The sequence below is a fragment of the Hordeum vulgare genome, chromosome 5H (assembly GCF_904849725.1).
Source record: "Hordeum vulgare subsp. vulgare chromosome 5H, MorexV3_pseudomolecules_assembly, whole genome shotgun sequence".
Lineage (NCBI taxonomy): Eukaryota > Viridiplantae > Streptophyta > Magnoliopsida > Poales > Poaceae > Hordeum > Hordeum vulgare.
In genome coordinates this window covers 220,951,462-221,023,550 of record NC_058522.1, presented here as the reverse complement: position 1 = coordinate 221,023,550, position 72,089 = coordinate 220,951,462, and positions in this window count along the sequence as shown.

Below are 72,089 nucleotides of genomic sequence, written 5' to 3'. Positions count from 1 at the left end.
CCACCAAATATATAATTAGCCGCTGCTGCAACCTCACCACTTAACCATACCTCACCCATTAAGCTTTGCTAGTCTTGATACCTTTGGAAATGAGATTGCTGAGTCCCCTCTCGCTCACAGATTACTACAACACCAGTTGTAGGTACATGTAAAGGTTACTTGACGCGAGTGCTTTGATTGTTCATTTGGAGTTGCTTCTTCTTCTTCTTCATCATCGATCTAGGATGGGTTCCAAGCCGGTAGCCTGGGATAGCAAGGATGGACGTCGTTCTTCTTTTGTCGTTTGTTTTCGTCCGTAGTCGGACCCTGCTCTTACTCTTGATGATTATGTAATGTCCTGATGTGACTCTGATGTAGCTTGTGGCGAGTGTAAGCCAACTCTATATATATCTCTTCTTTTCAGTACATATACTTGTAACGACATCCATTCTTGCGACACGACGAGATGCGTTTCTATCCCTGACGAGGCCTTCGTGCCAAATTGAGGATAGGGTGGCATCTTGGGCGTGACAAGTTGGTATCAGAGCAGTACCGACCTAGGAGCCCCCTTGATTGATCGAACTTGGCCGAGTCGAGTCTAGTGAAAAACTTCTTTGAGTCTAGTTATATATCGGAGAGTAGGATTCTTTTTTCTCCTCTTCTATGCTCTGGTGAGGAATCTTGACGTAATAATTTACTCTACTCCTCTTCCCACTCAAATTTTTTTTACGATCACGCGGATATTCTTGCGATCTATATGATGCCGATGTGACGGAGTTCTGTCTTGGTGCCTCCTATCTGCTCTAAGTCTCAGGGGAGTTGAGCTCCAGGGGATTCTCGAGCACATCGTTATCATTCAGATTTCTTAGTATCTCAGAACGAAGGATGTTCGTAATTGCTTCAATACTAGTAGTGGCGAGATAACCCCGATTCCCGAGTACTGGTGCAGATTGTTCAGGAGTACTACCATACTTTGTATCGTTGTGATCACGAGGGTCTGATGTAGATGAAGGTCCGAAATTCTGGTTGTGTGTTGACGGATGTGATACAGGTGACGGGTTAGTATAGGAGTTGTGTGATATTACTCCTTATATCCGTGTACCAGATTGCATGACCAGATATTTCGGGAATTCATAGGTGGGAATTCAAGTAGTTACTTATAGGATAATCTTCCAACAAATACATGATGTTAGGTTGGGGTTCGACATCTAGTGGATTCCTGTCCACGAAAATATCGGACAAAATCTTTCTCATGAGTTTGTTCTGGCTTGTTTCATAAGCCTCGCCCTTTGTTTTGTTGAATGTGGTAATTCGTGTTGCTTCGATGTCAAGTGGTGATTTCAGATATTTCCTAATCTGTGTTCTCACATTTTTATGTGAATGCAACTTCTTTGCTCAATCAGATCGTCTTATCAACTCTTTTCAACCGGAGTCGTCGTATCAATTCCATTCAACCGGTGTGCTTCTCTGAAACTGAATTCAATCTTCTCCAGTTGTTGCAGATCATTCTCTCATTTTATTCCGGAGTTCATTTCATCTAGCCCAATTTGTCTTTTGTTTTACCCGCCCTCCCGCCCTTTTTTCTTTGGTGATTGGATTTCATCCAAGCGCATTCATTTAATTGTGCTTCCGCTATCTCTTCTTCCTTTCGTAGCCGGTGATTCATTGTGACGATTCTCAGGAGCTTCGTGTTCATCTTTATTTAGTCTTGTTATCTTTTCCGGTGAATTCAATTCAGTTATCCGTGGTCATCATATCCTTTTCAACCATTAAATTCTTTCCGATGTTGGAAACTCTTTCAGCCTATCTTGTTTATTCATTCCTCTCTTTTCTATCCGGAGTGTTGAAGATATCTCGGAAGTTTCGTGTTTTCAATTCTTTTAATTATTTCGAGGTGCTAACCTCATCTAGTCTTCATTTGTACCGGTGCTATATCAATCTTTCTAGCAATCTTTTCAACGGTGATTTCTTTGAGTGGGCCCATAACCCACAGGTTTTTCCGAGGATCTTATATGTCTCTTCTAATCTTCCGGAGATCTTTAATTCTTTTCAACTATGACGTAAGTATGAATTTCATCAGTCATATCCCTTCTCCAAGGTCTATTCGAATTAATTCTCAGATTTGGCTGAACCTTTCATTCTTCACTATTCCGAAGTATCTCATTATCCTTGGTGCTGTTTCTCGTCATCATTCTCGGCTTGCAATCCGAAGGAGTGTTTCTCTCATCTTGTTCCATTCTCTTGGAGATTCATCATTTCAGCTTCGTGCATCCTCTCAATTGTTGTCAATCATGAGTAATCCCTTTCGTGCTATCCGGTGCTTCTTTGAGTTGTTTTTATTTCTCGTCCTCCGAAGGCCATCATTTTAGAAGATTCTTTGTTCTCAGCTTTCAGCTTTCATCCGCAATTCTTCTCAATTGTGTCTCTTCGTTCGTCTCTCGATTATTCCGGTGCCTTATTCAAGTTTTCTGTTAGGTGGCTCTAGATCTTTTCATTCTCTTGTATCTCAATTAATTCTTGGTTTACCCATTCAATTGTGAATTCTTACCGGTGCTTCCTTCAATTTTGCCTCAAGTGGTGCTTATCTCTCTGCCTCTTCAAGATTCAATTCTAGTAGAATAAGTGGTATGCTAAATCCATTGCTAGTCATCAATTTAACTTGATGAAGGATAAGCATAACATAATTCTTATTCTTGTTCTTCCTTCTTCCAAGAGATTTCAATTCTTCTTCCGGAGTGGCTCATGATATCAATTCCTTTTCTCAAGTGTTTTTATCTTTTCTATTCCGGAGTTCCAAGTTTTATCAAGTATCTCTTTCTGAGGCTTCATCTAAATCTTGGCAAGGTCATAATCTTATTCTTTTCTACCTTGATATCTTTGCATCATTCATTCATATACGGAGGTCCTTCTTGGTGGTTCATCAAGGTTTCAATCCATTCTGAAGTGTTCTTCAAGATTCTTGTTGGAGAACCTCAAGTATCCTTTCTCTTGCATTTCTATGTGCAATTGTTCTTCCTTTATCCGTTGAGGTGGTATTATAGCATTCTTGTTAGTGTAGGAGCCTCTAAGAGATTTCCTTTCAAGAATGAGATAATTGAACCCACCAATTCTTTGATCATGAGATACTTCAACTCATGGTTTCTTCATTGAGCTATCTTGGTTTGGATGTCATCTAAAGCTTTTCCTATGGGTTGTTGCTATCATGGTGCTTGTCATTATTCCAAGTTCTCGATGTATCCTCTTGGTGTAAGATTTGCTCATATCTTGTTTCTCCCAATCTATCCTTGGTTCTTTTAGTGGTTGTTTGTCACCTCATATTTGTTGAGACGATTTTCATAAGCCCACTACTATTTGGTTCTTTTCGTTGTTGGTTTTCCAACTACTATGTCAATTCTCTGTCCGGAGGCTCTTCAATTCTATTGTGATGATAGTTGTCATTCTTTTCTTCATACTCTTCTTCTGCTTGAGCTAGTTCATATTCTCTTGTCCCGGAAGCATTGTGTTGCTGCTCTTTTGGGTCTATTATGTTGTTCTATCAAGATCATGGTGTTCCCTTGCTCTATTTAGTTGTTTCTTATGAATATTGTCTATTTCTTCCATGTTCTCGAATTTTTTGGCCCACTTTCCTACCGAAGTGCTGCTGAAATTTTCCATGAATTCTTGCTTCTTTCTCATATCATTCCTCATCGCCTTGCAACTTTCAAGGATCGTTGGTTTCACTCGTTTGTCAAAGAAGCGACTAAGTTTTTGCCTCTTGTCCTTTCTCATCCTCTCCCCCTTTCATTCTTGGATCTCGGGGCGAGATCCTCTTGTAGTGTAGGAGAGTTGTGACAGCCCGATGCCGACGTTCCACAAGATTCCCCTTTTCTTTCCGTTTTCGTCGTGTGACTATTTTTTCTTTTGTCGCATCATCATCGCATCATTCGCATCATCTGCATTGCATCGACATCTCCGTTACCGCCAGTTTTTCAAAAGTTGCATCCGTTGCTAGTTGCCGGTTCTCGTCGTTGTCCGTTCTGAGCCGACCGCACACGCACGCGCCCGCGGCATCGTCAAAACCCTGTTTTAAAGGTGTGCATAAAAAATCCTCTGATCGGGTTGAGATTTGACGCGCAGTCTTTATTAGTTGTAGTTAGGCCACCTGTCAAGTTTCGTGGCGATCGGAGTTTGTCTGGTACCCGAACGGTCAACCGTAGCGGCACCGTATTCGGTCTACCATTGGACGTTTGTCGGTGTTTTAAAATTCGTTGCCGTGCCGCCCGTTCTCCCTCTCGTCTCCGGATAACAACTCTACACGGCCTCGTAACCGTTCCCGCGTGCGGAATCGTCCGATTCCGACCGCACGGTTGGATCCGGGGCGGAAAACCGCTAAACCTAGCCCCCCCCATTTGTTATAAATAGACCCCCACATCATTTTTAGACAACCCCTCTTCCCTGCCTCGAAAATCGTGCCAACCCCGAAACCCTAATCCTCCCACCTCCTCCTCGCGCCGCCGGGCCCGCGAGCCCACGGCTCGCCCGCCGGGCCCGAAACCGCTGCCAACCGCCGCCTCCCATGCTCCCGTGCACCCCGCGCCTCCTGCCCGCAGCCGCGCGCCGCCGGCCTCCCGAGCGCCTGGCCGCCCTCTAGCGCGCCGCCTCGCCGCCCCTCATGCCTTCCCCGTCGGCCCCGCCTCAGTCCGCCGCTCGCCGGCCTCCGGTTGCTGCCCACCGGAGCTCCGCGAGGAGCTCGCCGCAGCCGCCTCCTCACGCACCGCAGCTTGCCCCGCCACCCACCACCGGCCGGATCCGGCCCGATCTGGTCCGTGATGGCACCTCCCCACCGTGCCTCGCCGGTAACCGGCCTCCCCTTGGCCCTCCGCCAGCCGCCGCCCTCGCCTCGAGCCGCGCCGCCTCCTGCCCAGATCGGGGGCAAAGGAGGAGGAGGACGACCAACGGCCCCGCAGGGCCGAGCAAGCCGCCACCAACCGTCGGCTGGGCCCCGTAGCCGGCCCAGTACGGTGCGCACCGCTCCCAGCTGCCCACCTCTTCGGTCCGAGCCGGCCCAAGCTGCCTCCTCGGCGGCCCAAGGTGAGGCTGAGTATTCCCCGCCTTGCCTTTTTTTTGTTTCTTGCGCTGCCCTTTCGGCCCATGTAGATTTTAGGAGTTTTAGGAATTAATAAATTCCAGATTATAGACGATTTTAGTATGCCCGTAGATTTTATTTCGTAAGTCGGATCGAGGCGTATTTTATATGGTTTTGGCGTAGAATTTCGCGTAGAATAAGATTATCCAACTTGCATAATTGTTTGACATCGTTTAGCGTGTCGTATGCCTAGAAACACGTGCTGTCCTATTATGTTTCCGACCCGTATAATTTCTCATGCGTGTCCGGACTGCCCGTATACCTAGATTAAATGTCCATGTTTTAGGAATCATTTTTGCATGTATTTTAGAGCGGTCAATTGTATTCTCACGTGTAGGGATTTGCCGGTAATTTATTTTCCCGCGTATAGGTTATTTTTCTCGCATTTATGTGCGGCATTATTTTGTGTTGCAATTAGTTTTAGCTTTTGAGGAAGTTAGTTCGCGCGATATTTTGCCGTGATGCCCTTTTGTTTATTTCGTAGGATTTATTCCGTGCTTCGTTTGACGGAGTTGTCAACTAGGAAGTTGTTCTTGGATGTTTTGTCTAGCCCCTGGTATTTTTGGTTGCAATAGAAATGCATGTTTAGGTGTGGTTTGCTTGCTCTCAAGTTGCTAGAAATAGTGCTGTTTTAGAGGAGCTGAAATATTTCTATGTCTGGAATCTATTATATTTTATTGTTGTCTTGTCTTGCTTGTATCTTCTGATGTGTAGCTCTTTTGAGGTTGGTCCAATGGAGTTAGTTGTACCCCTTGTGTTTCTCTAACATGCTGTAAATTTACATGCCATTTGGAGACCTGTAGCTTAGTATTTTGCTGCTTTCAATATGGCTTCAGATCGAAAACTGCACTTTCATGAGGTGTAATTTTCACTAAGTCTGAAATAGTGTGTGGGATGCCTTTTTGTGTCTTCTTGCCCTAGTGATCCATGATGCCATGATAGTTGTTGTTAGTTGTTTGTAGTATTGCTTCTTGCCCTATTTTGTGTCATGCCTTGCTTGAGTATATCGGAGATGTGTAGCTCGTAGTTGTGGGGCGAAGAAGATGCTATGTGGCTGATTTTGGCAGATTGTAGTGTTTTCTTGTTTTGCTTGTAGATGTTGAACCGTAGCTCCGATTTGATCATCTCCTACCTGAAACTTGCTTAGAATCTTGTGTACATTCATTATTCTCTTGCTGGTTGTATGTTCTGAAGTGCTCGTGACCGTCGTTGCACACATATTGCATTCATGCCATCATATCTTGCGGTGCTTGTAACTTTTGATCCGTAGCTCCGTTGGAGATGTTCTTTATGTGTAGTCTGCTTGAAATGATGTGTAGAATCACGTGAACCTATTTGTTTTGCTGTTTAACAACTAATTAAATGCATTAGTCCAGATCTGGACGGAATTGTGAATTAACATGTGAGGTCGTCTCGGAGATGCTATATGTCATTTCCGACCTCATTTAAAATGTCTAGATAGGTAGTTTAATTTCCGCTTCACCTCTCGCATGTTTGACAACATTAATATTGCCGTGTATCTAATCGGGACAGAACTAAATAATTAAACGTGGAGTTTCGTCAATATTCAACTCGTCGCATATTGAACTTCACTTAATGTGTAGTGTTTGATTGTGTGATTTGTCATGCCGTGACTTGCATGTTTTCAGCTGCTCATGCATCATTTGTGTTGTGCATCGTGTGGTGAATTCCGTGTGATGATTTGTGTTTCCGGTTTTCCCCGTCTCGATAGAGTTCCGCAAGCGTGCCGGATGTGAGGACCCGTTCGACTACGTCGGTTCGTCTGCTTCACGGAGGCATTCTTCTTCTAAGCGGGATCTCAAGCAAGATGACCATTTCCCCAGATACCATTACTATCATTGCCATGCTAGCTTTATCGCTTCTATCGATTATGTCTCGTTGCCTACCACATTTTAAATATCAGCCTCTCAACAATGCCATGAAAACCTTCAACCTGTTCAACCTAGCAAACCGCTGATTGGCTATGTTACTGCTTGCTTAACCCTGTTGATAGCGTTGCTAGTTGCAGGTGCAGATGCTTCCATGCGAAAGCATGGGTTCCTTGTTATATCACCATTTTAATGCTATTTAATTTAATGGACCTATATACTTGGTAAAAGGTGGAAGGCTCGGCCTTTCTAGCCTGGTGTTTTGTTCTACCTTTGCCCCCTTAGTTTTCGGCTACCGGTGTTATGTTCCATAAATGAGCGCTCCTAACACGATCGGGGTAGTTATGGGGACCCCCTTGATAATTCGTTTTAGATTAAAACTGGTCTGGCAAGACCGAACTTTGGTACTACATTTGCCTAAACACCTAATAAAATTGCATAGGGACTTTCCGGACCCCGAGGATAATTTAATCAACCCCCGGGCCAGTGCTCCTCATGAGTGTGGGTCCAAATTGGCAGACTACGGGGCCACCGCGGGGCAACCCGAGGTTTGTTTCTCCTAGTGTGACCCATCCTCCGTGTCCTGAGAACGAGGTACGCGACTCCTATTGGGATCGTCGACACGTCTGGTGACCTGATGGATTGGTTTTACCTTTGACGAAATATCTTGTGTATCGGGATTCCGGTGATGCTTTTGGTAATTTGAGAGTTGAGGTTTTCCACTAGGGAATCCGACGAGATCGCGAGATTCGTGATTGAGGATTTCTATGCGGCTTGTGGTAATTTGTGATGGACTAGTTGGAGCACCCCTGCAGGGTTAAATATTTTCTGAAAGTCGTGCCCGTGGTTATGTGGCAACGTGGAAACTTTGTTTAACACTGGTTCAACATAACTTGAAGTTAACTTCATTAAAACTTGCCAACTGTGTGCGTAACCATGACTGTCTCTTTCCTGAGTTCCTTCTCCGATCGAGGACACGGTGGGGTTATGTCTGACGTAGGTAGGTGTTCAGGATCATTCATTTGATCATCGGTAGTTCACGTCCGTTATGCGTAGATCATCCCCCTCTTATTTCTTGTACTCGTAAGTTTAGCCACCAAATATATGCTTAGCCGCTGCTGCAACCTCACCACTTAACCATACCTCACCCATTAAGCTTTGCTAGTCTTGATACCTTTCGAAATGAGATTGCTGAGTCCCCTGTGGCTCACAGGTTACTACAACACCAGTTGCAGGTACAGGTACAGGTTACTTGACGCGAGAGCGTTGATTGTTCATTTGGAGTTGCTTCTTCTTCTTCTTCTTCATCATGAAAAGAGTAAGAGCAGGGTGCGACTACGGACGAAAACAAACGATAAAAGAAGAACGACGTCCATCCTTGCTATCCCAGACTGCCGGCCTGGAACCCATCCTAGATCGAAGAAGAAGAAGAAGAAGCAACTTCCAATGAACAATCAATGCGCTCGTGTCAAGTAACCTTTACCTGTACCTGCAACTGGTGTTGTAGTAATCTGTGAGCCACTAGGGACTCAGCAATCTCATTTCCAAAGGTATCAAGACTTGCAAAGCTTAATGGGTGAGGCATGGTTAAGTGGTGAGGTTGCAGCAGCGGCTAAGCATATATTTGGTGGCTAAACATACGAGTACAAGAAATAAGAGGGGGAATATCTACGCGTAACGGACATGAACTACTCATGATCAAAGAATGACCCTGAACACCTACCTACGTCAGACATAACCCCACCGTGTCCTCGATCAGAGAAGGAACTCACGAAAGAGACAGTCATGGTTACGCACACAGTTGGCATATTATAATTGAGTCAACATCAAGTTATCTATAACCAGTGTTAAACAAAGTTTCCACGTTACCACATAACCGCGGGCACGGCTTTCCGAAAAGATTTAATCCTGCAGGTTTGCTCCAACTAGTCCATCACAAATTACCACAAGCCGCATAGAAATCCTCAATCATGAAGCTCACGATCTCGTCGGATTCCCTAGTGGAAAACCTCAACTCTGAGATTACCCAAAGCATCACCGGAATCCCGATGCACAAGATATTTCGTCAAAGGTAAAACTAATCCATCAAGGCCGCCCGACGTGTCGACGATCCCGATAGGAGCCGCCTATCTCGTTCTCAGGACACGACGGATGGGTCACACTAGGAGAAACCAAACCTCGGGTTGCCCCGCGATGGCCCCGTAGTCTGCCAAATTTGGACCAACACTCATGAGGAGCACTGGCCGAGGTGTTGATGAAATTATCCTCAGGTTAATTACTCACTATGCAGTTCATTAGTTATGAGGCAAATGTAGTACCAAAGTTGGGCCTTGCCAGACCAGCTTTTATCTAAAACGAATTATCAAGGGGGTCCCCGTAACAACCCCGATCGTGTTAGGAGCGCTCATTTATGGAACATAACACCCGTAGCCGAAACTAAGGGGGCAAAAGTGGAACAAAACACCAGGCTAGAAAAGGCCGAGCCTTCCACCTTTTACCAAGTATATAGGTACATTAAATTAAATACCAATTAAATATGGTGATATGACAAGGAACCCATGTTATCACATGGAAGCAACCTCACCTGCAGCTAGCAATGCAAACAACATGGTTAAGCAAGCGGTAACATAGCCAATCAGTGGTTTGCTAGGTCGAACAGGTTAAAGGTAATCATGGCATTGTTGAGAGGCTGATATTTAACATGTGGTAGGCAACGAGACATAATCGATAGAAGCGATAAAGCTAGCATGGCAATGATAGTAATGGTATCTGGGGAAATGGTCATCTTGCCTAAGATCCCGCTTGGAAGAAGAACAACTCCGTGAAGTCGGCGAACCAACTTAGTCGAACGGGTCCTCACATTCCGACACGCTTGCGGAACTCTATCGAGACGGAGCAAACCGGAAACAAACATCAACACAGATATCACCGTACGATGCACAACATCATGCACAACCTACTATGATGCATGATCAGTCCAAAATGCAGGGGATGGCATGGCCAATCACCTCACAGAAACACTACACATTAAGTGAAGCTCGATATGCAACGGGTTGCATGTCGACGAAACTCCACGATGAATTATTTAATTCACTCCCGATTATTTACACGACAATATTAAATCGTTTTTAACATGGCAAGGGGTGAAGCGGTGGTCCTACATGTCATCCTAGTCAGTTAACACGAGGGGCTTAGAACGGATGCTACAACACAAGAGACATGCAACAGAGGAACATATGCCATGAATGCGTCATGCATGCAAGTTCAAACCTCACGGGCAAGAATAGAAGAAACATGAGTTGCCACAGCGAGCGAATGGTAACCATGGTGGCAAGATGAAAACGATGCCGCGGCAACGTTCCTATCACGATATCTCAATGAGATGTCGGTGCCAACGAATTGGGAGCGCGTGCGGGAACGCTAAAATAAAGATGGGGTGATCCCGCTACCGGGTTCCCATGTGTCGGGGCACAACATAAGAGGGACAAGGTGCAACGGGCAACATAAGGCGCAAACATACATGCATCTCATACAACACATGCATTCGGTCAGGACACGTCCCATCGGTATACCTTCGAAGCGTGCATATCGGAGTGGATCGGTTCGTAGCGGATGTCGTGGAAGTCGGGGTACTCCGGTCTTGTCGACGGTAGTCATTCACTCGGCGTTGGTTCACGGGTCTTCGGCGTTGGTTCAGGGTCTTCACATCGGTAGTCGAACACGTTCTGAAGATGTCCGAGGGTCGTCGAGGACGTAGTTGTACACTCGGTCTTGTCGGTTCCACGGCGGAGGGGATGGTGCATGCGGCGACGCAGGCGGCAGCACGAGCAAATGCGAGCGGAGGCCACGGCTACAAGCGGTAGCAACTAATAGCAAGCTACGGCGTCTAGCACTAGCAGCAACACTCGGCACAGCAGCTAGCAACCTAGCATCTAACAGCAAAAACTACTAGCACAAGATATAGTAGATAGAGACCTACAACAAGAGCAACAACAACTAAGCAGCAACTATCATCTAGCCTAATCAACTACAGCTAGCAGCAAGCAAGCAATTCACTACAGCAAACGGCACGCAGCAACTGCAAGGCAAACAGAGCTATGGCACAAAACGGCAATAGGGCAGCAGGCAAGGCAGCAGCGGCCACATCGGCAGCAAGGCACGACAGGGGAACAAGGGCGGCGCGGCAAGGTACCAACAACAGCAAAGCCCAGCAGCTAGCAACTAGGCCACGACGACAGCAAGCAACTAAGAGCAAAACGGCAGCAGGCGCACGACACCGGCGAGCACGGCAAGAGGCGAGGTCGGGCAGGACGGCGACGCTGCAGGGCGAACCTACGACAAGCACGGCGGCATCGAGGCTAGCAGCGCGGGGCAGGCCATGGCGATGCGCGGGAGGCGCGGGAGACGGGAAGAGGCCACGGCGCGGCGACCAGGGCGTGGCCACAGGAGGCGCGGGGCGCAGGGCTCCTGCAGGCGGGCGGCGGCGAGGCGGAGCAGCGAGCACGGCTGCAAGGGCTCGCGAGGACGAGGCCAGCGCGGCGCGCAGGGGTGGGAAGAGCACGATGCTGGTGGAGGGCGAGCAGCGCGGCGGAGGGGCTGCTTGGCGGCGTGGGCAGGGGGCTCCTCGGGTAGAGGAGGCCATGGGGGCGCAGGGATCGGGCAAGGGGGCTTTGGTTACGCGAGGAAGAAAGGTAACGAGGAGGGGGATCAGGGCTTGGGGGAGGCGACGGCGCATGGGGGAGACAGGGGGCTCACTAGGGTAGGGGCACTCGGGCCGGCCGGCTGGGCCTGGCCAGGCTTGCTCCCTCCCTCTCTATATTTGATCTTTTTTTAACTTCGTTTTTCGTTTCTTTTAAAGAAAAACAGAAACTCACAAAGAAAAGGTTTTAACAGAAAAAAATTAAAATAAATAAAATACCTTTTAACTACTTTTAAACATACCCCAATCGATGAAATAGATTGGGCAATTTTAAACGAATAAAACTAAAACCTTTTGAAGAAATAAATAAACCCTTTTCTTACAAAAGAATAAAATCAAAACCCCTTTTATTTAAAGAATAAAATAAAGGCTCTTGAAAAGAGAAAAGAAAATGAGAAGGTTTGAAAATAAAACACAAGCAGAAATAAAATAAAAATCCAAGGGTTGCCCCCACATTTAATGGAAATATTTTTTAAAAGAAGACGAATCTTTTGAAGGGGTTAAAATTGAACTTTAGCAAAACCACAAAAACAAATAAGAGGGGAGAGGAGGTGAGTTACTATCGCACTAAGACCCAGTGAGCACTCGAAGCACACACACTCAAAACACCACACGCGACAGACGATGCAAGATGTCATGCATGATGCGACGATGCAAACTACCTGACGATGCAACAAATAAAACTAATCACACGACAGAAACGGAAATAAAGGGGAATCTTCTGGGGTGTCGGCATCGGGCTGTCACAACTCTCCTACACTACAAGAGGATCTCGCCCCGAGATCCAAGAATGAAAGAGGGAGAGGATGAGAAAGAACACGAGGTAAAATTTAGTCGCTTCTTTGTCAAACGAGTTAAACCAACGATCCTTGAAGGTTGCAAATAGATGAGGAATGATACGAGAAAGAAGCAAGAATTCACGGAAAATTTCGGCAGCACTTCGGTAGGAAAATGGGACAAAAAATTCAATAAGAAGAGAGAATTAGACAATATTCATAACAAACAACTAAATAGAACAAGGGAGCACCATGATCTTGACAGAACAAGATAATAGACCCAACAGAGCAACATCACAATGCCTCCGGAACAAGAGAATAGGAACTATCTCATACGGATTGAGAGAAAGAAGAAAAGAATGACAACTATCATCACAATAGAATTAAAGAGCCTCCGGACAGAGAATTGACGTAGTAGTTGGAAAGCCAACAATGAGGAACAACACAGTAATGGGCTTATGAAAATCATCTCAACAAATATGAGGTGATAACGAACCACTAAAAGAAACAAGGATAGTTTAAGAGCAAAGATATCAAAACTTCTTACACCAAGAGGATACCTTGAGAACCTGGATTAATGACAAGCACCAAGATAGCAACAATCCATAGGAAAAGCTTTAGGTGAAATCCAAACCAAGATAGCTCAATGAAGAAATCATGGGTTGAAAATATCTCATGATCATAGAATTGGTGGATTTAATTTTCTCATTCCTGAAAGGAAAACTCTTCGAGGCTCCTACACTAACAAGAATGCTATAATACCACCTCAAAGGATAAAGGAGAACAAACACACTTGGAAATGCCAGAGAAGAAAACTTGAGGTACTCCAATAGGAATCTTGAAGACCACTTGAGAATGAATCACATCCTTGAAGAACCAGCATGGTGAGCCTCCGTATCAAAAGGATGATGCAAGATAAGAAGGATGTAAGAATAAGATTGAAGCCTTGCAAAGTCTTCGATGAAGCTTCAAGAAGAGATACTTGAGAAAACTTGGAACTCCGGAAAAGAAAGATAAGAACACTTGAGAAAAAAGAATTGATATCATGAACAACTCCGGAAGAAGAATTCAGATCATTTGATGAAACAAGAATAAGAATTATGATATGCTTATCCTTCATCAAGTTTAATTGATGACAAGCAACGGATTTAGCACACGACTTAATCTTCTTGGAATGATTAAAGAGAGATAGATAAAGCACAAACTAGAAGAAATGTTGCAAGAAACACTGGTAAGAATTCACAATTGAATGGGAACACCACGAATTAATGGAGAAACATGAGAATGAAGAGCTCATGAGCCAACTGAGAGAAAACTTGAACAAGGCACCGGATAATCGAGAGACGAACGAAGAGACAACAGTGGAGAAGAATTGAGGATGAAAGCTGAAAGCTGAGAACGAAGATTCTTCTGAAATGATGGCCTTCGGAGGAACGAGAAATAAAAACAACTCAGAAACGCACCGGATAGCAAGAAAGAAATTACTCATGATTGGGAATAATTCAAGATGATGCCAGAAGGCTGAAACTAAGAATCATGAAGAGAATGGACCAAGATTGAGAGAAACACTCCTTCGAATTGCAAGCTGAGAATGACGATGAGAACAACACCACCAAGAATTAATGAGACACTCCGGAAAAAAGAAGAATGAAAGGTTGAGCCAATATGAGAATTAATCCAAACAGAACTTGAAGAAGTAATATGAATGATGGAAATCATACTTACGTCATAGTTGAAAAGAATTAGAGATCTCCAGGAAAAGATTAAAAGAGTCAGGAATGATCCTAGGAAAACATGTGGGTTATGGGCCCACTCAAAGAAACCACTGTAGAAATATTGCTTAGAAGAGAGATATTGCACCGGTAGAAATGAAAACTTGACGAGGTTGTGCACCTCAAAATAATTAAAGAATTGAAAACAAGAAACTTTGAGACATCTTCAACGCTCCGGACAGAAAAGAGAGGAATGAATAACCAAGATAGGCTAAAAAGAATTTCCAACATGAGAAACAATTACAAGGATAAATAGGATATGATGAACACGGATAACTGAATTAAATTCACCCGGAAGATAACAAGATTGAATAAAGATGAGCACGAAGCTCCTAAAAATCTTCACAATGAATCACCGGATAGGACACGGAAGAAAATATAGCGGAAGCAACAATGAAAAGAAAACTCTTGGATGAAAATTGAATCACTTAAGAAAGAGGGTGGGAGGGCGGGAAAAAAAGACAACTTGGGACAGATGAGACAAACTCCGGAACAAAATGACAGTATGATCTTGCAAAATTGGAAAGGATAGAATTACTTGAAGAGAGACACACCAGTTGAATGGAATTAATACGATGACTCTGGTTGAAAAGGAATTGACAAGACAATTGATTAAGCAATAGGATTAATACTCTCATAAAAATATGAGAACACCAATTAAGGAAGATCTGAAATCACCACTTGACGTCGAAGCAACTCGAATTACCATAATCAACAAAACAAAGGGAGAGGCTTATGAAACAAGCCAAAACAAACTCATGAGAGAGATTTCGTCCAATATTTTCGTGGACAGGATCGCACGGGCTCGATTTTATAGTAGCCATCAAGTGCAAGGCAGTGCACCCGACATACGAAGTGTCCCCGAGTCATAGCAAGCTACAAGGACTCTTTAAGACACAACGTGTACCGCTGTAAGTCGACCGTCAACAAACGAATCCACTAGATGTCGAACCCCAACCTAACATCATGCATTTGTTGGAAGATTGTCCTATAAGCAACTACTTGAATTCCCACCTAAGAATTCCCGAAATATTTGGTCATGCAATCTGGTACACGGATACAAGGAGTAATATTCACACAACTTCTATACTAACCCGTCACATGTATCACATCCGTCAACACAAAACCAGAATCTCGGACCTTCATCTACAACAGACCCTCATGATCACAACGATACAAAGTATGGCAGTACTCCCGAACAATCTGCACCAGTACTGGGGACATCGGGATTATGTAGCCACTACAAGTATTGAAGCAATTACGAACATCCTTCGTTGTAAGATACTAAGAAATCTGAATGATAACGATGTGCTCAAGAATCCCCTGGAGCTCAACTCCCCGGAAGAAAATCAAGTCAGACAGGAGGCACTGATACGTCTCAAACGTATCTATAATTTTTGATGATTTCACTCTGTTATCTTGCCTTCTTTGTATGTTTTATGTACCTTTTTATATCTTTTTTGGGACTAACTTATTGATTCATTGCCAAGTGCCAGTTCCTATTTTTCCGTGTTTTTGACTCTTTTCAGATCTGATTTTGGAACGGAGTCCGAACGGAATAAAAACCCCGAAATTATTTTTTTCCAAACAAAAGAAGACCAGCGAGCCTTTGGGCCAAGCCAGGTGGGCCCCAGGGAGCCCACAAGCTCCCACCACGCCACCAGGGGGAGGCGGCGGTGGGCAAGCTTGTGGCAACCCTGGCCGCCCCTGGCCTAGATCTTGCGCCTATATATTCCCAAATATTCCGCAAAAAATCAGGGGAGCCTCGAAAATACTTTTCCGCCGCCGCAAGCTTCCGTTTCCGTGAGATCTCATCTGGAGACCCTTCCCGGCGCCCTGCCGGAGGGGACTTTGGAGGTGGAGGGCTTCTTCATCATCATCATCGCCCCTCCAATGACTCGTGAGTAGTTCACTTCAGACCTACGGGTCCGTAGTTAGTAGCTAGATGGCTTCTTCTCTCTCTTGAATCTTCAATAGAAAGTTCTCCATGATCTTCATGGAGATCTATCCGATGTCATCTTCTTTGGCGGTGTGCTTGTCGAGATCCGATGAATTGTGGACTTGTGATCAGATTATCTATGATATATATTTGAGTCTTTGCTGATTTCTTATATGCATGATTTGATATCCTTGTAAGTCTCTCCGAGTCTTGGTTTTGTTTGGCCAACTAGATCTATGATTCTTGCAACGGGAGAAGTGCTTGGTTTTGGGTTCTACCATGTGGCGACCTTTCCCAGTGACAGTAGGGGCATCAAGGCACACATCAAGCAGTTGACATCAAGGGTAAAAAGATGGGGGTTTTATCATTGGTTTGATATTATCCCTCCGCATCATGTCATCTTGCTTAAGGCGTTACTCTGTTCTTATGGACTTAATACAATAGATGCATGCTGGATAGCGGTCGACGTGTGGAGTCATAGTAGTAGATGTAGAAAGTATCTGTCTACTTGTTTCGGACGTGATGCCTATAGAAATAATCATTGCATAGATATCATCACGACTCTGCACAGTTCTATCAACTGCTCGACAGTAATTTGTTCACCCACCGTCTACTTGCTTTCATGAGAGAAGCCACTAGTAAACACTACGGCCCCCGGGTCTATTCACATCCATCGTTTACAACTCCGCTTTTACTTTGCTTTGTTACTTTGTTGCTTTCAGTTCTCACTTGGCAAACAATCTATAAGGGATTGACAACCCCTTCATAGCGTTGGGTGCAAGCTTTTGTGTTTCTGTAGGATCTTGAGATACTCTTCCGCCGGATTGATACCTTGGTTCTCAAACTCAGGGAAATACTTACCGTCGCTGTGCTACATCACCCTTTCCGCTTCGAGGGAACACCAACGCAAGGCTCCAAGGCCACGGGGGAAATCTTTTGCATACTTGCCTAGGAAGTCCCTTAAGGCGTAGCCGTAGCTGAATGATTCCTGGCACCGTCAACACAACTATTTCTGGCGCCGTTGCAAGGGATACACAGCAAAACAATCAGGCACCAAGACAGAACTCCGTCACATCGGCATCACATAAATCCCAAGAATATCCGCGTGATCCTAAAAAAAATTTAGTGAGAAAAAGGAGTAGAATGAAAATATTACGTCGAGATTCCTCACCAGATCATATACGAGAAGAAAAAAGAATCCTACTCTCCCATATATAACTAGACTCAAAATAGTTTTTCACTAGACTCGACTTGGCCAAGGTCGATCAATCAAGGGGGCTCCTAGGTCGGTACTACTCTGATACCAACTTGTCACGCCCCAGATGCGACCCTATCCTCAACTTGGCACGAGGGCCTCGTCAGTGATAGAAGCGCATCTCGTCGTGTCGCAAGATTGGATATTGTTACAAGTACATGTACTGAAAAGAAGAGATATATATAGAATGGGCTTACACTCGCCACAAGCTACATCAGAGTCACATCAGTACATTACATAACATCAAGAGTAAGAGCAGGGTCCGACTACGGATGAAAACAAACGATAAAAGAAGAACGACGTCCATCCTTGCTATCCCAGGCTGCCGGCCTGGAACCCATCCTAGATCGAAGAAGAAGAAGAAGAAGAAGAAGAAGAAGAAGAAGAAGAAGAAGAAGAAGAAGAAGAAGAAGAAGAAGAAGCAACTCCAAATGAACAATCAACGCGCTCGCGTCGAGTAACCTTTACCTGTACCTGCAACTGGTGTTGTAGTAATCTGTGAGCCACAGGGGACTCAGCAATCTCATTTCCAAAGGTATCAAGACTAGCAAAGCTTAATGGGTGAGGCATGGTTAAGTGGTGAGGTTGCAGCAGCGGCTAAGCATATATTTGGTGGCTAAACTTACGAGTACAAGAAATAAGAGGGGGAATATCTACGCATAACGGACGTGAACTACTTATGATCAAAGAATGATCCTGAACACCTACCTACGTCAGACATAACCCCAACGTGTCCTCCATTGGAGAAGGAACTCACGAAAGAGACAATCACGGTTACGCACACAGTTGGCATATTATAATTGAGTCTACTTCAAGTTATCTATAACCAGTGTTAAACAAAGCATCACCGGAATCCCGATGCACAAGATATTTCGTCAAACGTAAAACTAATCCAGCAAGGCCGCCCGACGTGTCGACGATCCCAATAGGAGTCGCGTACCTCGTTCTCAGGACACGGCGGACGGGTCACACTAGGAGAACCAAACCTCGGGTTGCCCCGCGGTGGCCCCGTAGTCTGCCAAATTTGGACCAACACTCATGAGGAGCACTGGCCCGGGGGTTGATTAAATTACCCTCGGGTTAATTACTCCCTATGCAGTTCATTAGTTATTAGGCAAATGTAGTACCAAAGTTGGGCCTTTCCAGACCACCTTTAATCTAAAACGAATTATGAAGGGGGTCCCCATAACAACCCCGATCGTGTTAGGAGCGCTCATTTATGGAACATAACACCGGTAGCCGAAACTAAGGGGGCAAAGGTGGAACAAAACACCAGGCTAGAAAAGGTCGAGCCTTCCACCTTTTACCAAGTATATAGAAGCAATATATTAAATAACATTTAAATACGGTAATATGACAAGGAACCCATGTTATCACATGGAAGCAACTGCACCTACAACTAGCAACGCTAACAACATGGTTAAGCAAGCGGTAACATAGCATATCAGTGGTTTGCGAGATCGAACAGGTTGAAGGTAATCATGGCATTGTTGAGAGGCTGATATTTAACATGTGGTAGGCAACGAGACATAATCGATAGAAGTGATAAAACTAGCATGGCAATGATAGTAATGCTATCTGGGGAAATGGTCAGCTTTCCTGAGATCCCGCTTGGAAGAAGAACAACTCCGTGAAGTCGGCGAACCAACGTAATCGAACGGGTCCTCACATTCCGACACGCTTGCGGAACTCTATCGAGACGGAGCAAACCGGAAACAAACATCAACACAGATATCACCACACGATGCACAACATGATGCACAACCTACTATGATGCATGATCAGTTCAAAATGGAGGGGATGTCATAACAAATCACCTCACGCAAACACTACACATTAAGTGAAGCTCGATATGCAACGGGTTTCAATTCGACGAAACTCCACAATTAATTATTTAATTCACTCCCGATTATTTACACGGCAATATTAAATCGTTGTTAACATGGCAAGGGGTGAAGTGGTGGTCCTACATGTCATCCTAGTCGGTTAACACGAGGGGCTTAGAACGGACGCTACGGCATAAGAGACATGCAACACAGGAACTTATGCGATGAATGCGTCATGCATGCAAGTTCAAATCTCACGGGCAAGAAGATAAGAAACATGAGTCGCCACGGCGATCGAAAGGGAACCATGGTGGCAAGACGGAAACGATGACGAGGCAACGTTCCTATCACGATATCTCAACGAGATGTCGGTGCCAACGAATTGGGAGCCCGTGCGGGAATGCTAAAATAAAGATGAGGTGATCCCGCTACCCGGTTCCCATGTGTCGGGGCACAGCATAAGAGGGACAACGTGCAACGGGCAACATAAGGCGCAAACATACATTCATCTCATACAACACATGCATTCGGTCAGGACACGTCCCATCGGTATACCTTCGAAGCGTGCATATCGGAGCGGATCGGTTCGTAGCGGACGTCGTGGAAGTCGGGGTACTCCGGTCTCGTCGACGGTACCCGTTCACTCGGTGTTGGTTCACGGGTCTTCGGCGTCGGTTCAGGGTCATCACATCAGTAGTCAAACACGTTCTGAAGACGTCCGGGGGTCGTCGAGGACGTAGTTGTACACGCAATCTTGTCGGTTCCACGACGGCGGGGATGGTGCATGCGGCGACGCAGGCGGCAGCACGAGCAAATGCGAGCAAAGGCCACGGCTACAAGCGGCAGCAACTAATAGCAACCTACGGCGTCTAGCACCAGCAGCAACACTCAGCACAGCAGCTAGCAACCTAGCATCTAACAACAAAAACTACTAGCACAAGCTATAGCAGATAGCTACCTACAGCAAGAGCAATAGCAACTAAGCAACAACTATCATCTAGCATAATCAACTACAACTAGCAGCAAGCAAGCAAGGCACTACAGCAAACGACACGCAGCAACTACAAGGCAAACAACAGCTATAGCACAAAACAGCAACAGGGCAGCAGGCAAGGCAGCAGCGGCCACAACGGCAGCAAGGCACGGCAGGGGAACAAGGGCGGCGCGGTAAGGCACCAGCAACAGCAAACCGCAGCAGCTAGCAACTAGGCCACAGCGGCAACAAGCAGCGCGCAGGCAGGCAGCACAACAGCAGCAACTAAGAGCAAAACGGTAGCAGGCGCATGGCACCGGCGAGCACAGCAAGAGGCAAGGTCGGGCAGGACGGCGATGCTGCAGGGCGAGCCTACGACGAGCACGTCGGCCTGGAGGATAGCAGCGCGGGGCAGGCCATGGCGGGGCGCGGGAGGCGCGGGAGACGGGAAGAGGCCACGACACGGCGAACAGGGCGCGGTGACGGGGAGGCACGGGGCATAGGGCTCCTGCACGCGGGCGGCGGTGGGGCAGAGCAGCGAGCACAGCAGCGAGGGCTCGCGAGGACGAGGCCAGCACGGCGCGCAGGGGTGGGAAGAACACGGCGCTGGTGGAGGCGAGCAGCACGGCGGAGGGGCTGCTCGGCGGCGTGGGCAGGGGCTCCTCGGGTAGAGGAGGCCATGGGGGCGCAGGGATCGGGCAAGGGGGTTGCGGCTATGCGAGGAAGAAAGGGAACGAGGAGGGGGATCGGTGTTGGAAATATGCCCTAGAGGCAATAATAAATTAGTTATTATTATATTTCTTTGTTCATGATAATCGTTTATTATCCATGCTATAATTGTATTGATTGGAAGAACAATACTTGTGTGGATACATAGACAAAACACTGTCCCTAGTAAGCCTCTAGTTGACTAGCTCGTTGATCAAAGATGGCCAAGGTTTCCTGGCCATAGGCAAGTGTTGTTACTTGATAACGGGATCACATCATTAGGAGAATCATGTGATGGACTAGACCCAAAATAATAGACGTAGCATGTTGATCGTGTCATTTTGTTGCTACTGTTTTCTGCGTGTCAAGTATTTGTTCCTATGACCATGAGATCATATAACTCACTGACACCGGAGGAATGCTTTGTGTGTATCAAACGTCGCAACGTAACTTGGTGACTAAAGATGCTCTACAGGTATCTCCGAAGGTGTTAGTTGAGTTAGTATGGATCGAGACTGGGATTTGTCACTCCGTGTGACGGAGAGGTATCTCGGGGCCCACTCGGTAATACAACATCACACACAAGCCTTGCAAGCAATGTGACTTAGTGTAAGTTGCGGGATCTTGTCTTACGGAACGAGTAAAGAGACTTGCCGGTAAACGAGATTGAAATAGGTATGCGGATACTGACGATCGAATCTCGGGCAAGTAACATACCGAAGGACAAAGGGAATGACATACGGGATTATAGGAATCCTTGGCACTGAGGTTCAAACGATAAGATCTTCGTAGAATATGTGGGATCCAACATGGGCATCCAGGTCCCGCTATTGGATATTGACCGAGAAGTCACTCGGGTCATGTCTGCATAGTTCTCGAACCCGCAGGGTCTGCACACTTAAGGTTCGACGTTGTTTTATGCGTATTTGAGTTATATGGTTGGTTACCAAATGTTGTTCGGAGTCCCGGATGATATCAAGGAAGTCATGAGGGTTTCCGAAATGGTCTGGAAACGAAGATTGATATATAGGATGACCTCATTTGATTACCGGAAGGTTTTCGGAGTTACAGGGAATGTACCGGGAATGACGAATGGGTTCCGGGTGTTCACCGGGGGTGGCAACCCACCCCGGGGAAGCCCATAGGCCTTGGGGGTGGCGCACCAGCCCTTAGTGGGCTGGTGGGACAGCTCAAGAAGGCCCTATGCGCCATAGGAAGAAAATCAAAGAGAAAAAAAGGAGGAGGTGGGAAAGGGAAGAAGGACTCCACCTTCCAAACCAAGTTGGATTCGGTTTGGAAGGGGAGACCTTCCCCCCTTGGCTCGGCCGACCCCCTTGGGGCCTCTTGAGCCCCAAGGAAAGGCTCCCCCTCTTCCCCCTATATATACGGAGGTTTTAGGGCTGATTTGAGACAACTTTGCCACGGCAGCCCGACCACATATCTCCACGGTTTTACCTCTAGATCGCGTTTCTGCGGAGCTCGGGCGGAGCCCTGCTGAGATAAGATCATCACCAACCTTCGGAGCGCCGTCACGCTGCCAGAGAACTCATCTACCTCTCCGTCTCTCTTGCTGGATCAAGAAAGCCAAGATCATCGTCGAGCTGTACGTGTGCTGAACGCGGAGGTGCCGTCCGTTCGGCACTAGATCGTGGGACTGATCGCGGGACGGTTCGCGGGGCGGATCGAGGGACGTGAGGACGTTCCACTACATCAACCGCATTTCTTAACGCTTCTGCTGTTCGGTCTACAAGGGTACGTAGATTGGAAATCCCCTCTCGTAGATGGACATCACCATGATAGGTCTTCGTGCGCGTAGGAAATTTTTTGTTTTCCATGCGACGTTCCCCAACAATCGGAGCTTGGGGAGACGACGACGCATGGGGGGAGACAGGGGGCTCGCTAAGGCAGGGGGACTCGGGCCGGCCGGCTGGGCCTGGCGAGGCATGCTCCCTCCCTCTCTCTATTTGATCTTTTGTTTTTAAACTTGGTTTTTTCCTTTCTTTTAAAGAAAACAAAAACTCACAAAGAAAAGGTTTTAAAAGAAAAAAAATTAAAATAAATAAAATACCTTTTAACTACTTTAAAACATAGCCCAATCGATAAAATAGATTGGGCAATTTTAAAAGAATAAAACTAAAACCTTTTGAAGAAATAAAAAAACCCTTTTCTTAGAAAAGAATAAAATAAAAACCCCTTTTATTTAAAGAATAAAATAAAGGCTCTTTAAAAGAGAAAAGAAAATGAGACGGTTTTAAAATAAAACACAAGGAGAAATAAAATAAAAAACCCAAGGTTTGCCCCCACATTTAATAGAAGGATCTTTTAAAAGAAGACGAATCTTTTGACGGGGTTAAAATTGAACTTTAGCAAAACCACAAAAACAAATAAGAGGGGAGAGGAGGGGAGTTACTATCTCACTAAGACCCGGTGAGCACTCGAAGCACACACACTCAAAACACCACATGCGACAGACGATGCAAGATGCCATGCATGATGCGACGATGCAAACTACATGACGATGCAACAAATAAAACTAATCACACGACGGAAATGGAAATAAAGGGGAATCTTCTGGGGCGTCGGCATCGGGCTGTCACAGGAACCCCTTAGCCCAGCCTGACGCGGGTGTCTAGAGTGGCTTCCTATGTCGGAGGGAGGCGAGCGCCGGCTGGGGGCGCGAGGCCGGTGACACCGACGCCAGCCGCAATACCCCCATCCTGCCACTTCCGATACGGGACTGATGTCGCATGGCACGCTCGCTAGGATAATACGCGACCGCCCGACAGTCCTCATGTTGTGAGTGTGTGCGTTATGGTAAGCACAAAACTTCCTGCTGGCTCTCTCGGGTGCGTCTCCGTAGGGGCCTGATGACATTCCTAAGTTGGTTACCGGGACCCGAAGAGGCAGGAGTATGACACCAGGTGGACCCTGCTCGGGGCTCCCGAGTGGTTCAGCCCGTGGCGGTGGAGGCGGCTCGCTGGCTGAGCCCCCGCCTCTGATGTCGGGGGGCCGAAGAGGGGCGTAGGGCACAAGAGCCCTCCTGGCGATGGTGACGAGCTTGACGATGTGGTCCACCTAGGCGTCGCACTCCCCGTCCGTAGGGTGGTGGCGGAGCAGATCGCTTGCCATGAGCAGCACATCTTGCACATTCAGATCTCCCACATGGACAAAAGCTGTTGAAGATGCCGCGGGGGGCGCGGCAAAGCGGTCGCCTTGCCGCACTAGGGTCCATAGGAAGCCGTGTTGCTCGCGAGTAGCGCGGGCAATGATGGTGGTGGTTGCGATGCTGGTGGGGCGGTAATGGTTGTCCTATGTCGAGTACTCGCGGCATGTGCAGTGACCATTGGCCATGTGGTCGGTGAAGCTGGAGGCGAATCCGGAGGTGGAGGACTGTTGCACACCCCTACTTGGAGCGCCAAATGTTGGAATCGGGCTCTGCACACCCATAAGGTTCGAACACTAGGGTGCGCTCGCTCTCCTACCCTCTTCTACCTCTCAACATCAAGGCGACTCTCCGGTGGACCAGAACGCATGGTAGTACCCAGGTTCGGGCCACCTTGTGGTGTAAAACCCTACTCCTGTTTGCATAGACTGCTTGAGGGGGAAGACGAGTAGAAAGGTGGGTTCTTGCCCTAGTCCAACACAATGAGCCTCAGATCCCCTACTATGGAGGTCGACACTCTCTTTTCTACTAGCTTTGGTCCTCTTCCGCGAAAACACAATTGGCGGGAAGGGTAGCCACAACGGCCATTTTGAAAGGGGACAGGACTGCAGCCCGCCCTGACAAAGGTGGTCTTCATTTGCAAAAGCCTTTCTTCATGACACGCTGGCGGGCTCAGAGGCGACCTCTGTCTGGCTGAGCCCCCAGCCTTAGTATCCTTGCACCTATCGGAAAACCTTTGGGAGCCTGCGAGCTAGCCTCGCTTCCTTAGCACGGAAGCAGAACTCCTCCCCATCCGTGCACTCTCGCACCACATCTGTGCCGCCTGCGCAACCTGCATCACACATGCGGAGGTGCAGGGCCATGGGGCCCTGTCATGTCACCCCAGACGCACCCGCCTCACGAGACCCTCAGGGGTTGGACAAACCATTGCAGTGGGCGACCCCCCTTGATCCTAGGCAAGGATCCCTAGATGCTTTCCACGCGAGGTAGGGGCCCTCGCGAGGGTCTTCCTTGCCGAGCTTGAAGATGGGCCGAACGAGGTTTTCCGAGCCATGGCGGGACGACGGTCGTATGCTGATGGGCCTGGGTACCCCCAGTCCTAGAGGCCCGACAAGTACTTTCAATGTACTCGCAAGCAACCCATGTTTGGTACATGGCAATAAGAATGCATGATATAACACTAACGAGGTAAGTTGCAGAAAACTAGTTTGTTGTGCGATGACATGATCAATTAACTTATAAAAGCATGCATCAAGAGGTTGTATGTATTCGTATGAACAAGTTAAATGTACCAATATAAGGAGCGGCTGAACATCTCATGTTCAATCATCATGTCAAGTCATCTTTATCACACATAACCAAGTTTCTAAAAACATCTAGACATAGTCTAAGGAGGACCACCAACTGTCCATGACCATGGACACATCTATTCGAATTGTTTTACACTCTACACAGGTTGCACACTTTACCCATAAGACTCGGGAAACTTCCATGTCAATCCACTACTCGCGGTATTTTCCATACCCGAGGTAAGTACCCGAACATTGCCTTTCCCGTGATGATACTAAAAAAGATTCCACTCATTGGTGCCATCCCTCGTGATGTACATCACAAGTATCATCCACGAGGGCATGTAGCGGTGTGCCCGTGTCTGTGAAAGCAGCCCATGATCCTTCTTTCCAGCATGGTCCATATCGAGAATGTCCACATCACTCCCGCCACTAGTATTGTCGGCTCTCTTCTAACATCAACCAAAATAACCAACAAAGCCCCGTCCCATAAAGGGTTATCGTGGTCGCACATGTAAGGTTGGGACGGTCAGCAAATCTTAAATCTAATGCATTTTTGAAAGCACACACACCACTTGTCTTGGTACACCACTTCTTTCTCAACTGGTTTCCAACTTAACACCATTTCCCTCGGGCATTAGTGGCACCCGACGGGGTTTTCAAAAAGCCTTTGAAGTCATTTACTTTTTCAAAACCATGCATGTTCCCATGCCTTCTGTGTAGCAACTACTAGCATCCTAACTACTAACCACCTACAGACCCATCATAGAAAGGTAGGGTCATGCTCAGTGCAAGTATCAACGAGGAAATATCGGGGCAACGCACCAAGCTTGTCCCCGATTCAACATCATTCAGATGCAAATGAAATAGAGTTCCATATGACATGCATAAAAGAGTTTCATATTCATGGTTAAGGGGTTGCTTGCCAGGTTCAACAAAGTCATTGAGGTCTTAACTAGCTTCTAGTCCAACTCCGAGCACCTTGTCTAGTTTGATAACTATCACCGGAAACAACCATAATAAGCCACACAACAAGACAACAACCAGAAGGGTTCAAAAACATAAGTTTTTTTTTCTAGGATGACTATGGTCATAAGAAAAATACCTAAAGTTTCTCTAATGGATTTGGATTACTAGAGATTTTTAAATGGTGGAAATAGAGGCATTACTGGACCCACAAGATGTCTACACATAATATTTTCCTCAAAATGAGTGGAGGCACCCATTAAATAGGTTATGATATTAGAAACATTTAGTAAGTGATTTCACTGGATTTGTTGTTGGGATCAATATTCTAAGGATTTTATAATGTGGAATAAATGGTAAATGAAGCTATTTATTTGGCTCAACGAACATATAGCATATGGGAAAAATGTTAACCATAGCTAGAAAAAAAGGTGATGATTTTATAAACTCCTAGGAACTTGAACCACTCCATTTGGAGTTGATTTGGACTCTCTAGAGATTTTCCAAAGTGGGCTATAAGTAGTTCAAATTTGAATTTAAATTTGAACAGGGAAAAATATCATGGAGACTTTTTTTGGAAGTAGTACCAAAAGATAGGATGCATTTTTAACAAGGTGTATAAATTTGAATCTTTAGTTTTGGTGTTTATTTATATTCCACGAGATTTATTCTGTGTCACTTTAAATAAGAAAAAGGAAAAAGGAACTACGTAGATGGGCCTAAATTACGCGCTTGGTGCAACTCAGCATCACAGTGAACTAGGCCGGTCCATCAGTCTAACCAAGTAGGAATCCAGGGCGACATCGAAGGCACCTTCTGGAAAAGGCGCTTCCGTCGCGGGGAAAACGCATGCACGCGGAAGTCGTCTCCACTTGAAATCGACGGGCCATGCCGTTTGGCCGTTGACACGCGGGGCCCGCTCGTCAGGCCTTCCTTCCTCCTCTTGCTCGAGAAGAGAAAGATCAGGGCAGGTTGAGCCGAACGATACAGACGCTTTCCCTAGTGGCGCTCCGACCACCGGCGTGCGCAAGGCGATGGGGCTCACGCGCGTGGGTGGTTTGCTTCTGCCAAGAGGCATTGGGGAATGTGAAGCCCTGGCCATGGCGGATATCGATGACGATGATAGTGCGGGCGGTGCTTCGTCCATAGGGGGCAGAAAAAGACCTCGGGAGGGGCTCGTGGTGATGTTAGCGGCACCCTGGTGTGGTCTAGAGCGGGAGAGCATCGTCGGGGAGCTCGAATTCGTGCCGGACCCGAGGCAGGCGTCGCCGGCCGAAGGAGCATGAGGAGGTCATGGGGAGAGTCGCACACTGGTCCGGGGGGGTCTGCGGGAGAGAGAGGGAGTCTATAGAGATGCGAGGGGTGCTTGGGGCTGGCTTAAATAGCTTCGGGGCAAGCTCACCATGGACATCGCCCAAGGCTAGGGCAGATCTGCCGCTAGGGGTCATGTGGGCTCCCCGGGGCATGTCCATGCGCTTCATGGATGTGATATATTTCGTGGGAAAAGGAGAGGGAGGAACTGGAGGGGGCAAATGTAACGACTAAGATGTGGTCCTTTCCGATTTAGGGAACGAGGACCCAAAATGGAAAGAAGCGCATCTAAGCATTTCGCAAGCACGGTAACATAGCACATACATAATAATAGAATGACAAATAGGGAATCATCTGCCATCTCATAGATAATATCAGAGTTTACATCACACATTTATTCACACAAGGTAGTTCTGCTATGGACTACATAACATGAGAAAAGTCTATGCTACCCTGCATGCTTTCCCACGATCACGACCATGCCTCAGTCTTCTGGATAGTTCACGTACAAGCGGTCGTTCTCCTCATCGTATTGACACAACAACTGCGTGCCGTCGGGATCACTTGTGTCGGGCATACCTGTACCTGTTGGTGTGTTGAATTAATCTGTGAGCCACGGGGACTCGGCCATCTATGACCTCGGTGCCAGAACTAGTCAAGTATTAGGTAAGGAAGGTTCAGTGTTTAGATTGCAGCATTCTAAGTATTTATGGTGGCTAACTTACGTAGAACAAGTTATTGAGGTGGTCTATTCTAGCGGGCGAATACTAACTGATCAATAAGTGAACCTGATCACCTACTTACGTCAATCATAACCCCACTGTGTTCCCGATCGAAGAGAGATCTTCGAAGGGGACAATCACGGTTATGCACACAATTGGCAATTTTATTAGATTAGGTTCAAGTTATCTATAACCGGGTGTTAACAAATATTCCAAGTTGCGACATAAACCCTGCAGGGGTGCTCCAATTAGTCCATCACAAACGGTCACGGGCCGAAAAGTAATCCTCTATCACGAATCTCGTGATCTCGTCGGATTCCTTAGAGGAAAACCTCAACTCTGGGGAGAACCAAAGCTTCACCGGGATTCCTATACGCAAGATATATCGATAAGGTAAGACAAGACTAGCAGGACCTCCCGTCGTGTCGACGATCCCGATAAGAGCCGCGTATCTCAGTCTCAGGACACGACGGATGAGTCACACTACGGGTTATACCAAACCTTAGGTTGCCCTGTGGTGGCCCCATAGTCTGCTCAATTTGGACGAACACTCATGAGGAGCACTGGCCCGGGTTGTTGATTAATTCCTCGGGGTAGCTATTCCCTATGCATATTATTATTAAGTGATTATCAAATTAACACCAATGTTGGGTCCTGCCGGACAAGTCTTAACACTACACGATTTATCAAGGGGGTCCCCATAACAACCCCGAACGTGTTAGGAGCGATCAGTAAGGAATCAAACACCGGTAGCTGGAAACTATGGCGGCAATAACAGAACAAAGCACCCGGCAAAATGCTAGGCCTTCCGTTATTTACCAAGTATATAGGTGCATTAATTAAATAACAGATTAACATAATCATATCAAACTCATGTTATCACATGAGACAAATGCACCTGCAACTAGCAACGCTAACATTCAAAGCTGAGCAAGACTACTTAGCCATTCAAGATTTGCTAGGAGGGGAAAAGTGTTTGGGTTTCATGGAAATATCAGGAGGCAATTATTTCAGTGGTAGGCAGCAATCATATGACGAAGGAAACGTGAATCTAAGCATAACAAGTCTAGAGATGGTATCAAGGTCATGTCATCTTGCCTGTGATGTCTTCAGCTTGGAACTGCTCTTGTTCGTCCTGCACATACTCTCCCGGATCCACGTAATCGCTCTTCGATCTTGGTGCTACCCAACATATAAATAGCATCCATGATGCATGAGATGAAAATGTAGCATGCATCTCTATTCTAGTCACTTGCACATGCATGAGAAGAAGATACAAACTTCTGGAAATAACTGCACTCTAAGCTATCTTGACATGCATGAGGATGACATGGACAGATGCATCACGTGAAAACGATGCAAAAACATATAAAGAACGTTACGATCGGAGCTACGGATCAACCGGAAACAACGAATAAGAAATGAAGTCCTACAGATCAAATCCATCACAACACACTCCAATGGCATACTTCTGGTATTCCGAGGTTGCCATATCACAAAACAAACAAGTATGGATGGGGTGGTGCAAGTAATCTCACCACACCATCAACTATGCACTCACAAGCATCAAAACATCAAAACTATACATTCTGCCCTAAACAACATCATAGCAGTTTGAAAGCTACATGCAAATCACCTACAACCACCCAAATGTGCCAAATAGGATATGCGGCAGAAGCTATTCAAAAGCTCTACAAGCATGAGCAAAAAGATAATACAAAGGAGTTTCACACAGAAAATTCTACAACTGCTAACTTGGACAAAAATATCAGTTTTCACGGACTTAGTGAAATTCTCAGATTCTCACTAGTTGTTTATGCTCTGAAAAATTTTGACAGCACCCAAAACAATATCTACAGGAAGCCAAATGGAATAAAAATTGAAAGAGAGCTAGACAAACACAAAAGATCCAAATTTCCAGTTGGTTGCAAGGGGTGGTTCCCAACACATGAACTTTTGCAAGCACAACTACAAGGGAAAAAAACAGCAGTTTCTCAGACTTAGTGAAAATCACAGATTTTCACTAAACTGAAATTTTCAGCCACATGCCTACTTTGACTAAGCACAACATGCACATATGAACTCCTAAGCATGAAACAACACCACCATGTTGTAGAGGGGTTCACCCTCTACTGCCACAACAAGGAATCAACCTCTTGGGCTCATCACATCACATGGAACCAAGCTCTAAACATTGAACAAAATAGAAATATGACATTCCCAGAAAGTGTTCCAAAGTGGAATCTGATTCCACCATTGGATTCCTGGGATGATTCTACCCCAAAAACATATATAATACCTAGGTACTTGCATAGAACAAAAGGGCACAAAGCTAAGAAGAAAATATGCATGGAATCACACAGAGGTGAATAGTGCTTTATCACATGTGCTTCTCACTACATTATCACCTACACACCCATATGCACACACCCACAACTCCAATGGTGACATGAGGGTTTAGGCCTCATGTATGTGTGCCATAGCACATCACCATTCAAACACACATGCCCCAAGCAAACACACACTCCCATACATACACTCACATCACTATTACTATCTCACACACTTACAAACATGCACACAAGGGCTACTAAGGCTATGCCATGCCTTGGGCATGTGGGTGTTACCACACACATGCACACACACTCACACATAACACCACAAGCTAGTGATCTCACCCTCACACCTACATGGACAAACTACATCACATATGCACTAGGGTGCTTGCACCACACAAGCACACCTCATGATAGTTGCACCCCCTATATACACATGCTCACCTACATGATCACCTACACACAAGAAGCATAATCACATGCATATAGTTGAAAGCATAACAAATACTAATATCACCTACACATGCACTCCTCAAACACTAACTCCTACTCCACACATACATAGATGTACCTACACATGATCTCTAGCAACACAATCAAGGTGCTACCAACTAGTTGTGAGGTAAAAAAAATACCACACAAGCTGTAGAGCATACCACAACAACAATCTAGCAATAAAAAAAGAAAAACAACAAAGGAAATGGAAAAAAATAAAAGGGCTTGGGGGAAATCGAACCCAAGACCCCCTGGTTCAACTCACAGAACCAACAACACTGCGCTACTGAACACGCACTTGACAGAGCTAAGGAAGGGAGCAGGGTATGCTATTCCCTATGCGCTACTGTGCTCGAGAGATAAATAGAAAAATGGGGAGCGATGCGGGACTCGAACCCAACACCACCTGATCAACACACACAGTGCAATCCACTAGGCTATGAACAAGGATTCGACAAAATAGAAGGATTTAACAACATAATCTACACCAGAGCCGCCCTGCTCTGCTCTGCACAGAGACGATGGCAGCGACGCTCACCAGAGCGGCCTCCTACTTCTACTGCTGCACCAGCGGGGTTCATCCGCGGCTACCACTACCGTCGCGTGGGAAGTCGTTGCCCTGAGCACTCACTTGCCCGAGCACACACACACAACGAACAACACCTGCACTGCCGTACTCCTCTCCGATCAGAGAGGCCCGGCCACGAGCACCTACGCCGTATCTAATGAGGGGGAAGGGAGGAAGGAGCTAGGCTCACCGAGAGGAAGGAGCGGAGAGGGTGTCGATCGGAGGGAGAAGCCTGAAGAGGAACTGGAGCCGATCTGATGCAGAACTGAAGCAGGGGTACGGGTCCGCCAGGAACACGCCGGAGACGAGGTCCTGCCTGTCGATGTGATCTCGACCCGACCTCAACGACGACGGGAATGGAACGCGGGGGCTTCCCCTGAGCTCCCGGACATGCTTGCCGGCGCCGGAGGCGAGGGATGCGCGATGGATGACGGCGACGCGCTACTGCTACCTGCAACTACGGATCTAACCTTGGGGGAGGAAGAGAGAGATGGAGGGGAAGGTGGCAGCGCTAGGAGGGGGACGCGGATATATGGTCACGGATGGGACGCACGCCGTCAACTCCCTCGCGCTCTCTCTGAAGCCTCTGACGGAAAGCATGCTAAGGGGACGACGACGTCAGGAGAAAGGAGATGGAGCGTGCGGTGGGCTGCCGCTGGGAAACAGAGAGGAGAGATGGGCCTCGGGAGGGGGCAGGAGGCCCATGCTGGCGACACGTAAGGGAGAAAATATCCCTGGGGTTTTCTAATTAAAAACTACACCGGAAAAAAAAATAATCTCCCAGGGAAACCTATGGCACCAAAAATAAAAATAAAAATGCCCCTGGTCATAAGAAATTATGACCTATTTGAATAAAACGAAAAGGAATCTTTGGAAAATTATGACCTATTTGAATAAAATGAAAAGGAATCTTTGGAGCATATAAATATTTACAAAACATAATTTAATTGATCTGTTTTGTGAATATTTGCACCACTAAAACATAGTTTCAAAATAACAGAAACATAGCATCACATCCACCACAATTCATACTAAAGCATGGGTGAAAGGACGTGGATGTCGCCTAACAGGGGGGTGAATTGGCGCTTTAAAATAATTAAGGTTTAGGCTTGAACAAATGCGGAATAAAACTAACGTTTAATATGTCAAGCACAAAACCTACAAACAACTAGGCTCACCTATGTGCACCAACAACTTATGCTAAGCAAGATAAACAACTAAGTGATAGCAAGATATATTACAATAAATTATATGTCTATCACAAAGTAAAGTGCATAAGTAAAGGGTTCGGGTAAGAGATAACCGAGGCACGGGGAGACGATGATGTATCCCGAAGTTCACACCCTTGCGGATGCTAATCTCCGTTAGAGCGGTGTGGAGGCACAATGCTCCCCAAGATGCCACAAAGGCCACCGTAATCTCCTCATGCCCTCGCACAATGCAAGATGCCGTGATTCCACTAAGGGACCCTTGAGGGCGGTCACCGAACCCATACAAATGGCAAACCTTGGGGGCGGTCACCGAACGTGTACACGTGGCAACCCTTGGGGGCGGTTACCGGTACCCGTACAATTTGCTCGGGGCTATCTCCACAACCTAATTGGAGGCCCCGACGCTTGCCCGGAGCTTCACACCACAATGATTGAGCTCCGAGACACCACCAAGCTTCTAGGATGCCAAAGCATCCACGAAGAACAATATCTAGGGTACTAAGTACCAAAGGTAGTAAGCTTCTCAACGTCTCACTTCCACGTATCACCGTGGAGAACTCAAACCGATGCAACTAATGCAATGGCAAGAACACACGAAGTGGTCAAGTCCCTCACACTCAAATCCCTCCACAACAACAAAAGCTATGGAGAAATATGAGAGGAAGAACAAGGAGCTCACAAAGAACTCCAAGATCAAGTTCCAAGGGGTTCCCCTCACATAGAGAAGAAAGTTATTGGTGGAGATGTGGATCTAGATCTCCTCTCTCTTCTCCCTCAAGAACAAGCAAGAATCATTGGAGGGATTGAGAGTAAGCAAGCTCTAAGAATGTCAACAATGGAGGTAGAACAACAGCTCAAAGGATGGATAAAACCAAGGGGGAAGAAGACCCCCTTTATATATTGGGGGAAGGAATCAGACCGTTACCCCCACTTTCTGCCCGAGCTCCAGCCGTACTACCGCTGGCACTCCAGCGGTACTACCGCTCGCTGCAGCGGTACTACCGCTCGCTGCAGCGGTACTACCGCCAGCTAGCGGTACTACCGCTGGCTGCAGCGGTACTACCGCTGGCACTCCAGCGGTACTACCGCTGGCCCTAGCGGTACTACCGCTGGGCCCCTGGTAGTGCAAAGGCACTACCACCGCCAAGAAAGTCTTCGCAAAAATGTCCGTCCACGAACAACCGCTAGGCAGGCGGTACTAAGCTCCTGGAGCGGTACTACCGCCAGCCAACGGTACTACTGCTAGGGCCAGTGGTACTACCGCCAACTCTAGCGGTACTACCGCTAGGTCCAACGGTACTACCGGTCGCCACTGAAACAGCCATAACTTTCGCATACGAGCTCCGAATGCCAATGATATAGATATGTGAGATCTCTATGAATGAAGAACCGGCAAAAACTCCAACATCGAAAACATCATAGTAGATGCATATGGACTCCGTTTTTTATGAACTCGAGCTTGTCATGAAGATGACCATAAGCTCTAAAACTCACAAAGAGAAACACCAAACAAGAACCAAGAAGTATGATGCAAGGATGCAAATGGTTTGATCTCTCAACGAACGATACGATCAAACTACTCACTTGAGAGCCCCCCTTGATAGTACAGCAATCTATCCTAACCAGAAAACCTGTCAAGGGCAAACCTATACCTTGCACCTCGTCCTCTTGAGCTAGATGATGATGATCTTGGCTTCCTCAAGATGGACCACCTTTCTTGATTGCGTTGGCTTGATGAAGACTAGTTGATTGCTCCCCCATACTCACTATGGGTGAGCCACTCTTCAGCATATCTTCACAAGTCCATTGCCACCACAATGGACGGCAAGCTTCAAGCATGCTATCTTCATGCTGATCCACTTGAACTTGCACATCGCAATCTTGATGACGATGACAACTTGACGTCATACTCCATGGGTTGTATGAGATCTTCCCTTTGACGCAAGCCCATGGAAATACACCTAACCCCCACATAGAACTCTCACGAAGACCATGGGTTAGTACACAAACACATAATGGACAATGCTTACCATACCATGGGATCACTTGATCCCTCTCGGTACATCTTGTACGCTTTGTGTGTTGATCATCTTGATTTACTCTTTGTCTGGGATCTTGATCAACCATTGATGATGATCACAACTTGACGTCATACTCCATGGGTTGTATGAGATCTTCCCTTTGACGCAAGCCCATGTAAACACACCTAACCCCCACATAGAACTCTCACGAAGACCATGGGTTAGTACACAAACACGTAATGGACAATGCTTACCATACCATGGGATCACTTGATCCCTCTCGGTACATCTTGTACGCTTTGTGTGTTGATCATCTTGATTTACTCTTTGTCTGAGATCTTGATCAACCATGTGTCTCTATGACCATTCTTTGGATAATACCTTGAATACCATCTTGGTCATCATATAAACTCCTTGAACCCAACAGATGGACTTCAAGAAGTGCCTATGGACAAATCCTATAAATGTAACTTAAGGCAACCATTAGTCCATAGGAATTGTCATCAAGTACCAAAACCAGATATGGAGATATATGCTCCAACAATGGGCATTACTGAAACAGGAATGGAGCAAGAGAATTTTGAGCTTGAGAAAATAGAGAAGGGGAGTTTTGAAACCCTAGTGCAAACCAACATAGTTGCTCCTACTTTCAAACAACACCCCACAACACTTCACATAGAACCACATATCATCACATGCTAACTCATATCACATCACAAGCATGGATTCACAAGGCAACAAACACAAAAGAAATGGAATGATAAGGATGCATGCATGCAAAGGAAAACATGACAAGGTAAGCATCACATGAAATAACACATGCATTGAGCTCTCATGGCAATGACAAGATGGACCCACATACAGAAGGTTCCAAATAAGGCAAGTTACACTCTTGGGGCATTACAGCAGAGGCATGCGCATGTGAGGACGGGGACTGGCGGGCTCAAGCGGCCATGGCGCGTGTGCATGGGGAGAGAAAGAGAAGGAGAGAGGTGGTGGCCGACATAGAGGACTATCCTAGACATTGAGGGCATCTCGGGGCACATGAGCCCACCTCCCAATGCTCCTGGGAGACTCAGAATGGGCAAGCTACAATGCGGGGGTGCATAGTAGAATGCTCCATGTCATGATCCTTGCATGCCAAGGCATGTCTGTTTCATGATGGGTGCGGCCACCCTTGTCCACAAGCTCCAAAGGAGTATAAACAAAGTGTAGAGTGCATAGGATGCTCTGCTGGCCACCTTAGTTGAGAAGGAATGCTCAGGGGGTGAGAAAATATGAAGTTGAGAGGGGTAAATGAGGTTTACCCCCCCCCCCTAAATGAATGAGCTCTGGCCTTGCAAGGTTTACTGGAAGTAGAAACCAACTAGGTGGAGATGTGGTAAATTTTTGAGAGCAAAGAGAATAGTAGAAGGGGCAAAAACAACAAGTTTGGGAAAATAGTAGAAGGTGTTTGATGAAGATTTGATCTAGCTAAAGGATACCTCTTGCTATGAAACTTAACACGATCAAATAGTTGGGATAACTAAGCTTGTTCACCAATTTTGAGATATGTTGGAGAGAGTTTCCAATGTATACATGGTAAACCCTAGAAATCAACAGTAATGGTTTTCTTTAGATCCACTCATCCAAATTAATTCCCACTAATGCACCACTTAGTGTGGTGGCATTTCTTGAGGGTTAGAGCGTGCCCATAAAGTTTGGTATCAATTGGAGAAACTTGACAATGCAAATATTCCCAGTTCTAGAAATTAGTAGAAGTGGTGTTGCGGGGATTGGGACAAGTTCATGTATTCTCCTTGATGCACCACTTGGCATGGATGCATAATTATGGTATTAGAACATGTCCACAAAATTTGAGAACAAATGGACACACTTGGCAATTTAAAATTGCGCAAGTTTGGATCTAGACAGAGAGGGCTTTGGAATAATTTTGTGAACCAAAATAATTAGGATTGAGATGAAACTTGGCAAGATCATCACATATATCAAGTGTGACTTGCTAGAGTTTTCTAGAATTATTTGACAATATTTATTATAGAAATATTTCAAATAATTGAAAGAGAAAGAAAAGGATTCCAATGGTTTTGTCCAATATTTTGAACATGACCATGTTTTGAAAATCTTATATATGGAAATTATATGTCCACAAAGTTTCCCCAAATTTCTTCAATTATTTTGGAAACATAAAAAAATCCCTCTAAAAGACTAGTTGTGGCCTTAAAAAAGGTATCTAAAAGACGAGATTTATTTTTAAGGGGGGTAGTGTTTGTCACACCCCAAATATTTCATAATATTTTTATCAAATAAAATATTGCTTAGAATAAATCTTTTGAGAAATAATTTGCTTCATGACTCTTTTCAAAACCTCTTTCCAATTTTTTTCTTTTCTAGTGGCATTTTAAAGACCATATAGTTCCCGAGTCCTTGCTTGAGATCCTTTTAAATTCTTTATTTGATAAAATGGGGATATTCTTTTTATTTTCGCCATGTTTGTTTAAAATCTGAATTTCTTGATTAATTTATTTATTTTTGAACCACTCTTTTTCCCTAACTATAAAGTTCTTCCCCAAGTGAATGTTTTTGAAAATTATGTTAGAACGTGAGTGCTTGCATAATTTTTTTCTTTTCTTCTAACAAATTCATTGGAGATTTTCTTTTTAATATTTTTTCCAAAGTTTCTTTTATTCAAAAATGACTTTTAATTCCTTTAAGGGTCTGTTTTGCACTACAACATTTTGATAACTTTTGCTAAAAATTATACAAAACATTGTGGGTGACATGTGATGTCCCTCGATCAAGTTCTTGTAAAAACTTAGCCAAGTGTTTTGAATTTTTTTAGCACATTAACTTCTTTTCTATTCTGGCCCAAATTGGAGTTTGTACTACAATCCCTAGTTATAATGTTTCAAAAATTCTATAAAAATTTGGGGATGTCAAGTAATGCATGGGATTCACTTTTATGGAAATACCCAACTTTCAGCTTTGGAAAAAATTAGCAAAACAATTATGTTTTTGTTCAGTTCTAGTTTGGTACTTTGTACGACAACCATGTTTTTCCTTGCTCTATTGCCTTAAGATTTTGCATGCTTATAGAACACACTACCAAACCCTTAAGTTCCAAAGTTGAGATCCTTTGGTATATTTTAGGCAATGTTTTAATTTCCCCAAGTTTTTGACGAGAAAAGGTTTTCTTCAAAAATTGTACTAACAAATTTCTCCTTTGATACAACTAACTTTTCCACCATGACTAACATCTGGAGAGACTCAGGGCCGGAGATTATTGTGGGCAGAAAATACCATTTGATACCACTCGCAAACTGTCGAACACCTTGTGTTCATGAGCAGAAACAACATGGTCTTCTATCTGCACTATGGAGTTTCTCCCGTGGTCAAACCCTTTTGTCCTACAGCCTTGCCTCAGCCCCTAAGACAAGCCTGCCAACTTGTGAGTGATTCCCGGCCATTTAGGCCCCCCTCGCATTGTGTTGAGCAGGTGGCGGGGGTGCATAGAGCGCGCCCAGAGCGCGTGTATGGCATGCCAGCACCCGAATCGCCACGTCCCACCAACCCCTCAGCCTAGCCATTCCTAGAATGAAGGGACGCCCCCAAGCTGCAAAGGCACTGCCGTGCCCTGGCACCCTCGTTGTGCCGGCCAAGCGAACTCCCTGCAGCACATCTGCAGCCGCGCGTGCTCCTGCCATGGACAACGCCAACCGAGCGTCCTCCGTGCACGAGCTCCCCCCTAGGACCAGTTCCCCGCTTCGCCCCTTGCTGTCAGCCATACCGCTGCACTTGTCGCACCTCGCTACCGCCCTTATCACCCTGAGCGTTGCCAGGTTGACTCTCACCGGGTTCTAATCCGGAGGCCGCCGCGGAACCGCCTTGACCGGCTATAAAAGGGACCCCGAGACCCCTCGAGCAGTTGAGTAGCCTCCCGGAGCCGTAGCCCTCTCCCCCTCGCCGCAATTCGGCCGGAGCTCACTCCCTGCTCACCTCCAGTAGGAACACCCGCCACCGTCCCCCTGGCGCATTCGGCTAGTACAGAGCCTCCCCCTCCTTCCTAGAGCCCTCCTCTAGCCCCTGCTGCACCGATGGAAACATTCCCGCCCCAAATTTGTCTCGAGAACCACCGGTGATTAAGCCCCCACCCCACCCCCACCCCCCCATCCGACCATGCCATCCGCCATGGCCGAAGCCCTGCCTAGCTCCGAGTTTTCCATAGGTCCTCCCGAGTTCCCTGAGATGTGTCCCGTTCCCCTGAGCTCACCGGCGTGTCGAGCTCATTGGATGATGCCCTCTAGTGCCGACAGTCTTTTCCGGAGTCAGCCCCTAGCCACGACGCGGGAGGAATGGGAAGAACACGACAGGTAGTCCCCACATGTCGGTGAGATGGAGTCGATACCCGTGTGGCGCTACCCTGTTGGTGCGTCTTCCCAGCAGGTAAGTGTCCTAGCGTGAATACGCTTTCAGTTTCAGGAAATCATACTCTCAATGAAGCATTTTCTTTCCTAATTGATTTTTAAAATAGATTTAATCAGGAAGTTTTACTGCTCATAAATTTTTATTTATAACTCCAAATAAATTGATTTTTTCCTACCTCTCTAAAATTTCCTCTAGTTTATTTACTAATTTATTTCAAAAATATTGAAACAACTTTTATGTGTTGTTTTGGATTGGTGTGTTAATTTAGATATTTTTCAAAATAGGACTTGGAGAGAGGAGGCTTACTTCAAGATTTTGGGGTACACATCACCCTCGTCAAACTCCAATGGCAAGCATCTTGAACTCTGGTTTGCGTAAAGTTGTCTAATGTTTTCATGTGATGTTTTGAATGCGTGATTTTGGTTTTGTTGATAAATAACCCCACATAAAAGCATATCATGGCATGGATGCATGAGATAAGGATGTTATTGATTTTATGTGATGCAGATGGTAAGTGGATCCTACCCCATGCCTCGTATGCCATGCTGGTCCGGACAACCTTGGACAGAAGTTTGTCATGGATATTATGAGACTATGGACTAACATCCCGCGTGATAGAGTGGCCAGTGAGATCATACCGAGGTGTGATGGTAGTAACACTAAAATAATTCTTTCAGCAAGTTTGTGTGGTACTACCCTTGCAGGAAATCTTAAACCTCCTAATTCGACTGTAGATCGAGTCTTGTGAGTATGTCACCTTACCCTTCGTGCTGCCACAAGTCTTCCCGAAAGGGGATATGGTTTAGTAAGTTTTAAACCTATTACTAGGTACACACCAAGTAGAGGGGCCGGGATGAAGGTATCCATGGCCCTGGACTAAATCCAGTCATTCGGTCAGGGGGCATGGGTGTTTCCGGTCAGGGACCATACGGGAAGAGATCTTCCCTTGTAGCGCACGGTATAAATTTGATCCCATGCTAGTTGAGGTTGGAACCTCCCCGTCTTATGGTTTTTCCCTGGCAGCATAGTCCGGGTGAAGCCGGACTTCGCGGGGGTAAAAAAGGTTGTGTATTGGTTCTGAATATTTATTTGTGGGGACCCCGACTTACGGGTCGAGATCGCCGTGCTAAGTGATCCCAGAGATCAATGCTCACCAAACACACATACCAAATAAAAGAGTCTTACATCCAAGTACCGATTATTACAACACATGACCGAATAGTCAAGTTCACAAGGTAGGGCCTAAGGCCAAATCACTCTGATACAACTAGTAGCGGAAATCATAGGGGTTAAGGGGGTGCCCATGCCATCAAGCCTACACCGACAGGCATTCTGACTCGGAAGCGTCCTAGTTCACATGGGTGTCTCCGAAGACGTACTCATCTCCAAACTCTGGTCCTTCCATGTCTGGTCAATAACATAACCAGTGGCAAGCCAATGAGTACTTTGAATGTACTCGCAAATATCCCATGATATGAACAATGAAAGTGAAGGATAACAATATCATCCATCTTTGGTGGATTTCATAGGGGTGGAACAATCATGAATATGCATCAAGTTAAAGAATTACTTTTGAAGAACGGGTTAGAGATATCAAAATATCCGTCGAGGGCTGAGCCCTCCGGGCTCACCATATATGCCAAGTCACCAAACTTGGTCATATCATTACTTCCATATCAACACCTTTTTCATCACCACACACACACACTTGGTTTATGCGGAAATAACTGGAAGTAGTTTAAGCAGGATTACCCAACTGTTCTTGACCATGGATACAGCTATTCGAATAGTTTTGCACTCTACAGAGGTAGTACGCTGGACCCACAAGATCCGGGATACTTCCGTGGCAGCCACGACTCGCGTTATATAACATACCCGAGGTAAGTACCTTATCAATGCCTTTCCCCTGACGATACTAGACAAAGAGGTCCACTTGATTGGTACCCAGCCCACATGTTGTACGTCTTACGAGCACCGACTCTGGACAGTACCAACCATGCAGAGAGCAACGGTGTGACTGGAACTCATAAAAATGGCATAGTCGTCCTACCTGGCACGACCCCATCACGAGAGTGACCACACATCACTCCCGCCACTTGTAATGTGGCTCTTTGCTAGCACCGACCAGAGTAATTGACATAGCCCCGTCCCATAAGGGGTAATGTGGTCGTACTGGTAAGGTTGGGATGGTCGACACATCATATAGCTAATCCCATTTCCGAAACCATACTCACACAAATACCGGGTGCACCACTTCACCAAAAGTGGCCACCTAACTCATCATCACCCTCGGGCATTAGTGGGACCCGACAGGGTTTTCATAAACTCTTTGATTTATGTCATCAACATGCTCATGATAATACTACTTCTAACTTTACTTGTCAACATGATATTAGCATGACCCTCAAGGGGTAGGATCAAGCTCAATGCAAGTGGTCCGGGGAGCCATCGGTAAAATCATATCAAATGATTACCAGCACTTATGATCATATGCAACGTAAATACTTGATATCTTAACACGCAATATAACATATGCTCCGTCATGGTCAAAGGGCTGCTTGCCTTGGTCAGCTAGGTATCCGGGATGTTCGAGTTCTTCCGCTCCGATTCCCTCGTCACACGGATTTTCTATCGTCGATAAAACAATAAATAAGAAATAGCTCACACACAAACAGATCACAAAGTCATTTTAAAAATGTTGTTTATTGTTGATAAATCTAAGTTGTCATTTCGAAAAATATTTGCCTCAAATTCTCTTGAAGGAACATTTTTAAAATTAGCCAAACAGAAGCAAAACTATTCCAATTTAGTCCTTTTTATTATTGTAAAACAGAATAGTTGTAGAAAAATTCATCAAATCATATTATTAAATACTGCATATTTTTAGAAGAATAACATTGGAAAAATTATATTTTTACATTGGCTAGATATTTTTATAAAAATCTTTGAAATCAGATTTTTAAAAATAAAGAAAAATGGGCTAAGCCCCTGGCCTGGCTCGGCCTGGAGCTGGGCTAGCCCAAGGCCAGCTATAGCTTGCCCAGGCGCGCGCGCCGTCAGGTTTGAACATGACGTGCTGGGCCACCGACAGGTGGGGCACACCTGTTGGGGTCGTCTCCTACCTCTGGCCACAGAGGAGGAGGGACACGCCGGCAAGGCTACCGACTCTCTCAAGCCCCAACAAGGACTGGAATGGGTTCGCCATGACGTCGCCTACCTGCTGGTGGTCGGAACAACGTGGAGAGGCAGGGGTTCGCCGGCGACGAGATGGCCGTGTCGGAGGAGTTTCAGGAGGTGGTCGAGGAGGTGGCTAGAGACACGGAAATGCTCGGGCGAGATGGGGGAAAGCTTCCTGGGGTTGAGGGGATCAGTTTGGCGGGTCGAGGGGTGCAGGAGCCGTCGTGTAGCCGGAGATCGACCGGATATTTGAGGCGGAGGGGCCTCGGTCAATCTCGAGCACCGGGTCTCTGCTGGTTTGCTGGGGTGGCTAGGGAGGTGCTAGTGGTCGTGGTGAAGCTATCTGAGGGGTGCAGGAGCGAGGGGAGGGCTATTTATAGGCCCGCGACGGTGAGCCGATTCGGGAGCTCCGGTGACTCACCGTGGCGTGCATGAGGGTCCACAGAGGGGCTGGGGTTGAAACGCGGTCTCAGGACATGGTTTTGGACTGTCAGAACCATCTGCTGCAGAGGGAGAGAGGGCGGAGTCGAGCATCCGTGGCCGCGCAACCTTGGCTGGTTCTGGTGCGCGCGGGCACGCGTCGCACATGCTCTAGCACGGGGGAGGAGGGACCCTGAGGGTTGCTCGATGCAGAGGGGTTGTCGGGGAAGAGTTTGGACACCTCAGGGGAGGCTGGAACTGGCCGAGAGCATCGCCCCCACCTTGGTGGCTTCCTGTAGCGCGCCCAGAGCGCAGTTTTGGCATGCCACGACATGGTAGTGCGCTGTGAGGAAATTTGGACATGTCTAGCATGTACTGACACTGGATGGGAGTGTGGCTATCCATTTGGGTCTCGTGGGAGTTCGGTTGGTGAAGGGAGACAAGAAATACTGCTGCTGTCAGCCTTGAGCTGAAGCCTAAATTGGATATTTTGGCCTTTCCACTTTGAAACAGTGAGGGGCCAGTTGACTCGGGTTAGATATGGATATTGGCCACCTAATCTATGCGTTTGGAGCAAAGGGGTTGGGTTTAGCTGTGGCTAAGGTGGGTTTTCCCTATCTGTCAGAAGTAGCTCGACAGTGGTTTGAGGGGGTTGGACCCCACCACTGGTGCTGCAACTTAACAGGTTTGGGTTTGGTGCTAAAACATGGGGTTTCACCAAGTTTGAGCTCCATTGGACAAGTTTAGCTTTATAAACTTGAAAACACTTCAATTTGACCAGATCTGTCCCTTCCAAAGAGAGTGTGGGCAAACTAAGTCCCACAAATACCATTTGGGTGTGGAACCCTCATTTGAGGTATTAGGCACTCCTGCAAAGTTTCAGCATCATTGGATAAGCGTTGCTATGTAGAGTTGCTCTAACTTCAATCTGGACGGAAGGGGTTTTGGGGTTATTTGGGGTCCTTAGTCACCTTGGATCAAGGTGAAACTTTATGTGGACACAAAATATGGCTTAGGGATACTACTGGAATTTTCTAGGATTTTATTGAGAATATTTCCTTTGGAAAAATTTCAAAAGGTCAAAATAGACAGAAATGGCTTCCAGGGTTTTATTCAAATAATTATAATATAAAATAGGGTTTAAAATCTTATGTATGGAAAATATATGTCCTTCTCATCATCTCCAAATTTAATCAGATTTTTCTAAGGCAAAAAAGTATTTTCCCAAGTAGGAATACCAATTCTGGCCTTAGAAATGGACATGCAATTTAATTAGGAAAATAATTCTAAAAATAATTATTTTGTGGTTTTAGGGCACTAAAATGAAGTTAAAATCAGATAACCAACTTTGGGTAGAAACACTTCTTGCCATCAAGGGCATGTTGTGTAACTCAAAGTAGGGTTTTACCTTAATCAGAAACATGTAAAGGCTTTTGGAAATAAATCAATATTGTGAAATGGGGTTTTTCATCACATGATCAAACAAACAAGCATACAATGACAATCCTGGCACTCACATCAAACACACAAGCATACAATGACAAGCTAAGATTTTTGCATTATAGAGAAGTGGTAGTAAAAACAGGGTGTGACAGACCTATCCCCCCTACAAGAATCTCGTCCCCGAGATTCCTAAGCTAGGTGCTAAAAAGGTCCAGAAACTCAGATCGGAGATAGCCTTCACGCTCCCATGTTGCTTCGGCTTCGGTGTGGTTGCTCCACAGAACCTTGAAATACTTGATGGTGCGGCTTCTCGTGCAACGCTCAGCTTCATCCAGAATGCGGATCGGCTTCTTGCGGTAGGTGAGATTAGGCTAAAGGTCAATGGCATGGTGGTCAATGTCCTTGTAAAGATCGGGACGATTTGGCGCTTGAAGACACTTCTGAAGTTGTGACACGTGGAAGACGTTCTGCACACCCGAAAGTTCTGGAGGTAGCTCCAACTGATAAGCAACTTCTCCACGCTTTGCCGTGATCGTAAAAGGTCCAATGAACCTTGGAGTGAGTTTCCCTTTAACGTGGAAACGCTTGGTTCCCTTGAGAGGTGTGACATGGAGGTACACCAGGTCTCCGGGAATGTACTCCACATCCTTGCGACGAGAATCCGCATAGCTCTTTTCTCGTGACTTGGCTACCTTTAGATTCTCTCGGACCAGTTGCACCTTCTCTTCTGCCTTATGCAAAACTTCCGGCCCGAAAATTAGTCCTTCTCCGGTTTTGTACGAGTTGAGCAGGGTGCGGCACTTTCGTCCGTACAACACTTCCAACGGGGCCATATGGAGACTGGACTGGTAGCTGTTGTTTTATCAAAACTCAGCGAACGGTAGACAGTCTTCCCATTTGGCTCCATGCGCCAAGACGCATGCCCAGAGCATATCTTCAAGTATCTAATTCACTCTTTCCGTTTGTCCGCCCGTTTGCAGATGGAAAGCGGTGCTGAAAGAGAGCTTGGTTCCGAGGGCTTCTTGGAACTTTTTCCAAAATCTTGAGGTGAACTGCATGCCTCGGTCAGATACAATCTCCTTGGGAACTCCATGAAGGCTTACAATATGCTCAATATAGAGACTAGACAACTTGTTCCCATCATAAGTGGTGTTGACAGGAATGAAATGCGCCACTTTGGTCAAATGGTCGACAAAACCCATATAGAGTCATGCCCTCTGCTAGACCTTGGTAAGCCGGTAACAAAGTCCATGCCTATCTTGTCCCACTTCCATTCTGGCACTTTGAAAGGTTGTAGCAGTCCTTTAGATCGCTGATGCTCAGCCTTGACTTGTTGGCACACGTCGCACTTGGCAACATAAAACGCTATTTCCCTCTTCATGCCATGCCACCAGAATCTTTCTCAGAGATCTTGATACATCTTGGTACCAACAGGGTGAATAGAGTAGGGTGTATCATGTGCTTCCTGTAGGATCAAGTCCTTGAGTTCAGCCTTGTTGGGTATACATAAACGTTGCCCAAACCACACTACTCCTTGTTCATCCACCGAGAATCCTGGGGCCTTGCCTTCTTGAATCTTCTTCCTGATTCCTTCAATGCACTTATGACCCTTCTAGGCCTCCTTGATGTCGTCCACCAGCATTGGTTTGACTTCGAGGTTATCTAGGAATCCTGATTCTACTAGTTCCAACCCAAAGTTCTCCAATTCTTCATATAAGGCGGGTTGCCTTTCCTTGAGCATGACGTTCAAGGTGCTGGTCTTCCGGCTTAAGGGATCAGCCACTACATTGGCCTTACTGGGGTGATATTGAATGATGAGGTCGTAGTCTTTGATTAACTCCAACCATCTTTGTTGCCTCATATTCAATTCCCTTTGAGTGAAGATATATTTCAGACTTTTCTGGTGAGTGTATATTTCACATCGCTTCCCCAGAAGGTAATGTTGCCATGTCTTCAGGGCATGCACTACGGCTGCCAACTCGAGATTATTGGTGGCATAGTTCTCCTCATGCGGGCGTAGTTACCGTGACAGATATGCCATGACTCTGCCATCCTGCATTAGAATCCCACCGAGTACGGTCCTCGAGGCATCACAATATATCACAAACTCCTTGCTGATATCTAGAGTGGCCAATACCAGGGCGGTAGTTAATCTCTTTTTCAATTCTTGGAAGTTGGATTCACACTCCGGCGTCCATTCGAACTTCTTGCCTTTCTTCAAGAGCTGAGTCATGGGCGGAGCGATGCGGGAGAATCCTTCTACGAACTTGCGGTAATAACCCGCGAGTCCGAGAAAGCCCCTGACTTCACATCAATTGGCGATTCACAATTGGTTACCATAGGAATGTTGGAGGGATCAACTGCCAATCCACTCGCTGTCATGGTATGACCCAAGAATCCAACTTCTCTCAACCAAAATTGGCATTTGGTGAACTTTGGTATAAAGTTCGTGCTCTCGAAGCTTCTCCAATACAAACCTCAAGTGTTGCTCATGCTCTTCTTCGGACTTGGAAAAGATTAATATGTCATCAATGAATACGACGACAAACTTGTCCAGGTATTCCATGAAGACCTTATTCATGAGGTACATGAAGTAAGTTGGGGCATTAGTCAACCCAAAATACATGACAGTGCATTCATACAGACCGTACCGGGTCATGAACGTTGTCTTGGGTATGTCCTCGGGTCGGATCTTCAGTTGGTAATATCCAGATCGGAGGTTGATCTTGGAGAATACCTTAGCCCCATTTAGCTGATCAAACAAGTCTTCAATCTTGGGGAGTGGGTACTTATTCTTAATTGTGACCTCATTGAGAGAACGGTAATCGACGCAGAGTCTGATAGTCCCATCCTTCTTGGACACGAAAAGAAAAGGTGATCCCCAAGGTGACGCACTTGGACGAATAAATCCTTTCTTGAGTTGCTCATCCAACTGCTTCTTCAACTCCGCTAGCTCTTCGAATCCCATCATGTAAGGATTCTTGTAGATAGGACTCGATCCGGGCATTAGCTCAATGATGAAATGAATGTCTCGGTCAGGAGGCATCCCTGGTAGCTCATCAGGAAAGACGTCCGGGTATTCACAGACTATTGGCACTCGATCGAGTTCTTCCTCGGACAGGTTGTTAACCCGTGGTAGTCAAGCGGGTACTCGCTCAGAGACATACTTGACTTTGACCCCTTAGTCACTTGTCATGGTAATGGCCCTGTTGGCACAGTCCAAGATGCTTTGATGCTTGGCCAACCAATCCATGCCGAAAATTACTTCTAGGCCTTGCGACATAAACGTAATGAGATCCGCTGAGAAGATCGTCCCATTGATAACTATCCCGACCTTCCTACACCCTAGGTTGGTCCTCAAAACTGCTCCCAGGTTTGAATTGCCATATGCCCATGAAGCAAGGTAGGTTCTAAACCACATTTTTCTGCAAACTTTTGCATAACAAAAGAATAGGAAGCACCACAATCAAACAATATTGTTGCTAGGGTAGATTTGACGAGGAACGTACCCAGAATGCAGTCCGGGTCTTCCTGTGCCTCTTATGTGGAAATATGATTAATCCACCCCTTGTTGTGATACTGTTGATTGTGGGGAGCCTGATTTTTGCCTAGTGCTCGTTGGCCTGGATTTGGCGCGTTGGGGCGCTGAGCATCGGGTTTCTTGTTGGGGCACTGCCTGGAATAGTGCCCTGTTTGTCCACATCCGAAACAGGTAACTTGCGCTGGAAGATTGGTCTTGATTCCACCGTTGTTCGACGAATTGCTTGTTGGCTTGGTGTTGACTTGCTGCCGAGGCTCGTAGTTCTGGCGAAATGTTGGATACTTGTACTGCTGCTGCTGATAGTTGGGTCTTGCTGGAGCTGACTGCCATGGTCGCGGCTTAGTGTTACTCGTTCCTCCACTACCCATTAGCTTGCGCTTATGGGTGTCGTCCATGGCATGATTCTTGTCTTCCAACATAAGGGCCTTATTAACCAGATCGCTGAAGGTCCGACATGCACAAACAACCAGCTGATACTAGAGTGACTGATGTAGTCCTTCCATAAAGCGCTCCACTTTGGCACCCTCAGTGTTGACGTCTTCACGCGCGTACCTTGACAAGAGGTTGAACTTCTGCAAATATTCCTTGATCCACTGCCTTGCCTTAAGGCTCGGAATTCCTGCTTCTTAATGGTCATCATTATGAGAGGAATGTGAGCAGCGCGGAATCCATCTTTGAATACAGCCCAATTGATCTGGAATCCATCCCACCAAGCTCTAGTTGTGCCTCCGAGACAGTGAGAAGCATAAAGAACTTTCACACGATCATCAGTGCACTTGTCCAACGCGAGGAGGTCTTTGAAAGTATGGATCCAATCATCGGCATCCAATGGTTCGGCCGTCTCTGTGAATATGGGTGGCGTAGTTCACATGAACTCAAAGAGATTTGGGCGACCATTGCCATTCCCGTTCTGCGGTGGGTTGTTCACCAAGGTTTGAGCCAGCTGCTGAATAGCGGCATTGTTGGCTTGATGCTCCTCTCGAAGAGCTTGAAGGAACTGAGCCATGGTCAAGCTTTCAGGAGGAGGCGGTGGCGGTGGAACATCATCTTGCTGCTCGTGGTGATCTCCAGCTTGAGCTTCCCCTCCGGTTCCCTGCTGCTGACCTGAAGAGGCAGAGTCGGGGTTGCCGAAGGTGCTGTTGCGAGTTGCATTCACCATCCTGTCAGGCGAGTAGACAGGTCAATTTGCCGAACTGGCTAAAATCATAAGGGATGATGCTCTAGTAAAGAGGGGGGGGGGTCTGGTGTTGTGCTAGTGTGAAAATTTTAAGCCAATGGTTTTGAAAAGAGCTACTGCATTAGATTAAAAACAAGCGATGTAGTCGCTCACAAGCTGCCTAAGGCAGAATGCGACTTGCCTCAAACAGGCTTACACAACACTCGTGGTTCATACAAACCGATACAAGAACTCTTACGCTTAGGGGTACATCCTAATTGCCTATGCTGCTAAAGCTAAGCGGCCGACTGCGCGGTCTCATAAGCGGGTTTTGCGGGATCTTCGTCTTCATCTTCATCTTCATTAGTTCTTCCCTTCTTTGAAGGAGTAGGAGAAGGAAGCGGACCATCACGGCGTGTCTTGGTTGGCGAGGTAGCGAAGAGTTCGGTGTACTCTTCCGCGGTCAAGCGACGACTCTGCAGAGGAGTAGCCTGAAGCGGTGGTATTCCTCCTCGGAAAGCTAAACCTGGTGGTCCTATGGGTGCCCCTTCCTTCTTCACCTTGCGGTTCTTCATCTTCTCCGTGCGAAGCTGATCCTTGACTTGGTGCAGCTCTTGGCGGATCCTAGTTGACTCCTAGCTCAAAAGGTGCGTCAAAGTGTTGGAGGAGAGACTGAAGTAGGTCCGAAACCTCAGTGGCATCGCGTCCTCGGAAGATGGGTTGAGTGTCCAACTCCCGTCTACCCCATCCTTCACAAAATGTAGGTGACGAGTAGCTGGCTCGTCAGCCATCTTGGGAAGGATGTCGCGGAGTCGCACGAGCGCCTCTCGTGCCGCGGTCTCCACTGCCAACATCAGATCTTCCATGTGTGGCCCTTCAAAGAACCAACTAGTCGGGGAGTCATTAGCCTTTACTATCACGTCCACGTGATATTCCTTAGTGTTGGTGTTGACCCAGTGCTCGTGGTAGAGGAAGATGGGCGTGCGGCATACTTGACACTTCTCGAGGCTATCACTCAAAAGCAGAGGAAAGCCCGTCTCCAGAAGCATCTCAGGTACGGCGCCCATCTACAAGATGTAGAGGAGAGAGTTAGAAAGTTTTTAGTGGGTGCAGAATCTCAGGTTAAGGTCTATGGGCACTAGTCGTCTCGGCTTTCGTCCATACTACCTAAGGCTTCCTATAGTCAGGATGGCTCCGATACCACCTCTGTGGGGACCCCGACTTACGGGTCGAGATCGTCGTGCTGAGTGATCCCAGAGTTCAATGCTCACCGAACACAAATATCGAATAAAAGAGTCTTACATCCAAGTACTGATTATTACAACACATGACCGAATCGTCAAGTTCACAAGGTAGGGCCTAAGGCCAAATCACTCTCATACAACTAGTAGCAAAAAACATAGGGGCTAAGCGGGTGCCCATGCCATCAATCCTACACCGATAGGCATTCTGACTCAGAAGCGTCCTAGTTCGCAGGGGCGTCTCCTTAGACATACTCATCTCCAAACTCTGGTCCCTCCATGTCTGGTCAATAACATAACGAGTGGCAAGCCAATGAGTACTTTGAATGTACTCGCAAACAGCCCATGCTATGAACAATGAAAGTGAAGGATAACAATATCATGCATCTTTGGTGCATTTCATCGGGGTGGAATGATCATGAATATGCATCAAGTTAGAAAATTTATTTTGAAGAACAGGTTACAGATATCAATATATCTGCCAAGGGCTGAGCCATCCAGTATCACCCTATATGCCAAGTCACCAAACTTGGTCATATCATTACTTCCATAACAACACCTTTTTCATCACCACACACACACACACTTGGTTTATGCAGAAATAACTGGACGCAGTTTAAGCAGGATTACCCAACTGTCCTTGACCGTGGATATGGCTATTCGAATAGTTTTACACTCTACAGAGGTAGTACGATGGACCCACAAGATCCGGGATACTTCCGTGTCATCCACGACTCGCGGTATATAACATACCCGAGGTAAGTACCCGATCAATGCCTTTCCCCTGACGATATTAGACAAAGAGGTCCACTCGATTGGTACCCAGCCCACATATTGTACGTCGTACGAGCACCAACTCTGGATAGTACCAACCATGCGGGGACCAACGGTGTGACTGGAACTCTTAAAAATGGCATAGTCATCCTACCTGGCACTATCCCATCATGAGAGTGACCACACATCACTCCTGCCACTAGTAATGTGGCTCTTTGCTAGCACCGACCAGAGTAATTAACATAGCCCCGTCCCATAAGGGGTATCGTGGTCGTACTGGTAAGGTTGGGACGGTCGACACATCATAAATCTAATCCCATTTCCGAAACCATACTCACACAAATACCGGGTGCAACACTTCACCAAAAGTGGATACCTAACTCATCATCACCCTCGGGCAATAGTGGCACCCGGCGGGGTTTTCATAAACTCTTTGATTTATGTCACCAACATGCTCATGATACTACTACTTCTAACTTTACTTGTAAACATGATATTAGCATGACCCTCAAGGGGTAGGATCAAGCTCAATGCAAGTGCTCCGGGGAGCCATCGGTAAAATCATATCAAATGATTACCGACACTTATGAGAATATGCAACTGAAATACTTGATATCTTAACATGCAATATAACATATACTCAGTCATGGTGAAAGGGTTGCTAGCCTTGGTCAGCTAGGTATCCAGGGTCTTCAAGGTCTTTCGCTCCGATTCCCTCGTCACACGGATTTTCTATCGTCGATAAACAATAAATAAGAAATAGCTCACACAGAAACATATCACAAAGTCATTTTAAAAATGTTCTTATTATAGATAAATCTAAGTTGTCATTTTGAAAAATATCTGCCTCAAATTCTCTTGAAGGAACATTTTTAAAATTAACCAAACAGAAGCAAAACTATTCCAATTTAGTCCTTTTTATTATTGAAAAGCGGAATAGTTGTAGAAAAATTCATCCAATCATATTATTAAATACTACATATTTTTAGAAGAATAACAGTGGAAAAATTATATTTTTACACCGGTTAGATATTTTTATAAAAAATCTTTGAAATTAGATTTTTAAAAATAAAGAAAAATGGGCTAAGCCCCTGGCCTGGCTCGGCCTGGAGCTGGGCTGCCCCAAGGCCAGCCAACAGCATGCCGAGGCACGCGCGTCGTCAGGTTTGAACCTGACATGCGGGGCCCTGCGGTCAGTGGCTGTGGACAGGGCGGGGGAGGAGGGTGGGCCACTGACAGGTGGGGCACACCTGTTGGGGTCGTCTCCTACCTCTGGCCAGAGAGGAGGAGGGACACGCCGGCGAGGCTGCCGACGCTCTCAAGCCCCAATAAGGACTGGAATGGGTTCGCCATGACGTAGCCTATCTGCTGGTGGTCGGAACAACGTCGGAGAGGCAGGGTTTTGCCGGCGACGAGGAGGCCGTGGTGGAGGAGTTTCGGGAGGTGGTCGAGGAGGTTTCTAGAGACACAGAAATGCTCAGGCGAGGTCGGGGAAAGCTTCGTGGGGTTGAGGGGGTCAGTTTGGTGGGTCGAGTGGCACATGAGCCGTCGTGTAGCCGGAGATCGACCGGAGCTTCGAGGTGGAGGGGCCTCGGTTGATCTCGAGCACCGGGGCTATGCTGGTTTGCTGGGGTGGGTAGGGAGGTGCTAGTGGTTGTGGTGAAGCTATCTGAGGGGTGCCTGAGCGAGGGGGAGGGCTATTTATAGGCCCGCGACGGTGAGCCTATTCGAGAGCGTCGGTGACTCACCGTGGCACGCATGGGGGTGTAGAGAGGGGCTGGGGTTGAAACCACGGTCTCAGGACATGGTTTTGGACTGCCAGAATCATCTACTGCAGAGGGAGAGAGGGAGGAGTCGAGCATCCGTGGCCGCGCAACCTTGGCCGGTTCTGGTGCGCGCGGGCACGCGTCGCACGAGCTCTAGCGTGGGGGAGGAGGGTCCCTAAGGGTTGCTTGACGTAGAGGGGTTGTCGGGGAAGAGGTTGGATACCTCGGGGGAGGCTGGAACTGGCCGAGAGCATTGCCCCCACCTTGGTGGCTTGCTGTAGCGCGCCCAGAGCGCAGTTTTGGCATGCCACGGCATGCTGGTGCGCTCTGAGGCACTTTGGACGTGTCTAGCATGTCCTGGCACTCGCTGGGAGTGTGGCTAGCCGTTTGTGTCTCGTGGGAGCTTCGGCTGGTCAAGGGAGACAAGAGATACTGGTAATGTCAGCCTTGAGCTGAAGCCTAAATTGGAGATTTTGGCCTTTCCACTTTGAACTAGTGAGGGGCCAGTTGACTGGGGTTAGATATGGATACTGACCACCTAATATATGAGTTTGGGGCAAAGGAGTTGGGTTTAGCTATGGCTAAGGTGGCTTTTCCCTATCTGTAAGAGGGTGCTCGACAGTGGTTTGAGGGGGTTGCACCCCACCACTGGTGCTGCAACTTAACAGGTTTGGGTTTGGTGCTAAAACATGGGGTTTCACCAAGTTTGAGCTCCATTGGACAAGTTTAGCTTTGTAGACTTGAAAACACTTCTATTTGACCAGATCTGTCCCTTCCAAAGAGAGTGTGGGCAAACTAAGTCCCACAAATCCCATTTTTGGTGTGGAGCCCTCATTTGAGGTATTAAGCACTCCTCCAAAGTTTCAGCGTTATTGGATAAAGTTTGCTATGTAGAGTTGCTCTAACTTCGATCTGGACAGAAGGGGTTTTGGGGTTATTTGGGGTCCTTAATCACCTTGTATCAAGGTGAAACTTTATGTGGACACCAAATATGGCTTAGGGATACTAATGGAATTTTCTAGGATTTTATTGAGAATATTTCCTTTGGAAATATTTCGAAAGGTCAAAACAGACAGAAATGGCTTCCAACGTTTTATTCAAATAATTATAATATAAAATAGGGTTTAAAATCTTATGTATGGAAAATATATGTCCTTGTGATCATCTCCAAATTTAATCAGATTTTTCTAACGCAGAAAAGTATTTTTTCCAAGTAGGAACACCAATTCTGGTCTCACAAATGGACATGCAATTTAATTAGGAAACTAATTCTAAAAATAATTATTTTGTGGTTTTAAGGCACTAAAATGAACTTAAAATCAGATCACCAACTTTGGGTAGAAACACTTCATGCCATCAAGGGCATGTAGTGCAACTCAAAGTAGGTTTTTACCTTAATCAGAAACATGTAAAGGTTTTTGGAAACAAATCAATATTGTGAAATGGGGTTTTCATCACATGATCAAACACAGAAGCATACAATGAAAATCATGGCACTCACATCATTAGTTTTGAATTTTTTTTAACAAGCTCAGATTTTTGCATTACACAGAAGTGGTAGTAAAAACAGGGTGTGACAGACCTATCCCCCTTACAAGAATCTCGTCCCCGAGATTCCTAAGCTAGGTGCTAAAAATTGAATAATATTTTAAGGGGGGTAGTGTTTGTCACAACCCAAAAATTGAATAATATTTTATGAAATAAAATATTGCCTAGAATAATTTTTTTGCGAAATAATTTGCTTGATGACTCTTTTCAAAACCTATTTCCAATTTGTTTTTCTTTTCTAGAGGCATTTTAAAGATCATTTAGTGCCCGAGTCCTTTCTTGAGATCCTTTTAAATTCTTTAGTTGATAAAATAGGGATATTATTTTTATTTTTGACATGTTTGTTTAAAATCTGAATTTCTATATTTTGTTTTTGATTTGTGAACCACTCTTTTTCCCTATGTATAAAGTTCTTCCCCAAGTGATTGTTTTTGAAAATTATGTTAGAACCTGAGTGCTTGCATCAAAACATTACTTTTCTTCTAACAAATTCATTGGAGATTTTCTTTTTAATATTTTTCCCAAAGTTTTTTTTATTCAAAAATTATTTTAATTTCCTTTAAGAGCCTGTTTTGTACTGCAACCTTTTGATAACTTTTTCTAAAAATTCTACAACAATTAGTGGGTGACATGTTATGTCCCTGGATCAAGTTTTTGTAAAACATTAGCCAAGTGTTTTGAAAAAGTTGAGCACATTAACTTTTTTTCTATTCTGGCCCAAATTGGAGTTTGTAGTACAACTCCTACTTATAATTTTCAAAAATTCTATAAAAAATTTGGGATGTCAAGTAGTGCGTCGGATTCAATTTTATGCCAAAACCCAACTTTGTGCTTTGGAAAAATTTAGCAAAACAATTCTTTTTCTGTTCTAGTCCAGTTTGGTACATTGTACTACAGCCTTATTTTTCCTTGTTTAATTGCCTTAAGATTTTGCATGCTTATAGAACACCATACCAAACCCTTAAGTTGCAAAGATGAGATCCTTTGGAATATCTTAGCCCAAGTTTTAATGTCCCCAAGTTTCTCACAAGAAATGGTTTTCTTCAAAAATTGTACAAACAAATTTATCCTTTGATACAATTAACTTATCCACCATGACTAACATCTAGAGAGACTCGGGGCAGGAAATTATTTGTGGGCGGAAATGACCATTTGATACCACTGGCAAACTGTTGAACACCTTGTGTTCATGAGCAGAAACATCATGGTCTTCTACCTGCGCTATGGAGTTTCTCCCCTGGTCAAACCCTTTTGTCTTGTAGCCTTGCCTGAGCCCCTAAGCCTAGCCTGATAACTTGTGAGTGATTCTCAGCCATTTAGGCCCCCCTGGCATTGTGTCGGGTAGGTGGCGAGCGTGCACAAAGCATTCCCAGAGCGTGAGTATGGCATGCCAGTACCCGAGTCGCCACGTCCCACCAACCCCTTAGCCTGGTCGTGCCTAGCATGAAGGGACGTGTCCCCCCAAGCCGCAGAGGCACTGCCGTGCCCTGTCACCCTCGTTGTGCCATCGCGGCGAGCTCTCTGGCAGCACATCTGCAGTCATGCCTCTCCTGCCATGGACAACGCCACCCGAGCCTCCTCCGTGTGCTAGCTCCTCCCAAGGACCACTCCCCTGCATCGCCTCTTGCCGTTAGCCATGCTGCCGCACCTGCCGCGCCTCGCAGTCGCCCCTGTCGCCCTAAGCGTCGCCAGGTTGACTCTCTCCAACGTTCTTATCCGAAGGCCACCGCGGAACCGCCTTGGCCGGCTATAAAAGAGACCCAGACCCCCTTGAGTAGTTGAGTAGCCTCCCGAAGCCAGAGCCCTCTCCCCCTCGCCGCAATTCGACGGGAGCTCACTCTGTGATCACCTCCGGCAGCAGCACCCACCGCCATCCCCCTGTCCCATTCGGCTAGTCCACAACCTCTCCCTCCTTCCTAGAGCCCTCCTCTAGCCCCTACTGCACCGAGGGATCCATTCCGGCCCCCAATTTGTCTCGGGAACAACCGGCGATGAAGCCCCCCTCCCGTCCGACGATGCCGTCTGCCATGGCCACCGCCCGGCCTAGCTCCGTGTCTTCCACAGGTCCTCCCTAGTTCCCTGAGAGGCAGCCCATTCCCCTAAGCTTGTCGGCGTGTCGAGCTCCATGGATGACGCCCTCTAGCACCGACAATATTTGCCGGAGTGAGCCTTAGGTCATGATGCGGGAGGAACGTGAAGAACCCGACATGTGGTCCCCACCTCTCGATGAGAGGGAGTCGTTGCCCGTATGGCGCTACCCTGCTGGTGTGTCTCCCTGCAGGTAAGCGTCCTAGCGTGAATACGCTTTCAGTTTCAGGAAAGCATACTCTCAACGAAGCGTTTTCTATCATAATTGATTTTTAAAACAGATTTAATCAGGAAGTTTGACTCCTCATAAGTTTTTATTTACAACTCCAAATCAATTGATTCTTTTTCCTACCTCTCTAAAATTTCCTCTAGTTTGTTTACAAATTTACTTAAAAAATATTCAAACAACTTTTATGTGATATTTTGTATTTGTTTATTAATTTAGATATTTTTCAAAACAGGACTTGGAGAGAGGAGGCTTACTTCAAGATTTTGGGGTACACATCACCCTCCTCAAACTCCAATGGCAAGCATCTTGAACTCTGGTTTGCATAAAGTTGTGTGATGTTTTGATGTGATGTTTTGAATGCGTTATTTTCGTTTTGTTGATAAAGAACCCCGCATAAAATCATATCATGGCACGGACGCATGAGATAAGGATGTTATTGATTTTATGTGATGCAGAAGGTAAGTGGATACTACCCCATGCCTCGTATGACATGCTGGTCCGGAAAACCTCGGAGGGAGATTTGTCGTGGATATCCTGTGGGATGAGAGTGGTTAGTGAGAGCATACCGAGATGTGATGGTAGTAACACTGAGATAATTATTTCAGCAAGACTGTGTGGTACTACCCTTGTAGGAAATCTTAAACCTCCTATGTCGATCGTAGACGAGTCTTGTCGATATGTCACCTTATCCTTCGTGCTGCCACAAGTCTTCCCGAAAAGGGATATGGTTTAGTAAGTCGTAAACCTATTACCAGGTACGCACCAAGTAGAGGGGCCACGATGAAGGTATCCATGGCCCTGGCCTAAATCCAGTCATCCGGTCAGGGGACATGGGTGTTTCCGGTCTAAGACTGAGAGGGAAGAGCTCTTCCCTTGTAGCGCATGGTATAAATTTGATCCCATGCTAGTTGAGGTTGGAGCCTCCCCGTCTTATGGTTTTTCCCTGGCAGCGTAGTCCGGGTGAAGCCGGACTTCGCGGGGGTAAAAATGGGTGTGTACTGGTTCTGAGTGTTTACTTCTGAGATACCGTACGCGGGATTAGTCTGAGTGACTATTGGAACCCGTGGGTTGTGGGTACAGAGTACACCCTCTGCAGAGTCAAAACTATTCGAGTAGGCGTGTCCACGGTCGAGGACGACTGGTTGACTAGTCAAGTGTCGGTCTTCGGAGGAAGTTAACAAAATCGTGGGACTAATCATGAAATATGGTGGATGATCATAACTATTATTTTTACTGTGGACTAACCCCTATGATTATGTTTATCGAATATCCCTCGAACGGTTTTACCTCCTGGATATTCAATATTGATTATTGTCCCATATAAGCCCTTTCTGTGGTGTCGCTTAGATGCCCGACTGCGGCATGTTTATTATTAATATAAGCCCTTTCTATGGTGTCACTTAGATGCTCGACTGTGGCAACTGTTATTTATTTGATATAATCCATTTCTATGGTGTCGCTTAGATGCCCGACTGTAGCAACTGCTATTACTTGCATATGAGCCCTTTAGGTGGTGTCGCTCCGACGCCCAACTGCGGCAAGTATGCTATTACTTATTCATTGTTACCCTTCGTTGATGGTCTATACACCATTAGTGGAAATAGTTTTATGCATGAATGCATCCCTGAATTAATGCTTATGGCAAGATTAAGTTATTAAGTGGATTATGCATTCATCCTACTTGTTTTAACTTATTTGTTTTCTTGATGTTTGTGAGTACATTCAAAGTACTCACTAGCTTGTCCCTAGTTATTGTCTTGGCCAGATTGTGTTCGGAGAAGAGCACGATGCCGTCATCCCCGGAACCCAGGAGTCTCGGATAGTAGCCTTGTGAGATAGGAACGTATCCTGGCCAGCTCTTCATATGGGAATGGAGTCCCATGGGCACTGGAGAGTCCTCTAGTCGCTTCCACCGTCAACCTCAGATTTTTGTCCAAACGAGTAGACCTTCATGGTCTTGTAACCCAGATTTTGTATTTTGCTTGGATTTTCTATATCAAGTGAATGTTCACTAGCTAACAGTAGTCCTGGGGCTGGTGAACACAGAGACCTGTTTTCTGTAAATTATTTCTCAAAAACCGGTCGCTACACATAGTGTGTCTTCGAGAGGTGCTGCCACGTCGGGAAAGAAAGGCAAATTCTGTAAAGTCCACCCTTATAAAAAGGGAAATCCATGGATTTGCTCGTATCCCAGCTATTACTTCCCTCTTCTTTCGCCCCCTCCGCCTTTCTCTTTGTGCCATGCACAGCCCCCAAGCCACTCCATCATTTTCTCTGTCGTCCGTATTCGAGCTCGTAATGGCGCCCAAGCAAGCGTCATGCATCGCGGCCTCCAGTCCAACAAAGCAGGCCAAGAGGGCGAACAACACCAAAACGAAAGCGAGGAGGGAGGGACTGGCGACCGCACGGAGGAACATCATCGTCTTATTCCCCTCTGCTAATGTGGAAGGACCTCGTCTCGAGGTAGATTCTGATGTGGGGGAGGAAGACCAAGGTGCACCCGGTGCCACATGTTGTCGGTGTATGAAGAAATGGGGCCCTTAGTACCCAGAATTGTACACACGCAACATCGGCCTCCAAGGCCGGCAAGACCTTGACAGACAACACCAACCTATAAGCAAAATAAACAAGACCAAGACCTGGAAAGCAACCTTGTCAAAAGAGAGAAGACTTGGAAGTTATCGCGGCCGACAGGACAACTCCATATCTCCACTTCTCCACCTCATCAAGCTAGTTGTCAATATTAGTGAGGTCTTAAGCGGGCATGCGGTTAGGTCGGTCTCGTGAGAGGCTGATGACAATAGTCAGAGACATGCAGTAGCCTTAATGACTCATGTGATGTGGCATGTCAAGGAATAAGAGGTAGTTGGGTGAACGACACACAAGGAGAGGCAATACTTGCTGAGGATCGGCGCCAACGTGCCACCTCATGGCGCGTTTAATGTGCCTTACCCAGTACGTGAGAGTTAGGTATTTCCCACTATAGCTCCTATCAGTAGTTTTGGCAGTTGTCATGCAGACTTCTTTCGCCACTATGGTAACCCCTTGGACTATAAAAGGAGGTCCATGGATACCTTCAGAAAGGTCGACTCTCTGTTCATTCAACATGCTGGGGAACATTGCATGGGAAACAAGAATTTCCCTAGGTACACATAAGATCTATCCATGGTGATGAACATCTACAAGACGAGAGATCACATCCACATACCCTTGTAGATCGCTAAGACGGAAGAGTTAAGAAATGCGGTTGATGTAGTCGAACGTCTTCACGATCCAAATCTCAAGCCGTCCTGCGATCCAATCACGATCTAGCGCCAAACCGACGACACCTCCGTGTTCAGCACATGTACAGGTCGATGACAATCTTCTCCTTCTTGATCAAGCAAGAGGGGCGCAGAAGTAGAGCAATTCTCCGATAGCACGATGGTGTGGCGGTGATGTTCGAGGAGCTAATCCAGCAGGGCTACGCCGTGCACTGCCGAACTAGCCTACGGGGTGTCACAAAGTTGTGGAGGGAGAGGGGTTGCGCCGTGGCTTGTGGGTCCGCTAGGCTCTCTCCTCTCCACTATATATAGTTGGGAGGGATGGGTGGTGCCCTAGGTAAAAAAACCCTAGGTCTGTCTGGCACCACACAAGGGGGAGTCCTCCTCCAATTAGGTTTGGTGGAGGAGGAGTCCTCCTCCTAGTGGGATTGCCCCACCTCCTCTCTATTCGTTCGAATAGGCCCATGAGGTTGGCCGCCTAGCCCACCAGGGGTTGGTGCGCCACCTCTAGGCCTATGTGGTTCTCCTCCGGATGGGTGGCCCCTCCCGGTGAACCCCCAGAACCCATTCGTCACTCCTGGTACTTTATCCGTAATTCCCGAAAACTATCTTCATCTCGAGACCATTCCGGAACTCCTCATGACGACCGGGATTTCATCCGGGACTCTGAACACCAACATACATTATTCAACTATACCGAAACGTCACTGAACCTTTAGTGTACGGACCCTATGGGTTCGAGAACTATGTAGAAATGACCGAGACATCCTTCGGTCAATAACCAAGAGCGGGACCTAGATGTCCATATTGGCACCTACATATTCTACGCAGATCTTTATCGGTTGAACTTTTATGTCAAGGATTCAATTAATCCCTTATATTGTTCCCTTTGTCCTTCGGTATGTTACTCTCCTGAGATTCGATCGTCGGTATCTATATACCTTGTTCAATGTCGTTACCAGCAAGTCTATTTACTCATTCCGTAATACAAAATCCCGTGACTAACTCTTTGGTCACATTGCTTGCAACCCTTGTTGTGATGTTGTATTACCGACTCGGCCCCGAGATACATTTTCGTCACACGGAGTGACAAATACCAGTCTAGATCCATGCTAACACAACAGACACCTTCTGAGATACCTGTAGAGTACCTTTATAGTCACCTAGTTACATTGTGATGTTTGATACACACAAGGTATTCTTCCGGTGTCAGTGAGTTAGATGATCACATGGTCATAGGAGCATATACTTGACATATAGAAAATAGTAGCAATAAACTGACACGATCACATGTTACGTTCATAGTTTGGGTCTTATCCATCACATCATTCTCCTAATGATGCGATCCCGTTATCAAGGGACAACTCTTGTCTATGGCGAGGAAACCTTGACCATCTTTGATTAATGAGCTAGTCAAATAGAGGCTTACTAGGGACATTGTGTTATCCATGTATCCACACAAGTGTTTGAGTTTCCAATCAATACAATTCTAGCATGGATAATAAACGTTTATCTCAAAGAAGGAAATATAATAATAACTATTTTACCATTGCCTCTAGGGCATGTTTCCAACACTACATGTGTAACAGCTTCCCTCAATCAACCTTGAGAGGCGAGCGCACCTGTATTATGAACACATACATAATCCACTAGAACACAAGACGTAGAGTTTTACGCTTCCAAGTGGCCCGAACATGTCTAAACCACCGTGCATGCAGCTGTCGGTGATGCTCTTTGTGCACCCATAGTCCCCACAGAACTGTAGAAAGAGGCCTTGCCGGTCACATAGATTGTCAAAAACCTGACATCTTTGGCATGACAGGTAGGGGGATTTGGTGGGTGAATCTTCCCCAATAGTGCATGTTTTTCTCAACATCTTCATCGACTCCAATGACAGCCAAGAAAGTTAAGGGACAACCGACATCCGTCTCGTCTTCGTCCAAGCTGCCCACACCGGCCACCACAAGCGACGGAGGCTGGGACACACATCGTTCACAATGCACTGGAGAGCACAACCACAACCCCACATGGAGCTCTGCACGTCGTGACCCGAACCCAACTATCATTGTGTCCCAGTACTCATCGACGAGGACCGAAGGCAGCAGTGCAGCGGAAGCGACGGCGAACGCGACGACTAACTTCACGACAGAGGTAGCGACACCTCCGCCCCGTGCTTCGCTAGACAACAACAACAACCAGCTCCCCGGGGAGGCGACCCCGACCGACGTGCATACAAGTCCCCTATGCACCACACTGGGGACGCGCAGGGTCAACCTCGTCAACATCCCCATGGCAAGGATGGACAACGGGTGACAGCGCGAGGAGACACTCCTTTTGTTGTTGCCAGGAGTAAGAGCGCCACCCATGCCTCACACCGCTCCATGCACAAAACCAAGTGGGAATCCCTAGTGCACGCCCATCTGCTGTTGAATTTCCCACCTATGCTGGATAACATGCAAGACTGGAGGTTGACCATACAGAGCCTGCTCAGCTTGGCAAACCACGACAAGTTGGACCCAGCACAGTCTTCACCTGCGCCACACGTCCCCGGCGAGGCATGCCGCCGGATGCGACGCAGTCGGAGCACCTACAGTACAGTCGCCCCCACAATAGCACCAACCATCTCATGGGACCAACGCACAACATGAGATGTCCTACGCCTCGACGAACCAACGGTTCAAAAGAGACCAACACCAAGTCTTGCAGGACAAATGCAAGGAGGATGCGTGTACCATAATCAAGAGGCGACAAGAGACGTGTGACCAATAGGATGGTCATGTGAATCCAGCCATCGATGAGCCAGCATCGGGATCCCCCGGCATCTTACCTTACGAGGTTGGTTGCCGGCGTTCACCCGCGAGCTATGGCAAGTCCGATGGCCTTGTAGCAGAGCCTTCAAGCCAGAGCTTCCGGACAAATACTATGGCAAGTTTACCCCGTCAGAGTTTCTTTCCGTCTACACCATAGCGGTGCAGGATGCTGGGAGACGCAGCGAAAAAGTATTTGCCAAGTAATTACCATTGGCGCTCAAGCCCAATGAGTGGAGTTGGCTGCTGAACTTGCCAGAGGGGTCTATTTTCTCCTAGGAGGATCTATGCAACCAATTCATTGGTGCATACCACGGGGGCAACAAACTCCCCGGACAGCCTAGTGATTTTCATGTGATCCTTCAGAGAGACGGCAAGACCCTCCTCAAGTACATCAAGAGGTTCAGCCATGTGCATCACAACATCCTTAACATTCATCCTACAACGATGATCTTTGAATTTCATACGAACATACACAAAATCTTGATGCGCGATAAGATGAGCATCGACAAGGTGCGGGATGTCGCCAAGCAATACGCTCTGACTGACAGATATGCATGGGTGGAAGAAGGAAGTAGGCTCCCCGAAGAGAATGCTAGCACGGAAGTCGACTCAAACTATGACGATAATGCGCCTTCCTCCAAGGGGAAAGGCTGGAAGCGCAAAGGCAAGGCAGTTATGGCTGTGAAAGGTGTAACCCACGGGTCCAGCAAGGATGTTGTCGCCTGCTCCGGAGACGACGAGGCTATAGTAGGAGAGCAGATAGGCAGGCCATACTGCCAACTCGACACCTCACCAAGGGCCACAACATCACTGAGTGCCGCCAAGTAGGACAGCTTGCCAAGTAGAACAACTTGCCAGGAGTTCCAGAAGGCCGTGGATGCTATGTGTGTTGATGGAGGTGCATTTTTGCACTCCTCCCAGACATAGCTCTAGAAGTGGTCACGTGAAGTCATTGCAGCAAAAGCCGCAGCAGAGGCAAGGAAACCCCTCAAATGGTCCAACACTCCCATCATCTTTGACGCAGAGGATCACCCTGACCTCACCACTTCTGTCGGTTGTGTGCCATTGTTGGTTTCTATCACACCCTATGTTTTTCCTTACTTTGCTAAATTATCATATCTCAAAAATAAGGACCAATTAGACAATATGTTTGCTTGTGGTGCTTGATTTAATTTTTGTTTGTTTACAAGCTTGTTTGTGGTTTAATTCACATACTCTCCTTCAATCAAGACACAACTCTTTTCTCCAGATCTTCATCCAATGACCATACCATCAGTGGCGGTGCCAGGAATTCTTCCAAGTGTAGTCACTTTAAAATTGTGTAGTAATATGTATTAATTTATGAGTTTTTATACATGATTTATACTTTGTGTATGACGTTTTTGCCAAAAATGTTATGTAGTCATTTGACTACGCAGCTTATGCATGGCTACGCCACTCCATACCATGTGTGTAGGACTTAAAACTAAGTTTACAAAATATTATTTTCACCAAAAAGCCATTACTTAATTTAAGCTTTCAAAAGCCCCTCAAGTGAGGTTGTATTACAAGTCCTCATATTAGGAGAAATATTTTGCCCCAAATATTTTATTTCGATCCTGTTATTAGAAGGACTTCCCAAAACCACAAAGTTCTTATTTTAAAATTGGTTTTCCTATTTTATTTAAATATCTATTTTGAGGCTAGAAATGTTCTTTTATAGGGGAAAGTTATTTTTATGCCTAAAAATATTTGAGAAAATTTAGAGAAACTCAGTGGACATATATAGACCATATATAAGACCAGGGCCAGCATGGAGACACACTATCATGCCATCTACTACTTTGGAATACACACACAAACCAGAGCCTTGCCCGAACCTCGTTCACCAAGCCCTTGACCTCTATTCAAGATTAACATGTTACAAGAACCCCATTTACCCTCAGATGAAGACAAGAGAAGCAGTCGAGGAAGTATCGTCAAGAAGTTAAAGATAACTGGATAAATCACATCAAAGAACGATCAACTTGGGAACATGAAGACTACCTCAAACCCGAATTTCTGTATCTCTTCAACACCTAGCCTAGGAATCTTGGGGACAAGATTCTTGTAAGGGGGGTAGGTCTATCGCACCCTATGTTTTTCCTTACTTTGCTAAATTATCATAACTCAAAAAATAGGACCAATTATAGGAATGTGTGGTTGTGGTGCTTGATTTAATTATTTTTTGTTTGCTTGCTTGTTTGTTGTTTAATTCACTAAAACTCTCGTTCTCTCAAGACACATCTCCTTTCTCCAGATCTTTGCCCAATGACCTGTTGGGAATCATAGTAACAAATTCAAAAAAATTCCTACTAAACACCAAGAACATCTAAGAGAAACCAGCAACGAGTGGGGAAGAGCATCTTCATACCATCGAAGATCGCAAAGCGGAAGCGTTACTATGAACACGGTTGATGGAGTCGTGCTCGCGGCGATCCGATCCAAACACCGAACGTTCAGTGGCTCCGCGTTCAACACACCTACAGCCCGGGAATGTCTCCTCCTTCTTGATCCAGCAAGGAGGGAGGAGAAGTTGAGGGAGAACTCCGACAGCACGACGGTGTGGTGGCGATGGAGTTCGTGGCTTTCCGGCAGGGCTTCGCCAAGCACCGTGGATGAGGAGAGGTGGAGAGGTAGGGCTGTGCCAAGGGAGAGAGAGACGTGTGTGTGTATCCCTCCCAATACCTCCGGTATTTATAGGAGGGAGGGAGAGGTGGTGCAGCCAACCCTAGGGAAATCCTAGATGGTGCGGCAACCCTAGGAGGAGGAGGGCGCGGTGCCCTAGGGGGTGGCTTGCCACCCAAGGCAGCCTCACGCCTAGGGTTTAGCATCCTTGGCCTCCTTGTGCGCCTTGGGCCTCCTCCTTGGCTCGCACCAGCCCACCAGGGGCTGGTTCCCTTCTCCTTTCTGCCCATGTAGCCCTCCGGGATAGGTGGACCTTCCCGGTGGACCCCCGGTACCCTTTCGCTCGTCCCGGTACAATACCGATAAACCCCGAAACTTTTCCGGCGACTGAAACCGGACTTCCCATATATAAATATTTACCTCTGGACTGTTCCGGAACTCCTCTTGATGTTCGAGATCTCATCCGGGACTCTGAAGAACCTTCAGTAACCAAATATACTATTCCCATAACAACTCTAGCGTCACCGAACCTTAAGTGTGTAGACCCTACGGGTTCGGGAAACCTGCAGACATGACCAAGACATCTCTCCAGGAAAAACCAATAGCGGGGTCTCGATATCCATGTTGGCTCCCACATGTTCCATGATGATATCATCGGATGAACCACGATGTCGAGGATTCACTCAATCCCGTATGCAATTCCCTTTTTCTACTGGTATGACACTTCCCCGAGATTCGATCGTTGGTATCCCTATACGTTGTTCAATCTCGTCACGACAACTGTCTTTACTCGTTCCATAACACATCATCCCATGGCTAACTCCAGAGTCACATTGAGGTCATTATGATGATGCATTACCGAGTGGGCCCAGAGATACCTCTCCGTCACACGGAGCGACAAATCCCAATCTTGATTCGTACCAACTCAATAGATACTTTCGGAGATACCTGTAGTGCACCTTTATAATCACCCAGATACATTGTGACCTTTCATACAACCAAAGCACTCCTAGGGTATCCGGGAGTTGCACAATCTCATGGTCTAAGGAAATGATACTTGACATTATAAAAGCTCTGGCACACGAACTACACGATCTTGTGCTATGCTTAGGATTGGGTGTTGTCCATCACATCATTGTCCTAATGATGTGATCCCATTATCAATGACATCCAATGTCCTTGATCATGAAACCAGGATCATATATTGATCAACGAGCTAGCCAACTAGAGGCTCAATAGGGACATGTTGTGGTCTATGTATTCACACATGTACTATGGTTTTTGGTTAATACAATTATAGGATGAACAATAGACAATTATCATGAACAAGGAAATATAATAATAACCACTTTATTATTGACTCTAGGGCATATTTCCAACATGACCATACTATCATGGTATTGTCACGGGAGATGTCCTCGTTAGAGAACTTAGGTGTGAGGCCATCACAACTATGTGGCAGCTTGAGAGGGGTTGGATGGAATCAAGAGACGCGAGTTTACCCAAGTTCGGAATCTCTATTACAAGGTCCGCAATCTCTACCTCTAACCTCGAGGGTGTCTAATATGTCTATGTCAAATGACTTGCCTTGTCATGACTTAACCTGTCCCTCTTGGAGTACCCTGTCCCTCCTTATATAGGTTTAAGGGGTAGGCTTACATAGAGTCCTACTAGGACTTGGAATAGCTTACCTTGAATCCTAATCCGGGTCTTGCTTTCTCTTGGAAGGAATTCCTCCTCTTCTTGGGCCTTCTCCATGAACCACCTTACGTCGGCTTGCACACTAGGCCTTGGGCCTCGTCGTCCAAGTCGATCCGGTGAGCGGGTTGACCCATGAGCTGCTAGCGGATGGGCCATGTCATACCTCCTGGTCGGGTCATATATCATGTCCACGTCAAACCTCCAGGCCGGGTCATTCCTCCTGGTCGGGTCAAACTGTGGGGCTATATCCCCGACATTAGCCCCAGGTTAGCTTGAATCTATTCATGGTATGCTCCTGAAATAAGAATAATAAATATGTTAAGGGAGTGGATTTCTCATTGGATATCTTATTTAAATGAAGTGTCTCCTCAAAAATCCTGGTTTCTTCGAGCCATCTGCACAATCATCTTGCTGGCCAATGTCATTTGGAATGAAATATTGGGAATAAAACACACATATGTGATTGAGTAGGACTACAATGCTTTGGCTTGATGGAAATATTGGAGATAACAAAACCATATGAAGTTGAGCCGGCTTCCATTGCTTCGGTTTTGATGAAAAATATTGGGAATAAAAATTCGTCCATTGTTAGACCACTTCCAACTTGTGAAGCTGGGTTGCTTGTATAGACTCTGTCAGGTCATGATATTTGCTAATCCCGGGTCATAATTGTTGGTGACGCCAGGTCAAACAACTGCACTCTCGTTGACTTGATAAAATTGTAGGGAACAGAGAAATACATGTGATGCTGAGCAGGTCTATCAATGCTTCACCTACATAGAAATATGTTGAGCCGGTCTTTCAATGCTTCAGCTCCACTTTAAAATTGATCGCTTGACAATGTTCTTCCTCTGTCTTTTTTATCTCCACATAACATGTAGCCCCAAAGCTCCGGGTGTATCAGTTCATGATGACTTGGTGCTTCGGGTAGAAAAATATCTTGGTTATGTAGACCCAAAGTGTCGGGTTGTCTTGCCTGCAGCAGCCCGATACTTGTAATTATCTTATACTTAGAAATCTTCAGCTAGTGTATCCCTCATGGGCCGGGTTGTTTTCCCTGCAACAACTTGGGACATGAACTTAGTTTTGAATGTTGTAGATAGCTCTGAGAAATCCGGGTTGTCCATGTGAGTCGCTGGTTTTATGCTGAATATATTGCTTTTCACACGTGTAGCCCCCAAGGGTCGGCTCAGCCGTATGTGATGGGTCGGGTCTTCTATTTGGACCTCATAATTTGTTAAACACCTGAATACTGTAGCCCCCAAATTTGATCTGAGTAGTGTAGCCCCCAAGGGTCGTGTTGTCTCCGTGCAGCAACTAGGGACTTACATGTACTTTTCCTTTTGAAAATAAAAACATCATATGATGTAGCCCCCAATCTTTGGGTCACTTTGAATTTCTGATAGGAGCAATTGGTAGCCGTAAAGGGTCGGCTCATCATTACTTAATGGGTTGGATCTTGTATGAGACTAGTCAAAATGACTATGCATTAGCCTCCAAGTGTCGTGGTGCATGCTTGCACCGACATGGGACTTTCATATGTGGGGACCCCAACTTGTGAGTCGAGATCGACGAATGCACGTGTACAATGATCCTAGAGATCAATCCTCACTGAACACCCAGATACTGAATAACAAGAGTCTTACATCCATGCATAACATATGATACAAATAGGGCCATTAGGGCCAAGTCATTACATAAATACGGCCTCGAAGGCCGACACACGAACATACTACTGAATGTGGATAACTTGGAGGATAACTTGAACCCATGCCATCTGACTTAACCTACATGCATTCTGACTCGGAAGTGTCCTAGATTGCATGTTTGTCCTCGACAAACTCTTCTCTGAACTTTGGTTCTTCCATGCTTGACAAATTAAATAACATGTGGCAAGCCAATGAATACTTTGATGTACACGCAAACAACCCATGATATGGAACAAGGCAATAACGAAGTATGACATAATACTAGTATGCTGATTTTGTGGAAAGTTGGTTTTTCCTAGTGCAACAACATGATCAAGTTCTTGGACAACAAGGCATAGCAGTAACCCGATGAATAGGTTCCATATGTCAATATCAACTGAGGTTCTGACATCCCATGTCCACCCATCATACGAAGTCACCTCACTTAGCTCGAGTATCATGTTTTCCCCCATGTCACCATCTTTTACTCATCCCCCCACACACTTGGTTTATGCGAAAACGACAGGACGTAGTTTAAGAAGGATTACCAATTGTCCTTGACCTTGGACACGGCTATTCGAAGAGTTTTACACTCTATAGAGGTTGAGCGTTGTACCCACAAGACTCATGGAACTTTCGTGTCATCCATGACTCGCGGTATTTGACACACCCGAGGTAAGGACCTGAACGATGCCTTTCCCACAGCGATACTAAACAAAGAGTCCACTTGTTTGGTACACAGCCCACATGATGTACATCCTACGGGCCTCACTCTAGAACGTATCATCCATGCGGGGACCAACGGTGTGCTCGGAACCTATAAAAACAGTATAGTCGTCCTACCGGGCATGACCCCGTCACGTGAGTGGCCACGTCACTCCCGCCACTAGTAAGGCGGGCTCTGTGCTAGTATCGACCAAGGTAATCAACAAAGCCCCGTACCATAAGGGGTATCCTGGTCGCATATGTAAAGTTGGGACGGTCGACAAGTCTTAAATCTAATCCCATTTCCGAAACCACACACACAAAACCTTTCTAGGTACACCAATTATTTCTCAAGCAGTCATCCATCTCAACACCATCACCCTGGGGCATTAGTGGCACCCGACGAGGTTTTGAACAGCCTTTGTAACACACCCTTCATCGTCACCACACATATTTCCATCCCTTCTTGCGTAGCAACTACTAGCAACTAACTACATACCACATGAACAACCCTCATAGGTGGTAGGGTCATGCCCAAATGCAGGTTTCAACAAGGTGTTCTTTAGGGACAACCCAACAAGGGGGGTCTCTGATCCAACAGGAATATATGCATAAGTAAGGCATCATATGACATGCAAGTAAAAGTTTCTTAGGCATGGTCAAAGGGCTGCTTGCCTTCGTTAGCAAAGTCTCTGGGGTCTTCAAAGTCTTCGGGTCCAACTCCTTCGTCAACCACGTGATCTATCATCGCGATAGTAATAGAAATAATAAGCCCCAAAAGAAAAACAGAACATAAAACTCACTCCTTAAATGTTACCCTACTCTGTAAAAATACTAACTTCACATCTAAAAATATTTGCTCGTGGTTTTGGAGTAAAAAAGGTTTTAAAATGTATTTTAACAGAGGCTAAAAATGCTCAAACTAGGTTTTAAAATAAAACTATGTATAAAAGTTTTTGTAAAAATTACACAAGTAATATTATTAAATTCTATATATTTTTACAAGATTTATGGTGGAAAACAAATTGGTTTGGAAGATTATTTTTCCCTGCGGAATTTTTGGCAAATGCGAGAAAATAGAAAAATAAAAAGGGGCTCAGCACCCTAGGCGATAGTCGGCCAGCAGCTGGGCCGGCCAAGCCAGCCAGCCAGCCCAGGCGTACGCGCCGTCAGGTTTGAAGCGGATGCGCAGGGCCGTGTGGCCAGTGACTAAGAGGGAGAGAGAGAGACTGAGGCCGATAGGTGGGGTCAACCTATCGAGGTCGTCTTCTACCTTGCGACAAGAAGAGAAGGAGCTCATCGGCTTCAGCTCCACCGATGGCGAGGGAAGAGGAGCACAGTAATGGACTCCTCGCACTTCCGCCGTTCCAATGAGGGTCGACGGAGTGGTTGAGGTGGTCGGAGTCACCGGTGACGAGGAGGTCATGGCGGAGGGTGTCGGGAGGTGGTTGTTGCCGATGTTCCACGAAGGGAAAGGAGAGGGGAAGTGGTGGAGGTGAAGCTAGGACTTGTTGCAGTCACGATGGAGGTGGAATGGAGACCGGAGTGGGCCTGTGTCCCGAGATCGACGGAGCCCTGACGCGGCGGCGCCTCGGTCGATCTTGAGCATTGGTGCTCGAGGAGCTCAAGTGGGGTTAATGGGTCTTCGATTGAAGGTGAGAGAGAGATTCCAAAGGGGGGAGAGGCCGGGGTGGCCTTTATATAGGCGAGGCACGGTTCACCAAACGGTGGTGTGTCGGCGAGGCCATGGCAACGACTAGAAGAGTAGAGAAGGCTCGGGAATGACCCCATTGTCTTCGTGGGTGAGGTCCATGCCCGAATGAAGGACTGAGGAGGAGCGGGGCTGGCTCTTTGGCGCGTTGCGGTGACAAATGCCACCTCACCGCTTCGGGCGTGCGTGGGCATGCGTTATCACGGGTAGGAGAAAGGGAGAGGGGAGGGGCCCGATGCGGAGCTGGCACCGGTCGTCGAGGCAGTCAAAGCCATACTGCTTGTGAGGGCGAGACCCGGCCGGGGCTGGCAACCTTTGGCTTGGGCGTGTACTGTGACGCGTACAGAACTAAGTTTTAGCATAACACGGCATGCTGGCGTGCTCTGGCGCACACCCACCGTGTCTATTAGTGCCTGGGGCTTTGGATATTAATGGCCCACAATTATAGGGGATCTACCGTAGTCCTTTCAACAAGTAAGAGTGTCGAACCCAACGAGGAGCAGAAGGAAATGACAAGCAGTTTTCAGTAAGGTATTCTGTGCAAGCACTGAAATTATTGGTAACAAATAGTTTTGTGATAACGTAATTCGTAACGGGTAGCAAGTAACAAATGTAACAAAGGTGCAACAAGGTGGCCCAATCCTTTTTGTAGCAAAGGACATGTCTGGACAAACTCTTATATAAAGAAAAGTGCTCCCGAGGACACATGGGAGTTTTTGTCAAGCTAGTTTTCA